Source organism: Papaver somniferum, chromosome 2 (assembly GCF_003573695.1).
Source record: "Papaver somniferum cultivar HN1 chromosome 2, ASM357369v1, whole genome shotgun sequence".
In the NCBI taxonomy this organism is placed as follows: Eukaryota; Viridiplantae; Streptophyta; class Magnoliopsida; order Ranunculales; family Papaveraceae; genus Papaver; species Papaver somniferum.
The window spans coordinates 67,282,669-67,354,757 of NC_039359.1; the positions used below are offsets into that span (position 1 = coordinate 67,282,669).

At 38.3% G+C, this 72,089-nt stretch overlaps 2 protein-coding genes across 2 annotated transcripts; one reads left to right on the plus strand and one right to left on the minus strand.

The window, feature by feature from the left end:
• Nucleotides 1–13,724: 13,724 nt before the first annotated feature.
• LOC113351275 lies at nt 13,725–18,518 on the plus strand. The gene is made up of 3 exons (XM_026595290.1): nt 13,725–14,315; nt 14,673–15,806; nt 16,269–18,518. The coding sequence occupies exons 1-3, from the start codon at nt 13,725–13,727 to the stop codon at nt 18,516–18,518; spliced, it is 3,975 nt and encodes a 1,324-aa protein (XP_026451075.1).
• A 3,425-nt stretch (nt 18,519–21,943) lies between these two features.
• Nucleotides 21,944–22,432, minus strand: LOC113351276 (ESCRT-related protein CHMP1B-like). Its single transcript, XM_026595291.1, has one exon. The coding sequence runs from the start codon at nt 22,430–22,432 to the stop codon at nt 21,944–21,946; it is 489 nt and encodes a 162-aa protein (XP_026451076.1).
• Nucleotides 22,433–72,089: the final 49,657 nt, after the last annotated feature.

Sequence of the window (72,089 nt, forward strand, 5' to 3'; positions counted from 1 at the left end):
CATATGTGGTATATAGGATACTGCTCGTTCATTTATATCTACATGAATTCGAGCTTTTATGCAATCACTAGGTGCGGGACGAGTCACCATATAGCTATCTAGGTGCGGGACGAGTCACCAGTATTATATATTGTTTGGAAGGAGTTAGTTCCATACACAGGATTGTTTACTTATGTGAAATTGGTTATGTTTTAGTGTTTAGGGAAAACAGGAATTGTTTTCAAATCATTTTCAATGATTGCATGAAAGTTAGATGTTATTCCTGCGGGGTACCCCTTTTAGGGATAATGTGCTCACCCATTCTAACTTTCAGTTTCATAGACGGATCAGAGTTGCGCAGCGGAAACTTCGAGGAGTTGAGCTTATTAGTTTTATCAACTTCGGCTATGTTATTATGTTGTATTTTTTATTTGTAAACCAAATGACTATCGTATATGTATCATTTGAGAGAAGTTCTTGTATATATATGATTCTTAGCGGGGCTAGTTTTGAGTTAAGTTTTCTAGCAGATTCCTTAAATGAATATTTAAGTATTTGAATTCGATTCGTAGTGCCTCTTTATTTAGATAATCTCTTGGATTAGTCAGCTGCTAGCATTGGGGGCGCCACAGGCGCAGTCTCGCGCACATGATACTTACCCAGGGGTATTTCTGGTCGTATATGCAGAAAGATGCTAAAGAATACGCGCAGAAATGTGTGACATGCCAAGAGCACGCTCCGATTCCTAAAAGGCATACCAACGAATTGCATCCGTTTTTTAGTCCCTGGCCATTCTCTATGTGGGGACTAGACATCGTCGGACCACTTCCCAAAGCTCCTGGAGGCGTTAGATTCGTACTAGCCGTTACTGATTATTTCACCAAATGGGTCGAAGCAGTGGCACTGGTACACGTTACCAGACATGATGTGAAAAGGTTCATATGGGAGAATATCATCTGCAGATTCGGAATCTCAGATGCGATTATATCAGACAATGGGAAGCAGTTCGATTCTGGGGTGATCAAAGACTTTTGCAAGAACCTTAATATTCGCCACAATTTCTCATCTCCTTACTATGCTCAGAGCAACGGGCAGGCAGAAGCGACCAATCGCGTTATTATGGACAATCTCAAGAAAAGGCTAGAGAAGGCGAAGGGAAAATGGACAGAAGAATTCCCTGGAGTCTTATGGTCCTATCGAATAACCCCAAAAAGATCCACTAGATTTTCACCATTTACATTGGCTTATGGTACATAGGCAGTCATACCCACCGAGGTACATCTCAAGACTACCAAAATGCGTGCTGTCAAATCTGGGAAAAATTACAGCATATTGGCTTTGGATGAAGAGTTGCTAGAAGAACAAAGAGAAACATCCTTGCAGCAGTTGGTCCGGTACCAGCAGGCAATCAAGCTGAGCTATGATCGTAAAGTCAGAGAATAGTCATTCAAACCAGGGGAATATGTCTTAATGAAAACCCGTGCAGCCACAATGGAACCAAACTGTGGAAATCTCGGAGAAAACTGGGAGGGTCCATACATAGTGGACATGCCAGCATCTCGTGGATCCTACTACTTAAGGAACCTCGATGGAACTAAGGATTCAAAACCATGGAAGCCACGGAATTCGTTCCACTTGAAGAAGTTTTATCATTAGGAGTAGTCTCAAATCCTGCTGTGCTGCACTCTTTTTCCTTTGTGATGGTCTTATCCCACTGGGTTTTCCACGCAAAGGTTTTAACGAGGCAGCTATTGTCGATCATTAGGTATTTATCTTGTTATTTTTATTCATAAAATCAACATTATTTTTGTATTCCATACTTTATTAAAATTGTTCGTGTTTAATTATAAGCTTCTGCGAGCGTTCGAATCCGCAGTCAATCCTAAATGGCAAAACAAATTACAGTTCGAGTCTACTGTCAGCATCGTCTCTGACACCTTGCAGATAGGGAGAATGCGCAGTTCGAGCATTTTTTTCCCTATCCCAATTGCATCCCCATCATATGGGACAACAACAAATGTGGCGAACATTTTCACCTGTCCAGGCATGTGAAAAATAGCAAGATTGGCCCCCTGCGCGAATTCAAGATAGCAGAAAAACTCAACTTCCCATTCCATGTGCGAGCGAAATGCAGCAAGGAAGTGCACCCTTGCGCGAGCATGAGAAGCATGACATAAAACATACTGAGGGTGAGTTATATGTCACCTCAACCGTTTGGGGACGAGATATATAACACTCCAGCACAATCATTACATCCCTGGGGGCGAGTTGCATAACACTCCAAACAACGCGCTTGGGGGCAAGTTATGTAACACTCCAGAAAAATGCAAATTTAGAGGGGAACTCGAACTTCTTAACCCATAACAAGTTATGGATTAAGAGGGGGCGACGTTTGTACCCTTATTATTCTACATCAAAATTGGGCTAACTTATGCCTAAAAAGTTCCTCATAATAAGCTAAGTATGGTTCATTGGGCCAAATATGCTTCTCTTATAACCCAAATGTGGCTAACTAGGACTCACAAATGCACCATACATAGAATCCTATTCACATGGGCCCTTGTCAAGCAAAGTGGAGAGCGAAAATCACCATTTCCACATCAGCTCACCACGTCATCACAGCCACGTCAGCAAGGTGGACGAACAAGAACGTGCCACATCAGCAAATTACCACGTCAGAAAGGTGGACGGACAAGAATGTGCCACATCAGCACAACCACGTCAGTAAGGTGGACGAACAAGAACGTGCCATGTCATCACCCTCCACGATCCAGTATGTGCTGCGTCAGCACCCGCCACGTCAGCTCCGACAGCCAATCAGAAACACCCACGTCATCAGAGGCGGCTCAATCAGCAGCTCAGTCAGCAATGACGTCAGCATGAGACAGTGGCTAACGCGTCAGCAGATGACGTCACGAGGACGTCATCTCGTCTTCTCAGGAAGCATCAACGCCGGTGCAGTAGCAGGTGCCGGAGGCCATGCCCGACTTCTTTTCCTGGCGGCGGCGGTAGACCGCACCTCTCCCGTGTGTCACGAAGCAACTTAATCCAATAGTCCTGATCCGGTGTATCACGAAGCAACTTAGTCCCGTAGTCCTTATCCGGTGTATCACGAAGCAACTTAGTCACATAGTCCTGATCCGGTGCATCACGAAGCGGTTTAATTCCGTGGTCCTTAGATTTTTCCGCCCCATCCTGATTTTCCCAGCGGATATTTATGCCCCACTGTGGGATTATGCACAATTCTCTCTTTTGGGCTTGGTATGTAAGCTTATTTGTTGGTCTAAACCTTTGCATCATATTGGCTTGGCTAGTTTCATAACCCTAGAGGAGGTTTCTGGAACATTCCAGGAGGCATGCATGGACCAGTTATTCGAGAGTCATGCAGTCATGCAGAATATCAATGCAAGACAGTTATTACATGAGGCATGCAGGGGCCAGTCAATGCAATTCATGGCTGGAGGCATGCAAGGGCCAGTTATTCCGGAGACATGCAGGCATGCAGAATATCAATGCAGGGAGGCATGTAAGATAACTAAGACAAATTATATTCATTTCGAAATTAGGATTAAGGGCCTAATTCGGACCATATAAATACATGGCTCAATAACCCAAAGAGGTAGGAAATTCTTTCCACAAAAACTCCTGTGAAAAATCCGAAAACTGACTTTAGCACCGGAGGTTTTTTTTGCAGGTACCCAATTGGAAATCAAAGCAACGGATCAATCTTCAATAAAATCATCATAGAAATTTGTGTTTGGGGTAGAAGTAATTTTACCATACAAACAAATGCATTCCCAATCTCAAAACAACATAACAAATTCAATGATGTCAAATAACATACAACATGAGCATACGAAAAAATTCCGATTAATCAATGATATATATTTTCTACCAACAAGATTACCACACATGTATTATTTTCTTCAAATCATCCAATTTCATTTGTTCAATCACGAGTTCACAATACCAATATAAATTTTCGATAATTTATCAAATTAGATATCAACACTTGAGTTCATAACACCAATAATATATTCAACAATTCATACAATTGAATTCCACGTGTGAGTTCATAACACTATTAATATTTCATACAAATACTTCAATTCATTTTTCAACGCTTGAGTTCATAAACCAATAAGGTTTCCGCAAATCATTCAATAAATATTTCAACACACGATTCATAATTTAATATTGTTACCAACAAACCATGAGTTTACAATATCAAATATTTGTCAACAAGTCATTCATCAATGGTTCAACACATCTATTCACGTATTATTATATTCACAGGGAAACCATGAGTCTACTAATCATTGGTATTTAACACATCAATTCACAATTCATCCACTTAAGTTCATACTTGAGTTCAACAATTCATTGAATTATATTTCACACATCTCACCAATAAACCTTGAGTTCACGGTGCGAAAATCTTGGTTCGTACACCCATCTATCGTTTATCGGCACGGACAACCTCCATCGATGGTCAGGAAAAAAATTTCCTATGGGGATCATACCCATCTGATCTCGAGGATCATTACCCGTTTCATTCACAGTATGAAAACCTTGGTTCGTACACCACCTATCGTTTGTCGGCACAGACATCCGTCATCGGTGGTCGGGAAACACAAGTTCGCATGGGTATCATTACCCATTTAATTCTCGGGTATCATTACCCACCGTTAGCATGAAACCATATTCCATCTAACGGAAAAACATGAACTCATTTCCTTTTTAAAATCATTTTTTTTTACAAACAAGGAACCATGGCTTACAACATATTACAAACAACAAGAGTTTCTTTTGGGCATTTATGCAAAAAAGCTAACTGCACATGTTTTACATCACACATATCAGGGTGATTACTTGATCCGATCTTCCTAAAATTTTACGAGAACATACATAACTCTATAAACATACACATGTACGAAATTCACACCAAACCAACGGTTCAAACTAACGATATTGAATTTATGGTGATATCCTAAAAACTGGACAGATTACATGTCATTACCAAAGAATTCATGGTAAATTCATATTAACCTGAAATTGAGCAAATCCAAATCAAAATGAAATATAATACATTTATATACAACTTTTATTAAGACCCCAAATCATTTTAACATCACTAAGACTCCCTAAGAACATCAAAACCACACCAAAATGAAATTGTCCACAATTCAGAAATCATAACCCAAATTACAAGGAACATTCAACGGTGAATTTGCGTAGGAAAATTCTCAAATTTTAACAAGAGATACCTAATCATGTTATATATCAACAGGAGAAGTATGATCATCAATAAGAGATATATATATTTATTCAGTTAAATTGCAGAAACCTAACAATACAAAGGCATACGAAATAAACACCAAAAGAGAAAGGGTTTCACATTCTACCTCAATTCCATTGATTCTCCACTGGTTTTCCTAATTCGAATTTCACCTCAAGAACTTTAGCTCCAATTCATCTTCTTCTTCTCCATAGCTTTCTCCTCTAAAAGTCTCTAGCCTTTTGGTTTCTAATCTCAATTTCTTTTTCCCAATTTTGGTTATAAATCCTACATTAATACTAATACTAATAACTATTTAATATTTTATTTATCTTAAATATTTTATTTATTTGTCTTTTCGTTTTTCACTCAATTTTATTAAAATATTAAAATTAACTAGGTGACTATATTCTCACCCAAAACTTGTATCTTTCCTAGTTCAAACAACCCACCTAGACCAAGACAAAGAAAACAACAACCTAAACAAATGGTTAACTAATTCGTGAGCCAAAATGAACACGCACCTTATGGCCCTTGGATGTGCCATATTCACAAACACATATTCGATTTTATTGTTATTTTATTGGTATCAATGTTTTAGTTTATCTTTCAATACCCTTACAGTTTATGTCAATTGTTATGTGACCCTCTTCTATAATTTAAACTCATGTTTGATGATCGAAAAAAAAAAGAAAAAAAAACAAGAAAACCCATGTCTAAAGAATTATCGGGACTCATTTTTTCTTGAATAGTGGGGTTTCAAGTTAATGACTTAGGGACTAAGGGTCAGGGCTGTTTACCGATTAACAGATTGATTTTGTGCATGTCTCAGAACACTTCTAATCGCTCTTCCATATAGATCTATGATAAAAATAAATATTTTTCTTTGATGATTTTGATTTTATTTAAAATCCGTTTTAAAATGCACAAATAGATTTTTTTTAGGATGCTTGTAGGAGTCATGTAAAAATTTAATTTATAGTGTTTTTTGAAGCGCTACGATAAAACCCAAATTGAATTCATAGTGGTTTTTGTTATGATTGTTCATCACTATAATTAAAAGTATATCAACGAACTTGCAGGATTTTACGAAATTTCTAAAATGATTCTTATTCCATCTTAAGTCTTAACCATAGTAGAGACGATCTTTTCATAATAATTTGAAAGAAAAAAAAATCAAGTTACTTTAGGTTTCACGATAGATGACTGTTTATCGAAAAGTATCTTAAAATCAGAAAACCAGTGAACTTTCATACATAAAACTTAGATGCATCTCAGAAAACTCGAAATCGAACGATTATAGGGTGCAACCTTATTACTGTTATCACGCGCGTGATAGCACGACTCTTTTCCCAATTTTGGTTATAAATCCTACATTAATACTAATACTAATAACTATTTAATATTTTATTTATCTTAACTATCTTATTTATTTGTCTTTTCATTTTTCACTCAATTTTATTAAAATATTAAAATTAACTAGGTGACTATATTCTCACCCAAACTTGTATCTTTCCTAGTTCAAACAACCCACCTAGACCAAGACAAAGAAAACAACAACCTAAACAAATGGTTAACTAATTCGAGCATAACCCGACCCGAACGGTAATTAAAAATACAGGGTATTACAAACTTGATCAGTTATTTCTCCTGGGATGCGAATTATTTTTTGCACCCAATTGCTCCCTTGATAGGTAGAATAATGCGGAACTGGATTTTCTGTTGATGAGACATCCCGCCTGAGTATCAGGGGGAGAATTATCGATGACATTGGTTAGATCCAAATGTGTCTCATCTAAATTCTCACACCGAGAAATGCCTGAGGTATTCGATATTACTTTGTTGCTAGATTTAGCAAGAGTACGCTTGCTTTATTCGGAGAAAAATTAAAATCCTTGCAAGGCGTGCCATGGAATCGCAACGATTGTTTCTTCTGAAAGTATGCTTACGAGCATGGACTAAAACCTCTTGTGCGAGGTATGCTAATCTAATCAGGTGACGTCCATATTCTCTTTTATGAGTTGATATATCTCCTGATTAGGAGCATGTCCATAAATTTGCGCTAATATCTCTTGGCGAAGGATATCCGCATGTTCAAATTTGGTACCAATGGATTATAATATCATCGTACTCTTGAGAATGATGTAAGATCGTTAACTAGATGATTATGAACTGGTTGCCGATAATGTTCAAAGTAGTTACTGAAATTATTGTGGATAGCTATTCCCCTTTGCAAAGGAATTATCGATAAAGTTTATAGATTGGCAAGTATGGACCTCTGTCCATATATATTGAATTGTTTTCTCTCTTGTATGCGCTTTTGAGACTTTGGTTTTAGCATCTGTTACAAATCTGATGCTTATATAAAAGTATAGTGAGAGAACTAATTGAGGTCGCTTGTTATGTAGCACCCCCCCCCCCCCTTGAAAGTGAGTTTTCACAGACATTAACTAGGTTGATTGAAGTATGGTCTGGTAGTCATAAATGACTCGACATATCACCTGGTGGTGATAACTGTGTATTTATACTCATATAGATTTTAAGTGAAACTCTTGCTTGTCAGTCGTTGATATTGTATTATCCTAGTGATGCTTTGGGCATTGATGGTGATTATATTTGTTGTTCTTATGCATTCATTGAATGGTATAGTTACTTCATTCATAAAGTATTTTTGAACTTATTACTCATGAAACCATTGTCATGTTTTCTATTTAAGACGTGCTACGTTCCACACTATTGTTACTACTACTACAAAATTTGCAAATTGATGATAAAGTCTTCCCACCATTTGGAGGAGAAAAGGTTATCGCCTGAAAATGACGTGAAGTAACCTGGTTTGCACAAGATAAAACAGAATGTATCTCATCTTGATGTCTTCAACAGTGAAAGACATGCAGAAGATTTGATATCTTCAGAAATTGCAAATCAAGTTGCTTCTTAAGAAGATGTAGATGTAGTAGCTAGTGTGTCATTTAAAACACACCACAGTATGGATGAATAGCTGATTTAAAATATTTTTCATCTCCTAAAAGGAAGAACCAGTCGCAATCATTAAAATATAGTGTTCTCAAAGAGACTATCAAAGGAAGATCTGATTTCTCTGAGTATAGTTCTCAATAAGAGAACGTCTCTGCAAAGGATGTGGAACCTCAAAATGAGAGGATCCCAATAAATCTTGCATGCAATAAAGAAATTTGCTATCGTAATATAATGATTTTCAGAGACATACTCAAAGTATCCAATGATACTGCCATAGATGCAGGTCCGTCTCTGACATTAAAATGACCTTGTGAGAAAATTCTTGAACCGCCTTTTGATTGTAATTTTTAAAGATACGTATAAATAATATAGTTTTTCCTTCGTGTCTAGAATATCATTTTTAGCCGGTATGACGGTTTTAGTGCGCATATTAGTACAATATAGGTATCAAAAGGTAGTAGTTATGTTAGACCTAATTTAGTGCCAAACATTTCGAAATAGCAATGTAATATTACATGTTTAGCTTGATGAAAAATAGGGAGAACAAATTCGATTCCGAACGCGTACTTAATGATTTAGATAGCATTTCTTCACATCCCTAGCTACAAAATGATATATAGTAATATTGTTCCCTGTACAATCCTCTTAATGAATTATGGACTTTCCTAAGTTCTCAATTTACAGTTAAAACTACCAAAAAGTAAGGAGGAAGGTTGAATTCTAAGGTTTCCAATGCTTGGAATTTCCCTTAATTTATACTTTCGTAACTACCTACTATGGAGGGAAGTAAACATAAGTTCAAATATTTTGGTCTTGAGAACGTTTCTATATTTCAGCCTATCCAAATTAGAGCAGATCAAAAAAGTTGGGCTTTCAATTGATAACTCAAAAATGTAGTTTTTTTTGGGACGCCTTGTGCGGGTGCACACCTTGCAACCTTCAAATCCGGTCCTGCATAGATGATGATGGTGTTGAACCACTCTCTATATTGGAATGTCGTCAAAGGAATAAGTGGTTAAACATGAAAGGAGGGATTCAGGCAGAATAACAGTTTCTCACAAAAATGCATGGTTTTGGTACTGCAACCAGAACACCCGATAATGTGAGCTGCTCTGTCATGTAACGGGCTAGCTCTGAGTAGTATTATGGTGTGTATTCATCTGTATGGTTAGGGATACGTATTGATTAGGAGTAAGTATCTTAATTAATGATTAATTAGCCGTTTAATTGGGTAAGAAGCTTTAGTAAAGTAACGGCCAGGATCTGTACATCTTGTCGGCCAGATTAGGGTTTGTGTTCTATCACTACTTAAGCATAAGTTGTACGCCTTGTTTTGGCAGAAAATAAGAAGATAAGATTAAGCTGAACTCTCACGAATGAGTCAGTGATTTTTGTGAATTAGGGTTCTTATAATTAGTGTTCAAATCTCCTCCTGTTCTATACCATCTTGTTGAATCTTAACATGCTCTTAGATACATATGGGTATTTGAATAGCAACATCCGATAATGTGACCCTTAGTGGCTACAGGTGGGTGTGCATAGTGAGAAAAGCAAAGTCAAATAATGGCATAAAGTTTTTCACAGAAACATTAGATGGATTTCTTTATAACATATTCCCTATTATGGATGCAGCTACCTCCTTGGTATTTGTCTAGAAGTCTTTAATGACTCGGTGTGTATCTAGTGGATGTGGTTACTATGGATCTGTATGAAAGACTAGAGACAGAAAACTGCATACAAATTCCTGAAAATTTTCAATTATCAGTAGAATTACCATGTCATATGCATTTATTCAATAATGACGAAAGTGGTCAATCATCTAAGTGAATGGTTATTTTATCCAGGGATATGTGAACCATCTTATATGATCATAAACTGTGTATTTATTAGATTTGATTTATGCAACATCTATTTGATTGGAACTCCTAAATAATTCTTCAAAGCACAAAAATGCTTAAAACATGAGTTCGAGATGATATTCTCGGTAAAACAAGGTCTCAATCTGTTAGTTGAGCTCGTAGCTTGAAGTCCTATAATTTCGTCAACCTTAAAGGTTTAGCCATGTTTAAATGGACATGCTAATCATCGATATCTTACTTTAAATATTGATCCGTTTACATCTCAACCAAGGAGATGTATCACTTTGTGGTTTGTATTACACATAAATATGTAAATGGTACGTTAGATGAAAAATGTTATACATACTTGATATTGAGTTTGTAATAAATATGTAAGTCTGGTTCTACCTAGCACCAATATCGAGACATTGGTCCGAAGAAGACTTTTTCATCTTCGTGGTACCATTAAGCTTGATCTTTTGCATGAAAGATCGTTGAATGTCTACCACAGAGAAAAAATAATCAGAAAGTTTGAGTTTTGATTTTTGGAAGGTTTGTTAAAGCGGCAAATCATTTTCCTAGCTATTAGTTTGTAAGTAGAGGATACTTGTTCATCCTTCGACCGATTATGATTTTCCAGACAAAGCTAGCGAAGAATAAAAGGCTTGCACCACTAAATGATCATTAAGAAATTGCACAGACTGAAATCAGACCAAGTTTCTCAAGTAAAAAAGTCGTTGAAGACATTACAAGATGGATCATGGTTTCTATGCAATATTATCGGGAACAATGAGAAACTGAGAAGGATACTCATCAGGGTGAGTGAAGCCATGGAAGACTATGGACATTGGGATATTGGACATTATATCGTGTACTCTTTTTCCTTCTTCAAGGTTTTGTCCCACTGGGTTTTCCTTGTCAAGCTTTTAATGAGGCATGCGAGTCCATTGTTATCCACAATTTGAAATGTTGTACTCTTTTTCCTTTGTCCCGGTTTTTGTCCCTCTGGGTTATTCTGGGCAAGGTTTTTACGAGGAAATATCTGCGGATCTATCATTGTTTTGGGTACTCATGTTTTCCTACGTACAAGTTTTTTCCCTCTGGGTTTTTCCTGGCGAGGTTATTAATGAGATAACAACTTAGAACGATGGTCATCATAAAACAGATGTACATCCATAGATTTTTTCCAGGGTGCAGTTATCGAATAATCGCCCGTATTATTGGATACAGATTTTTACCGTACATAGCTTTTCCTGAAAAGATTTTGACGAAAAAAAAAATCAGTAGCATGGACAATATCGTTATGAGCTTCCAGCATTCAAATGTTTCCAAGCAGTTTTCCTGGAAAAACTTTACCAAAGAAAATATTCGGTCACCAAAACCGGAAGTGTTGTACTTATTTCATTAGACCAGTGGTTATCCCAGTGAATTATTCTCGTGCAGCAACATCATTGGAACAGTGGTCATCCAAAGGGGTGTCATATAATGTGGGTCCAAGCAATATTAGATGTCTGACCACCATTGGATGGGAGCTTCATTTCTATCCATAATTGCATCGTGTAAATATGCATGCCACAAAGTCCCTGTTAGTGAACAGTTGGACGTGCACGTGTTTTTGTGCTATAAGTCCATGTCTTCGTTGAGTGGCTATGAATACTGGCCGATGTAAATGCAACGAGGATGAGAAATGAAAACAGAACGATATAGTTTGGTTAAATGACTCTTCCACTTTCTCAAATGAATACATGGTGTGTATGTTGGTATCGAGGGGTTGATGAATCCAACCGTAACATAGCATACATTGTTTGCCACTTCTTATCTGTTGCCCTAGGCCCCTAGCTGATTAAGTAAGCAGTTCGGTTTAACAAAGGATTATAAAAGTAGCCATGAAATGGGGTTGTAGCCGAAGAAAATGTAGCGACCACTAGTTGACCTCATGTCTACAGACTACCTACCCAATCGGCATCGGAAAAATCACTTAAAAAAATTTCAAATTGGCACTAAGAAAAATGAAAATCGTTCAATTATTTTGAGGAAATATCTAATCAGTAAATTAGTTCAAATGGACAATAGCATAAATACATCTTGGAAAGTGTCCAACAGTTGGCAGGTGGAGGATTTAGCTTTGTTTCTATATGCAAGGCTAAGATAGTTGCGGTAATTTACACGGAGGGAAAAGGTAATTTGTAGTTTGTTACCACGGGTTTATTAATCAGCAACGATCAAAATTACGTGTAGTTAAAATTATGAAAGAAAAAACACTCAGAGGCGCAACAACCGAATATGTTGAAGCAAAAAAGACCGGGTCTGGGTTATCGCTCTGAGGCGAAAAGTCAATCACCAAGTCAAAATTAGTCAACCCAAATCTGAGTTCATTTAATTTGATCTGATCCGTATTTATTTTGTTCAATCATCAGCTTTAATTTCTTATCTGAATCCTTCTGTTTGATTTCTTGTTTCGGATTTAGAATTTAATGTAAAATTCTCGATGTTTTTCTTACCCTACCTTTTGTTTTTCTTGTTATTCCTTTCTTCGTGTCGATCTCTGGTGCTAATTGAGCTGTTTTTCTCCTTTAATGGCAGATTAAGCTTCTCCTGTATCTGTTGCCACGCATGGTGTTGCAGTATTGTCCCATCAATTATCTGGGTTTCTCAATGGTTGGCAGTATCAAAGTTGGCGTCTTCAAAAGTTGGCCTTATCTAACAGTGGTGTGTAGATTCTTCATCTTTATCTTGTCTTTCCATCGCTATCTGTTTGGGAATCATAGTTTTGGATTTAACGAGCTGCTACCTTTTTCGATCTCTGCTTCTGATGTTATCTCAATTTTTTTAGAAGCTTTGATTTCTGCAACTTTTTATCTGTTCTTCCAATTTCTTAAACCTTTACCCCATACTTATCTCTTTTACCTCTTGCCACCTCCTTCATGTTTTGATTATAAAACCAATCTCACAACCTTCTGCTTTCTTCATACCCTCTTATGTTTTGTTATCTTCATCTTTCTCTTTATCTTCATGGCTCGTCCTTCCTTGAATAATATTGCTCACCAAATGGAAAGTGTTTCTATCAGTGAAGAGCCTATTAGGAGAAGAGTGATTATGCATTCTAATACTGCTATCTTAGCTGGAATTAGGGATTGGCAGTTTAGTCTTGTTGGTAAGCTTTATGCTCCGGGGGTTATGTCTTGGCAGGATGTTGAACGTGCAGCTAAATTTATTTGGCCTCAGCTTCGAAGACACAATCAACGGTTTGTCCAGGTGCGTGGTTTAGAACCAAATATTTTTTTTATCAAGTTTCAAATTTCAGAAGATAAAGATGCAATTTTATTTGGTGGAGCTTGGAACTTTGATGGTCATTTGATTGTTTTAAAGGATTGGAATCCCACTATGGATTATCATTTACTGGATTTTACGGTTTCTCCTTTCTGGTTAGAATATAAAATATCTTTTACCTGAATTCACCTATGCTGATATTCTTCGAATGTTTGGTAATATTGTTGGGGAAGTTAGAGTTATAGAACCAGATGGTGTGAACCCTCCTACATCCTCTAAGTATAGAGCTCTTGTTCTCATAAATGTTAACACTCCCCTTATTACTGGTATAACTACTGCTAATGTTGCTGGTGTAACTAGGTGGATATGACTGTGCAGATATGACTCAGCCATATCGTCTTTGTCCTGAATGTAAAGTTCCCAATCATGAAGAGATTGACTGTGCAAATATGACTCATACAAGGCAGGAGATGGAAGAAACGGTTAGGGGTTTTGGTTATGTAGAGCCCATTTTACCTCCTCAAAGGAATCCTGAGCAAGAAGCACAACTATTCCTACAACATGAATCTCAGAGGCGGGATAGACTACGACAACCTATGGAACAACAGCCTAGACCCTTTGATGGTATGCGCCTTTCAATCTTCTCTGCCACTGATCCAGGTTCTGGTGCTTCCTCTTCATATCACAATCAAGCTAGACCCTCTTCAGCTTTGAGACCTTCTTATCCTATGACTAGTGATGGTGCTAGTACTAGTGGTGTTAAGAAAAGATATCGTCGTACACCTATTTTGGTTATAAATTCTGAGCCGCTTCTTTCTGATACTGATTTGGAAGACAAGGTGGTTACTTCTCAAGCGGATGATATTGTCTCTGTTGATGATGATCCCACTGCTTCAGCCATGGATAATGTTTGTGACATTGCTGCAGCCTCTGCTTATAATGCACAGAATCACACTGATGCATGGCAACAGGTGATTGTCAAAACTTATCCTTCTTTCTTCAATTTTTCTTTGTTTTTTCTCTTACTGTTTTCTTGCAGTCTTTTTTTCAATTTCTCTATTATCGCCGTCATGAAAATTCTTTCCTGGAACTGTCAATGTATAGGAAACCCTCATACCCGGGATTATCTTCATTTCTGCTTGACCAACAATGACCCTGATATTTTTTCTTGTGTGAAACCAAAGCTCAGTCTAATAATATGAGATTTTATCTTTCTAGAACTAATTATCCTCATTACTGGTTTCATCCCGCTTTGGGTCTCTCTGGAGGTATCTCTCTTGGCTGGAAAAATGGAATTGATATTGAAATCATGCATACAAAACACATAGCTAACCAGTGGAAATAATAATATGGATTTCTTGATAACCTTCATGTATGGTGCTCATGATGATACAGAAAATGCTAACCAGTGGAAATATCTTATTAATATGCATTTGTTTGTTGATCTTCCTTGGGTTCTTCTTGGTGACTTAAACTTCACCATGCACGACTACAAAACACATAGCTCTAGTGTCACTCATCCTCATCATGCTAGACATGTTAGAAATTTTTTTCAGCATCTAGGTATCATTGACTTAGGTTACTCAGGAGATGACACAACTTGGTCAAATCATCGTAGTGGAGATGATCATGTCTCTGCTCGTCTAGATAGAGCTTTAGTGAATAATCGCTGGATCAGCCACTACACAAATGCACATCTTCAACATTTAGTACATGTTGCTTCGGATCACTGCCCGATTCTGCTACATACAGTTCCTTCTGCTACAAAACATTCTCCCTTTAAACTCTACAAGTGTTGGTTTAAAATGGATTCATGTACTGATACTATTGCACACAGCTGGCAGCATCGTTTTTCGGGGTCTCCTTCGTTTCAGTTTTCCAGTAAATTAAAACTAACCAGAACTCAGATGCAGATATGGAAAAGATTTTCCTTTGGCAACACTGAGAATAACCTTCAAAATATTCAGAAACAGCTACAATTTTGCTATGACTGCAATTTGCCTTCTTCTCATCCCCAAGTTAAGCATCTAAGCTCTTCCTTGCAGCAATGGCTTTCGATTCAAAATAAGTTCTTCATGCAAAAAGCAGGTGATAAATTTCTTGAAGCAGATAGAAACACTTCTTATTTTCATTCCATAGTCAATTACAATAGGAGAAGATCGACTATCAATTCTATCCAGGGTCCCTTGGGCATTTGGTTTGATAGCAGAAGTGATATTGAAGCTATATTTACTAACCGTTTAAACAATATTGCTACTTCTTCTAAGCCTCAGATTAATAACGAGATTCTGCAGCTTTTTCAACCTTGTGTTTCAGAAATACAGAATAACAGTCTTATCCAGGTGCCTCATGCTCAAGAAATAAAGGATGTGGTTTTTCAAATCAAACCTTGGGCTTCTCCGGGTAACGATGGGTTTCAAGCTGGATTTTATCAACACTTTTGGGATGTTGTTGGCACTGAGGTAATCTCCATGGTGAAATATTTTTTCACACATAAACATATGCTCAAAGCCATCAATCATACTTATCAGGTTTTAATACCTAAAATTTCAAACCCAAAAACTCCTGCTAAAAAGACCCATAAGTCTGTGCAATGTTAGCTATAAAATTATCTCTAAAATTTTAGCCAACCGTCTTAAACCCCTTCTTCCTGATATTATCTCCCCTACTCAAACTGCCTTTGTTGCAGGAAGACATATCCATGACAATATTATTATTTCTCATGAGATTTTGTTTACTATGAAATGTAAAAAGGTTAAGAAGGCTTTGGTTGGTTTGAAATTAGACATGTCGAAAGCTTTCGACAGGGTGGAATGGTCTTTTCTTCTATCCATCTTTCGGCAATTGGGTTTTCATAATGATTGGATTAGTTTAATAGAGAAGTGTATTTCTACTTCAAATATTTCCATTCTTATCAATGGCAGTCCTTCACTTTTTCTCTGACTCGGGGCATTCGTCAAGGAGACCCGTTGTCTCCTTTTTTATTTCTTTTTGTCATGGAAGCTTTTTCTAGACTCTTGCAGCTTAATGTGGACTCTGGTTGTCTTTCAGGGATTAGAATTAATCAGCACTGCCCTGTAATTAATCATCTGTTCTTCGCGGATGATTGTTTGTTATTTTTTGAAGCTGATTCTACTCAAATGCATCAGCTTCAACACTTGCTTCATATATTTGGACAAGCTTCAGGTCAGGTGATAAATATGCAGAAATCGACCTTATTTTTTGGCAAGCAAACTTCTAATGCTCATAGGTATAATATTACTGGTATTCTTGGTATGAAAGTTATGGGCCTTGGCGAAAAATACTTGGGTATACCTCTTCTGCTGCATAGATCCAGACATAAGAACTGTCAGGGTATTATTCATAACATGAATAACAGATTGCAGGGCTGGCGGAGCAAAATTGTAAATCAAGCAGGAAGAACTACTCAGGTTAATTCTGTTCTAAGCTCTATGGGTATGTATCAAATGCAGGTTTTCAAACTCCCTGAAACATCTCTTCATCAAATGGAAAGAATTCAGAGAAGCTATTGGTGGAACAGTTATGTCAAGTCACGTTCTCAAAAGTACATTTCTTGGAAAAAGGTATGTTTACCTAAAAGGCTAGGTGGTTTAGGACTTAAAAATCTATGCAACTATAACTTAGCTTTTCTTGCGAAACTTGCTTGGCAATTGTTACATAACCAAGATGCCTTATGGGCTAAGCTGTTGAAAGGTAAACATTTTCCTTATCATGACCTGCGTTTCTTCCCTCCACCGGTTAACTTAAATTCAAGTTGGATTTGGCAAAGTATCTCTATTGGGCTTGAGATTGTGTTGAAACATGCTAAATGTCAAGTTGGTAATGGAGCTCATATCAACATCTGGACTTCTAACTGGATTCCTTCACTGAATTATGCTTTACAGGACTGGGGTGATTTGAATATGTCTAACTACCAGTTGGTTTCTGATCTTATAGATACCGATACTGAACAGTGGAATGTGTCGCTTCTTCGTCTCCTTTTTACAGCTGATCAGGTGAACTCCATTTTAACCATTCCCATTCAGTTAGATCAAGAGGATAAATTAATCTGGCCCTTTACAACCACTGGTATTTTTACTACTGCCTCAACTTATAGGATGTTGTGTGATAAGGATATCCTAACAGATAACTCCATGGGTTTATCTCAACATTTTTGGTTATCTTTTTGGAAGTTGAAAGTGCCTTACAAGTTTCAGTTTTTCCTGTGGAGAGCTATTCACAATGTTGTTCCAGTCAAAGCAAGAATTTTCACCCATGTGCATAATGCTGATTTACACTGTGTTCTTTGCAACCACTATCAAATAGAAGATCTGAACCATGTTTTTCTTCATTGCCCTTTCTCTAGGGCAATATGGCAGTATTTTTTACCTCATCAGTTTCACTTTATTTTGCAGCACTCTTCTCTCTTATCCTGGATTCAGACTTGGCAACTCAAAGACTCCATCATCAGCATCCAGAAGTCCCCTGAGATTGTTCACTTAGCTATGTGCATCATGCATTTCATATGGAAGATTAGATGTAGTGTTGTTTTTAACAATACCACTCCCAACCATAACTCTGTAGTCCATCAGGTTACTTCATACATTCTCCAGCATCATCTAGGAAACACTCCTGCTAACTACAATCATCCTCATGTTCATAATGAGCACTTACATCATAAATGGGAACCTCCTCCTTTGCAGTACATTAAAATTAATATCGATGCTTCTTATCATTCTAGTTCTTTCTTAGCTGGTATTGGAATTATAATTCGGAACTCTGCAGGGGCATATGTCATGGGAAGGGAAGCCTTGAGAAGAGTTAGTAATGCTCAGCAGGCTGAAGCTTGGGCAATGTGGGAGGCTATGCAACTGGCAGATTCAAATGGTTGGTCTCGAGTGATTTTTGAATCTGATAATCTGGGAATTTGTTCTTTTCTTCAACAACAATCTTCTCTTTGTCACTGGCAGAGTATGCCCCTGTTGCGAAAATGTGTAAACATATGTAATATTAATCCTGGTTGGTCTTATAGTTTTGTGTATAGGTCCGGTAATAAAGCTGCAGATGCAATAGCGAAGGCAGCTTATAAACATAATCTATGTGGGGATTGGTGGTATCATCCACCTTTGTTAATTCCCTATATAAAGTGTGATGTATCATGTACTAATGTTTAATACAAATTCTTTCCTTGGTTAAAAAAAAAAAAGAATATGTTGAAGCAGCTGGTTTTAACTTCAGCGTACTTATCTTTTTTCCGAATAGTCGGAAGGCTCCGACGAGTGCTGCTGTAACCCAACTGAAACCTTCAAATTGTAATCATCCGCTACTGTTTGAATCAAATGACTAACTTTATCATCTTCAGACATAAACACAGAAACGTTTTGGGTAATTGATGAAAACTTAAACTTGGCCACAAGCGGCAGTGAAAAATTGCTTCTCAATTTCATCCATTGTTCTCACCAACTTCTTCGAATTTCCGGTTGTTAAGGATGATTCAACAGACTCAACAATAGTTGGAATGACACTAAACACCACCACTATGTTCCGGTTCTTTGTCAAAATAATCAACCATAGAATCAAGAGGATGAGACATTTGATGATAATTTGTCACTTCTTGTTGCATACGAACCATATTCCGTGCATGCATTCGCATTTGTTTCCTATTTTCCTTTTCGATTGTGTTCTTAACCATAAACTTTTCTGGTTCTACTTCTTTCTCACGTTCATTAGCTAGTATCTTTAGATTCTCCGACAACGCCCTCAACTCTTCGGTTTTGTTTTCCGGTTTCTCCAGACCTTGTGCCATTTCGATGGAATTTGATTGATCCTTGGGGATCTTTCCAAAATGTTTTCAGTTTAAGAATTCTTAACGGGTGTTTTGGATAATGAAATTGTTTGAGCAAACGATTGGTTTTATAATGCTTACATGCCCATACGTCTTGTTGACTTTCAACTTATGCCTGCACTAAACAAATAAAAAAAAATCCACGAGCATGTAATGAAAACGCGGTGATATACTTTCCTGCCCAAACCTCAATTAATTTATTATTCATGTCTGCGCTAACAAATAAGAATATGTTAGTCGTTAGGTAGCACTCTGGTGTACTTGCGAATCGAAGCACTGCCTATGGTCAAAGTACTCGGTATGTAAATGAAGAACACTTTTGGGAAACGATAGCTCCGGCTGTCATGGTGGTAACCAATCAATCACTGCCGTTTTAGCATGAAGAGAATTTAGGACTAAAATTTTAGGCTATACCCCATCTTGTAAGGAAACCAAGTCTTTACATGGTAATTCTTAATGGCTTACCTCTATAAGTAATAACCCCTCAACAAAATAATTGTTGTTTTGCGAAATCACGAGACACCTGACCTTCACAGATTAGGAACGATGGAGAATTTTCCTCTAGAGGTTATATTTGAGATAATTTCTCGATTACCGATTGAAACCATGATACGGTGCAAACATGTATGCAAAACATGGAGAAACCTCCTTGATCATGTTAAGGTTGGAACCCTTTTCGCGATAGGGTCTGAAGAAAGGTGCCACAGAGTCCGACTTTCCTACACGGAGAAAGCGTATGATGAAATTGATTTAGACGGTGAGGTTGATGTGTATGAGGTTTCTGGATACACCCGAGGTTGTCATACGTTAACAGACTTGTTCAACAATGATACCTTAGTTGGATCATGTAATGGTTTGGTTTGTGTGGCTATAGTATTGGCACACCTACATGAACCTATCTCCGTCTTTAATCCTTTTATTCCAAATGAACTTATCAATCTTCCACGGTTAACAAATCTGGACTACTGTCCCGTACTAGTTGTTAGTGGGTTTGGTTACGTTTGCTCCACAGATGAGTATAAGGTCATTAGACTGTATTATGCTGAAAATAATGATGATCAATATGTTGGACGTGTGGAAGTATACACTGTCGGTAGTGGTTATAAATGGAGATATAAAGGAGAAATTAGTTACGGCTTATGCGATTCACCAGGTGTTCATGTTGATGGAGTTGTGCATTGGTTGGATTATAAGCAGTGGAATATTGTTGCATTCGACCTGGTAACTGAGGAGTTTCGGGTTCTTCCATCACCACCTTGTTTCCGGCTTACGGAGGTTATCAGTCTCATTTGGGTCTTTGGACGATAATTTTCAACTACAACTATTGGGAGGTTATCTTTGTGTTATTCGTAAGAACAGGCGAACGTTTAGACATATGGGCATTAAAGAAGAATGAAAAGGAGCACAAAAATGAGTGTGTTTGGAGCAAGGAGTTCAGTATGGAATGCCTGGAAAAAAAAATCACACTTATGAGCCATTTGCTATTAGGAAGAACAACAAACTCCTACTGTGGGTACATCCTTTTGTGCTATGATCCAAAAATTGCTGCACTTAGTAGGCTTAGTGATTATGAGCAAGTTAGCGAAGATGTCAAATATTATACTATATTAAATCTTCTGTTTCAGTGGCAGCTCTTGGAGGTAAAGTTCAAGAGATCAGTGCATACCAATCAAAAAGACATAAGAATAGCCTTAGAAAGGTTACTTGGCTAGATCCTGGGGGAAAATGTGCATCCTAAAATTTTGCGCGGTCATTAGCCGATAGCACTAACGACACCAGCAAATCCAACCCCGAAGCGGTATAACGAAGTCACAAGACAGAAAAATATGCTCACAAGAACATTTTTGGGAAATGATGGTTGCGGCTGTTATGTTACTAACCAATCAATCACTTGCCTGTTAGCATGAACAAAATCTTGGACTATAATTATTTTAGGCCACAGCAAGTGTTTTCGCTTGCCACTAGTACTTGCTCTGTGCCAAATTGCATACATAAGGAAACCGGCCAGCTGTGATTTGGACACAGCCGAAACCATAACCTTGTTTGTATTGCAAAAATAGCTAGCTGCTTTATGCTATGACTTTGTCGTTATCAAATGCAGACAAATTGATCTGTTTGAACACAAATCAGATGCCAGCATCAATTCGAGACTATGTAACTAAAATCAGGTCTTGTCTCCATATATACGTCTACATTGGATTTTGTGCACGCAGACCTGCATGCAGTGCTATGCACACTCATTCTTGGAACTGCGAAGATATTGCCATGTCTTTTCTTGTTGCAAATGAGACTGGCGCTCCTCCAATATGGGTGAAAGGTTAATTTCCTCACTTGTATATTCTACATTCTCGAATTCATCAGGATACGGATTCCTCGGACCTCGGGAATTTGCCATGCTCTCCGTGTAGTCTCTAGTTTCATGTAATTCTTTGTTGTTTTTACTTATTATTGTAGGTAAAATTTTCGAGATAGGATCAACTGGAATAAGTGGCATAGATGGTCACAGTAAGCGAAGATCGGAATGTCTGAACAAGTTTGCGGTTGAATATGGGCGCATGCCTCTGGTATCTACTTTTATGAAAGCTTTTGATGGCCGAGACAGTTGGATTTGGTGAATCAAACTCGCATTGAAAAAATAATAAACTAGAATCCAGTTCATACATACCATTCAATCAAACAAACAAAGATACAAGCAGACAGCTACTAGTTTTGATTCATATTGTCATCAAGATCCACAGATGATTATATGACATATCACAAGAAAACAAGATTCTTAACTTTAAAAATGTCGAACCAGTTATGAGGTTTCTCATCTTTCGACATAAATGTTGGTGTGCTCTCTGTAGCTGCCGAATACTTGAACTTTGCCACAACTTCTTTATCAAAGTACTGCTTCTCAATCTTATTCATGGCTTTCAACAATTTCTTCGGATTTCCAGTTTCTAAAGCAGAATTCACAGATTCGACAATCGCCGGAATCCAACTTAACACCGGACTTTGTTCCGGTTCATTTTCAAAGTAATCAACCATTGAATCAATACGATTAGCTATTTGACGAAAATTTACCGCTTCATGTCTTATGCCAACCATATTCTTGGTGTGTTTTTCAGTTTGCCTCGTGTCTCCCTTTTGGATTGCTTCCTTGAGCTTGCGCTTTTCGGGTTCAATTTCTTTCTCACATTCATCAGCTAGATTTCTCAAATTCTCCGATAAAGAAATGAGTGCTTTCGTTTTGCTTTCCATTTTCTTCAACACTGCCGGCGTAGAATGATTATTTAGGTGTTTCTTTCTTCCACTGACTTTGGAATTGGAATTCGGATGATCTTTTTCTTCTTTTCTACACTTTTTGGAATTGAAATCTAGTATATAGTTTATAATGGTTGAAGATTGCGTTAAGATATAGCCATAGTTAATGTCAGACAAGTGGGGTGTGATTGGCAAGTTGGCAACTAGTCAGATTATTTTTGGTTCAAATTTCATGTCAGTCAACACGTTTTGTTGACTTGTTGGAAGTGGATATTGACCGAGTCAATTAATGTGAGCCTGAAGAGAGAGTGGAGGTACCCTAGTTAGCAATTCGGCGAATACTTCGCGGATAATTCGCGAATTATTCCTTAATCGCTCGGGAACGAATCATACGGGCGACCTATTGAAAGTCTGACCCAGGTGCGTGTGTTATATGAAGATCCCGAACTATTCGCGGCTTTTACGTACCGAATCAAAATATATTAAGTTCGGACGGGAAAAATAGGGTTAGGATTTATTACTTTTTTTTGGTATAAATTGAAACTTTGGAGAGAGAATTTGGATTTCTTCTTACCTACTTCTACTTCTCAGTCTCACTGCATCTGCGGCACACTAAAATTATGATTTAATGTCTTTAAATCCGTAAATTGAATATCTGCTTCTAAGGATTTCTATTCTATAATCTGTCGATAAGGTATGGCATGATTCCATCAACCATATTTTGTGTTGTATTTTTATGTTTGATTCTAATTTGTTTGGTTTCAATCTGATTTTATGGATTCAATTGGACCAATAGTATGTGTATTTATAGATACTTTTGATTAAATTTGTGCGGTGCAATATGAATATCAATCCATGATGTTGCATTACAGATTTAGATCTGATTTATGTTGGATTGTATTGAATCCCTGATTTGTTATATCCTTAGATAGATATTTTGTTACTACAATTTTAGTTGATTAATAATATTATGAAGAATGAATTAGGTTATAGATTTATGAATAATATTATGAGGGCTTGATTTGGATTTCATATGTTTATAAATTAATATCATTATATAAGAATTTCAATTTCCTTTCTCTAGTTTTGTTGATTCTTAAAACTAGTTTCATTATGTATTTGGTAGGAGATGACGAAGATAAAAGACAAATTTTGGGAATATGCAGAGAAACTGAATAACCGTTTCAAATGTAAGTACTGCAAAAGATATTTTCCTGTAGGAGTAGCAAGAGTGAAGCCTCATTTATCAGGTATTAAAGTCTGTGACATTGCTGTTTGTGCACAAGTACCTGAGGAAGTACAAGCATTAGATGTTATTGCAGTTGGGGAGACCAGTGTTATTGTTAGTGGAAATAAAAGAGATAGATCATCTACTGGGAGAGTTGGGGAGAGCAGTGTTAGTGTCTGTGAAGAACCAAACTTGCAACAAACTTCAATACCTGCAATGCTCAGGAAAAAGGATAAAGATGCGTTGAACATGAAAGTAGCTCTTTGTTTCTTCTTGAATAACATTGCTTTTAATGTTATACAGACACCAGGGTTTATTGAGAGGATTAAGGCTGTCTCGGACTATGGTATTGGATATTTATTACCTAGTTATTCTACTCTTCGAACCAAATTGGTTGTCAATACTAAAGAAGATGTGGAACGTTATGTAATGAAGTCAAAGAATCTTGGAGTTTAACTGGATGCACTATCATGTCAGACATATGGACAGATATGAAGAAACGGTCGTTTATAAATGTGGTTGCTTACTCACCAAAAGGGCCAGTATTCTTAAAATCAGTTGAAAGATCCGGAGAGCCGAACACAAGTTTCTTTATAAGGGAGGTACTTTTATCAGTTATTGAAGATATTGGTGTTGAAAATGTAGTACAAATTGTGACCGACAATGCTTCAAACTATGGACTTGCTTGTAACCTGATCATGGAAGAGTATCCCCACATAATCAAATCAAAGTGTGCTGCTCATGGAGTTCAATTGTTGTTTGAGGATATATATGATTCTGTTGATTGAGTTCAAGATATTTTTCTCAAAGCAAGAAAGATATATGACCATCTCTATAGGCATATCATTCTTTTGGACTTGATGAGAGAGCATACCAAGAAAGATTTGAGAAAGTATTCTAAAACCATATTTGCATCTCGCTTTCTTATGCTTCAATATATTTTAGATGTTGAAGATGGTTTGAGAAACTTGGTCGCGTCGGTTGAATATAGAAACATGTCGTACAATAAAGGAGTTGTTGCTGACATAGTCAAAGAGCTTATACAAGGAACACCATTTTGGAAGGATGGGAAAGAGCTAATTTAAGCCATGGAGCCATTGGTAAAGGTATTACGGTTAGTTGACGGTGACGGGTCAACTTCAGGCTACATTTATGAAGCAACATATAGAGCACGAAAAGCAATTAAACAAAGATGTGAAGAGGATCATGTTAAGTATATGCGTATATGGGAATTGTTTGAATTTAGAGAGAAATCTAACTTGCTTCATGAGGTTCATGCTGCTGCCATGAATTTGAACCCTCGCTTCATGTTTGATGGGAAGATTTTATATACGAATGGAGATGTGCAAGCTGCCTTGTCATATATTTATGACAAACTAATTGATACCACTGAAAGAACTAAGTTTTCGCAAGATATTTTACTCTATAATGGAAAGCATCCAAAGATCTTTACAAACATCTCAATGGATCAACTCAGTAATTGTCATCCAAGTAAGTTTTTTTTTTAATGAATTTTCTTTTTTGTTTTTGGATAATTAGTCGTACCTAGGGTGTATTATTTATAATAATTTTATGGCCTTATTGTAGGGGTGTGGTGGGAAGCAATGGAGGCTATGTTCCTATACTAAGTAAGGTTGTTATTCGTCTGTTATATCAGCCGTGTAGTGCTTCAGCATGTGAACGTAACTGGAGTGCCTTTGATGCGGCACAAACAAAGAAGAGAAACAGATTGACACCAAAGATGTTAGAATATCTTGTGTACATAAGGGTGAACTCGTTAATGCTGAAAAATTCCGTGCAATTTGAGTTACTAGATAGAGATCCCATTAGTCTTAACAACTTCGCAGAGTGGGACACTGAAGTTGTGGATGGGAATATAGATGAAGCTATAGATGAAGGTTTTGTAGCCGACACTCAAAGTGACCAGAATGCTTCTTGGATAGATAGAATGTGTAGCGGCATTGGGACGTCTTCAAGAATGAATTATCGTCGTCAGTAGGTACTTAACACTTGAATAAATTAGGCTCTAACTGACACATCTAATTGCTCGATCTGTGTCTATATTTTGATTTTTTGTGGAGTTAAAACTTGAAACATTACTCCAGTAACTTAACCTGTTATATATGTACAGGGCTTAAATAGACTATATCTGTTAGAATCTAATATATATGTATAAATATTTTGTATTTTGAACTATGTATTTGCAGGATTATATATAAATTCTGAATATCTGTTATTATATGGGTGTCGAATTTTCAGTGACGAACTCATATTTGTAAATCGAATTATACACGTACGTATGCCGTTCCGTATTACTCCCGTACCACGAACCATTGACCGAACTCTTGACCGAATTCTATTTTCACAAATCCATATAATACACGTACATTTCTTGTTCCGAACGTATCCCGTATTCGGAATTGCTAAGGTACTATATGTTTCGGTTGGCATGTATTACTGTACTTGCGAGTAGAATAGTGTTTGATTGAACATTTTTAAATAAGATATTCCCATGATTTTATTCCATAAGAATCATCATCACGTTATCAAGTTCCAGTCGTGGGGAATTACGCTATTGACTGCTATGCTAATTAAACAAGTTTAAAAATTGATACAAATTTGTAGACGAAATCAAATTTATAATAAATTTATCTATTTGATTTATGAGGGAAGATTTATGGACATTTTTAGATGGACAAGGTTAGATAATATTTGCGCAATTTTCTTCACAAAACTCAAATGACAATGAATTTAAGTGTAATATTTTGATGATATGTTCCTTTTATAAGACAATACATTCCTAAAAAAAATGAACACAATCCGAGATGTATAAAACGACTATCTTCCCTTTTGAATATCAGTCGTTCAAATTTGACGGTTGAAATTAAGATTGGTATATGGTGAGGTTTGCTATCTCGAATTGCGTTCATTTTTGGTAGGAATGTAGAGTCTTATAAGAGGAACATATCATCAAAATATTACACTTAAATTCATTGTCGTTTGGGTTTTGCGGAGAAAATGGTGCAATCTTGTCTGACCTTGTCCATCTAAGAGTGTCCATGGATCCTACCGCTTGATTTATTGGCTCTCATTGGATACAAGAAGGGTCCATGTGCAAGATTAGTCTTTCTTAGGGCAACTCTTATGGAGTAAAAATTCATCCTTATCTTTGTGATGATCCACACTTTATGGATAAAAAATGCCGCTATGAGTAATATTTAGGTCCACATCTCCCTGAAATCTAGATGGTACTCCACATATTTGAGGGGTTCATTATGGAGTAGTCCATCCGATCATAGGCTGGTCGGATATCTCATATAAACATTTAGTGCCCATATAACTTTTTTTTTTTTTAAAATTTCTCTGATCCGATCACCAAGTGACCGGATGCCCTAACATTGTTTTATCAATCTGAGCTTTCAAATATTTTAAAGAAAAAAAGAGCCTTAAAGGTTCCTCTCTTTTGATTCAAATTAATTTCTCTGATCTATATCACTTGTTTTCCTGATGTGAATTTGGATTTACAGCCTTCTCTAATCTCTATTAAAACTTTGATTTAATTAAAAACTCGATAGGACTTTTCTATGCCCTTAATCTCAAGAGGGAGAATATATAAAGTACCCCCATTTTTTTGGGTCATTTTTTTCAAGCCCCCCTTATTTATAAATTTTTAAAAGTTCCCCCAAAGTTATAGCAACGGGAAGGCATCACACTAGTTAGTCAAACCCGTTTTACCCGGTCAAAAAAATGTTACAAAGTTACCAAAAGATCCATATTTAAACCTAAAGAGATAGAGAGAGAGAAAAATATCTCATTTTCTTTTCATTCAGTGAAGAGAAAAGGGGCGAATGAAACTGACTCTGTGTATCCTTTTCGTTCTTCAATCAATAGAAATCAGTTGCTCCCTTTTTGTTTTTGATTTTGTTTATTAAAGACTCACCAAAACTCATCTTCTCGATGGAGGCAAAGCAGAAGGTCATGTATGGGTAACATTTTAGAAACCCTAAATTTGTTTTTTGTTTAGATATGTACTTGCATGCTCTGTTAAAGTGTTTTCAGTGCTTTTTCTTTTATAAAGTGCTTTGATATGATACGAAATTCACTGTTTCCATGATTATTTCTGTTTTTTCTCTGTTGTCCATGAAGAATCGAATCTGAAAAGTAAGGGTTTTCAAAATAAATAAATATTAGTACCCATAAAAAGACACTACCCAAAAACTAATCCCTATAAATATCTTTTTGTCCATAAACAAATATTAGTACCCATAAAAGATACGCAATTTGGTTCCCCTGTTCTTTTTGTCGATCTCTTTTCTGTTCTTTTTCATTCTTCTATCTTATTCTCTTATTTTCTTCGCCTATGGAGATTCTGTAAGGATTCTGAGATCGAGATATGAAGGGAAAGGTCATGGAACAGTCGTCGTTGGTGGTAGTGTTTGAGTAGTTGATTTACAATTCAACCGAAAGGGTTTTCTGAGTTGCAGGTGAAATTCGATTTAGGCGATGATTAAGGAAAAAATTGGAGTCAGGTTTAGTTGATTGAAATAAAGGTATTTTTCCAATTGATAATCTGAAGTGGTTTGATATAAACTGAGAAGCTAGGGTTTCATAAGAATAACTCAGAGAAGGAATCTACAGCAGATGAAATTGAAGATGAAAAAGATAATGTTTGAGGAGAATAGAAGATGGGTTGACACAAATTAGGTTTAAGGCTGAAGAAATATTTGAGATCATAGTTAGTGTTCCAAGTTACGAAACTGAATTTTAATTGGTGGTTGAATTGCAATCTTTGCTGATGTTGGATGTGAATTATAGTTCCAGTATAATTGCTTTGGTGAAATGGGTAATTTAGAGGATGTAAAATTGATATGTAAACTGATTAATGTTGAACTGAGTTTATGAACTGAGTTTTTATTGTAATGTGTTGTATATTGTTGTGAATTGAATTATGAACTGAGTTTTACTTGTAATGTGAGTTGTTGTTGCACCATGATAGTATTTTTTAATATTTTATAATTTGTGTGTTGTATGTTTCAGTGGCAACATTGATAAGGCGAAAGTGAAGTTTAGAGACATTAGTTGCTACTGTATTGAGAGTAAAATTGAATTTGTGTTGAAACAAATAGATAGAGACAAAGTCACTCTAAAGATATTTGAGAAAATGGTTCATCGAAGGTTGTGTCTTGAAGATACAGATATTGTTAGCTTATTATGGGTGACAGAGAATGGAAATCCTTGGAAATTAAAGAATTATCATTCGTTTTTCTGGTTTTGGAAGAAAGCTAAAGTAAATGGCAAAGGTTGTATAGAGTCGGTTATTAGGATTGATATACAATGGGGTATGGTAATGATCAGTCAGTCATGAGCACACCAAAGAAAACAGTTGTATCAAAGTCACCTGTAGTGAGAAGAAGCCCAAGATTTGCAGATGCTGGGAAGAACAAAAGTGTTGCTGTTTCTACTCCTAAGAAGTTGTTTGGGCAGGAATGTTCACAAGATGCGCAGCCAAGTGTTGTTGGTGACGATTCAATAGGAGGCTCAAGCAGTAAACCCGTCGTAGTTGATGATGAACCACCTGTAGTTGATGATGAACCATTTGTAAAAGATGTGGAACCTCCTGTAGTGGATGTAGAACCACCAGTAGAAGAAGATGATATGTTTGATCAAGAATATTGGATTAACAAATATAAATAAAATGACGATTTTTTATTTCAACTTGAGAACCTTGAAGTGGATGAGTGTCATCCTGTAGAACCCATAAGCTGCAACTGCTTATATTACTGATGAAGACACTGAAGATAACGAAGATGATACCGATACAGATGAAAGTATTAATATTTTTACCTTTATTTTCTGGTTTTGTTCTTTTGTATATAACAATAAATATTGTTGTACTAACACTTCAATGCTGCAGATAGTGATGACTCAAGTCATGATGGTACACAAAAGGATGACCAAGGTACTTTCAAATACTATTATTGTTGCTACATTTTAAATGTTGTTGTTTTGTTGTAGTTGTAGTATTAATAATAGACTGTTTGTGGTTGTTATTGTTTAGGTGATGATGTTAAAGACCCTGAGTGGTACAGAAAATTGATAGAATATAATCTAGATGTAGATGATGGTGATGATGAAACTTGTGAGTTGTTTGATGGTGGAAATGAAGTTTAACCAGTGGATCCTTCACAGATGGTTGTAGGAACAACATTTCCTGATAAGTTGTCATGCAAAAATCATCGTAAGCATTTCTGTGTATTGAATGAATGTGAGTATAAGGTTGAAAAGAGTGACAAAAAAGACTTAGGGTTTGGTGTGCCAATAGGTTTAACCATAGAGGAACTGTTGTGTGTAAATGGTTTGTTTTTGCTTCTAAACTACCAAAACAGTTTACATTTAAGGTTAGGTAGATGAAGTTGAAGCACAAGTTTAAGGGAAGTAAGGATACTCGAAATAGAACTGCAGACCCTTTATTTGTAGCTGACATTGTAATGGATAAGATGAAGAATATCTCAATGAAAGTAAAACCAAACATAGACAAATTTGTAATGATTTCGAGGCTTCTCACCTCATTAAAATTTCTTACCAAACTGCATGGAAGGCTAGGAATTTAGTATTGAAAAAAATACATGGGAGTTATGAAGACAGTTTCAAAGATATTCCACAGTTTTGTAAGATGGTGACTGATACCAACCCTGGTTCAGTTACAAACTTCTCATATTGCCATACCGGCATGAGGTTTGAGTCAGTGACCATCAGTTTTGCTGAAGCTATAAAAGGATGGCAGAAATGGTGTAGATCAGTTGTTGGGCTTGATGCTTGCCATCTGAATGGTAAATGTGTGGTGTGTTGATGGATGCGACAGGATTAGATGGTCAAAATGGATTGGTAACATTAGGAATAGAGGTTTTCATCTTTGAGAAAATTGAGAATTGGACAATGTTTCTCACTGACTTGAGAGATAAACTTAATGCACATCCAACGCCTCTGAACTTCATTTCAGACAAGCAGAAAGGGATACTTAAAGGTGTTGAAGCTGTGTTCCCAGAAGCACATCACAGATATTATTGGAGGTTTGTTTATTTTTCTTATACATTATAACTGCTTTGAACTGAAATATTTTGGTGTGAGATCTGACTTAATACTTGTTTTTGATTTCAGGCACGTATCAAAGTGCTACATGTTTTCCACTATAACAATCGAGACATCAAACATGTCACAAACTGGGGGATGCTTATCAGGGTATTGGTCTGGCGGTTTACAGCGTGCAGTGCGCCCGTTACAAGAAAGTATTATGAAGCGGGACAATTAGTAGTGATGAAAAGTAACGGTGTAAACGAATTCACTTCCTTCATCATGGAAGCATAATGTCTGATGGTTACACGTTACTCTATTCTTCTACCACTCAATCGTTTCCACTTCCTACGAGACCATGGTACATTTCAATATGACTTGTATAAAAAGGCTTCACCTATTTTCACCAAACGACAAGTTTTGGTCGGCAACAACACAGTATCCATAAATTACCAGGAACTGATACCTTTCCACTTCGCAAACCAGTTCCACTTTCTGATACAAATCATAAAACAAGCCACATCTTCAGAATCAACCATTCTGGTCTAAAAACTTTCTTTGCTTCCCTCCCTAGCTAAGACCAACCTTTCTCCTTCGCTTTGTGACCGAGGCAAGCCTGAAACGGCCATTTCTTGGTTTAGGCCAGGATTGTACAGATTCCTAACTCGAATCAAAATTACTCTCCTGCAGTGCATTGTTTAGGGTTTAGATTCGTTTCCCGTACACACACCCAAACGGTTTTCACCCACAAACAGTTAGTTAAATAGAATTTCTTGTCAAGGCATTCGATTAGACTTGAATAACCGAAATCTCACTTTGATAAGTCTAACTAAGATCAGAATTAACTTAGTTTCTCTTATCTGAAATCGAATTGGAATAAAAAAACTCACCCCGTACACTTTTTATTTCATTAATCCATAAATAATTCATACAAACCAACATAAATCAACTTGCATAATTATTCACCTCAACCGGAAGCAATTGAAACAACATAGTCATTAAAAGCACCGCAATTGCACCGAAATTTTGTAAGCCTAGACAATTGATACCATACAAACGCAAGATAACAATAGTTTTTCTTAACCGGAACCAATTGAATCACACACAACATCAATTGTACCAATATTTTGTAAGCCTAAACAATTGATACCACACAATAAAGCAAGATAACAATAGTTTTTCTTAACCGGAACCGATTGAATCACACACATCCACACACACATCATGGAATAAACATCAATTGTACCGAAATTTTGTTAAGAAAAAGCAATAAATATATATGATATAAACTCGGTCTTTTCTTAAACAGGAAAACAATTAACTAATAAGATTGTTACCTCAAATTTCACATCCACTTCTCCAATATGTTTGTATCTTCGTCTAGGGGGAATAGATATCTGAATATCATCATGTTGTCATCCTTATGCCAATACAAAAGAATGACAACACTACAACAAAACACACGTTTAGTGACAAAATTTTATACGACCAATAAATTTTGTCCGCAAATCTAGTTTTTAGGGAGGAATTTTTTTTGTCACCATATATATTTTTTCCGCAGAAAACGGTAAATTTAGTCTTTAAAGTTGTCACTGTAAATTTTTGTGACCAAATATTGCGACCAAACTTGTCTTCGTCTCAGAATATTTTCTTTGTGACCAAATATAGTGACCAATTTTGTTTTCGTCTCTAAATATTTCTTTGTGACCAATTATTTCGGTCACAGAATTGGTTTATAGCGACAAAGGAAAATCATAGTCTCCAAACATATTATTGCCAACGATCCAAGACTTTTGTCCCTGAATGTATCTTACACTGACAAAATTAGTTTGTCGCCGAAATGAATGTCCTCCAAATAAGGATTTTTCCGTTAGAACTATTAGTATCCAAACAAATTTTTGTCGCAAATAGACTGTTTTCTACCGACGGAAAAAAAATTGGTCTCTGAAAAATCTATTGCTGACAACGTGTAACTTTTGTCCTTATATCTATTTAGCAGACAAAAATTGGTTCGTCATCTAAATGAATACGAATCAAATCTGAAATTTTTCCGTTAAAATTTTGTAGTGGCAAGAAAAATTGTGGTCACCAGATCCAAATATTCATCCACTGCTTGTAATTTAGTCTACTCGGTTCTAGGAATTGAAGTGGTGTTGTTGCTTGAGTATGACTGGCATCCACATGAATACGTGATGGACGGTTGTTGCAAGGACACTCCTCACAGGCAAAAGTGTATTCCATGGTTGTAACCTTCTATTTGCACGATGATATTGTACCTATCTGTGTTACTTTTCTGAATGGATAAACATTGAGTTATTTTGTTAAAGGAATGTTAGTTCAATACCTAACAAGACAATAAATGTATCGATGAAGCAACGGATACATAGATTTAGGTTAATCAATGTATATATAATGAATGGTTCTGATGACTAGAATTTAAGATAAAGGTAAAAAATAATTTAATATAGAGATACAAAGTTTTCCAACAGCCTCACCAGGTTCCTTACTAGCTACAGGTACTATATAAAAAACCGAAGTGCTTAATGAATTAATGACCTTTTTAGCAAAATTCATTGTAGAAAACAATTCACCAATGTTTGATAATCCCCATCTCATAACCTCACCAATGTTTGACAATCCACTGGCAAGTTTTGAGACGTCACTACTGAGAATGTCATAATCCACTGTAGCAGATTTCTTGATATTTGCCAGTTCTCCACTTATACTGGCAACAACTTCCAAATCTCGTTTTCAAAACTCAACATCGTTGTGGATGTTTTTTTTCTAATTAGGAACAGAACTTGTGTAAACACGGTCAATATGTCCATATAAATGATTCTTTTAATTGAAAGAGTAGGAAACTAAACCGGTAAAAACGAAGATGAAAGTCCAGGAATGGTATAATTGATTGGACCTGGGCTAAAGCTGGAAGAACTTTCTTTTTCGATTCCTAGAGGAAACCAGCACAATCTCCAATTGCAAATACATCCTCCACAGAAGGTACACGCTTTTATGTGTTTCAACTTTTGCTTGCAATTGTTAAAACCGGTTTTCAACCAGACATAAAGGCATAAAAGATTCTTAACTTACTTATGTTTCGATCCTGGTATTATCTTCTCGTAGCCGTTAAGGAATATCTTTGAACAATTAAAGAAATAAGCATTCACAGCACGTGTTCAAATTTTGTCGACATCTTTACTTTGCAAGTTCTCTTTCACACTTACAACCTTGAAACCGATTTGACACACTTCCAAACAAGTTTAGAATTGGTTCATTTGACTTTCAAGAACTATGTGATTGATCAAACCAACATTCAATCACAATCATGGGTGTAACGGTTCTACCAAAACAAGTTTTGGTTCTACCTCCATGTGAGTACTGTGCATAGTCACACTAGCTTTCCAAAATTCGATTGAATAGGTACTAGGATCGGTTCCCCGTATATATATGATATATAACTTATATGTGTTGCACATTTCCATAGGATCGGTTCCCCTTTGCCCAAAAACGTGTTGCACATGTCCACATGATCGGTTCTCCTTTCTGCTATAAACCTTGTTGCATCCCATACAAGGATCTGTTCCCCTTGTGATGTATTGCACCCCTTACAAGGATCGGTTCTCCTTTCCCTTTAATTGGTCAGACATACAAACCCGATCATACCACAGGTGATTACTTAAGATCGATTTTACTAATAAAAGTTAGACCAATACATAAGTCAGGCCTTTGTGAATAGTTCTACCAATAACACAAACAAGTTGTGAGCGGTTATACTCAATCACACATATTGGTTGTTCATAAGATATGCAATGAATAACAAAACCAATAACACCTGGAAATTTTCTTTTCGGTCCACAAACAAGTTTATGAACTTACTTCCTTAGAACACATGTAAACATTGTTCCCTAGGATGAAATACTCATATCATACCCGTACATAATCACAATAGCATTCAAATGATTATGGCAATGTCTTATCTACAAAGTTTAATGGTTAAGCAATAAACTTCGTATTGTATTCCTTAATAATATGTCTATCTAGAGTTGAAATATGCTTCGCAATTATGTTTTCAATATGCACGACTTGAAAAATACGTTAGGGAATGAAACAGTTCAAGTCAAATATCACTAACCTCAAGTGAAAGGATGATTGTTGTCGTTGTAGCTCCTTGATTCTTCACATCTTCAAGACTTCGCAATACTTGTAATGTGTCATATCCTAATACTTTCAAGCTAACCTATACGAAGTTGACTCTAGTACATAATCAAGCGACTCTTAACATGAGTTTTGATTCACTAAAATATGACAACCAAACTTGACATACCAACTCTTAGTGGATTCAACCGAGCAATGCTCTAACAGTTTAAATTCCAAAATTCGAGCCAAAACTTCTACAGCAACACCTAGCCTCTAACCTTCCTCTCTATCATCACTTCCCCTTGTTATTACTCTAGCTTGATAGCAGCTCCATCAATGGGTCATAGCAACATCAACAGCAATACAATTATCTCTGCCAATCACCGATGACATCCAACTCATCTGCTCGTCTGATCCCCTGGTTCTTCCGTGCAAAGCCAATGAAAAAGATGAATGCACGTTCAGTTTCTTGCATGAGTCATAGCTACCCTGCATAATCCAGTAGGTACCTTTAGAATTCATTTTTCAACTTTCAGTCTTGGACGACTGACAGTACAATTTCTTGCTTCTTTCTTTCTAAGGAACTGACAGGCTTAACCTTTTCTTTTGCTCATGGCTTCCTCGTATGATGTCAGTATGAGCTCATTCTTTCGCTTTTTGCTTCATGTTTCCGTCATCTTCGAGATGATATCAAGGACTCCTAGATTTGAACGAATTCCACTTGGTCTTTGGCCCTACTTCGCTTGTCGATAACTTCTTTTATTGCACATTTAAGTGCCAATTCGCTTCTTTTGGATGATTCACCTAGTAAAACACAAATACTGAAAAAAAACGTAATATACAATAATTTGCAAGAATATAAGCAATTACTAGCATGGATTCGATATTAAATGTATGCAAAATATGCACTTAACAATATCTTCTATTTTTCACTCTGGGAACCTAAACAATACACAAATAAAAGATATAAAAATTCTACAGATTGAAACATGGTTCTTGTAACCTAGTACGCAAGGTATTTAATCTAAACATAGTCGACTAATACTTAGTCGACGGGGTTGTAACCATCTACCACGCCGACTAACACTCAGCCGGTGGGGTCCTATTCAAGAAGGATGACGTCTTTAACTTAAAAAAATCAAGTTCATGTAATATAAAGCCGGAGTGGTTCAATTTTATAAATATGCCGACTGAAAAAAGTCGGCAGGGTTTGTTTTTAAATGCCATGCCGGCATTGGTTAATGTTTCACAGCCGCCATGGATGTTATGAAAAGTCGGCATGATCTTCATGTTACGACCTTGCCGACGAATACTTACATCCTAAGGCCGGCATCCTATTTTTCAAAAAAACATGCCGACCAAAAACCCTGAAAATCATCATTTTTGATTTATAATCTAATATAACAATCAATTGATCCATGCGATTTGCGCGTATAACACGCACCAAGTCCCTTTTCTACGAGGATTTATTTTTGACGAGTTTTTCTTTAGGAAATTAATTCCAAAATTATTTCTTAAGAGTTTTGTTTATGGTTAAATTCCTCTTACGTGTTTTACTTGTTTTTGAAGAAAACCAAAACCTAACTTGATTTGCAAGTATTTCATCCTATAAATACAACTCGAAATTATGTTTTCAAAACACACGAGAAGCAATTCTTTTTATCATATTCTTTCTTCGTTTTTCCGGCGTTTTACTTCCACCCCCGTTGTTGAGTTCAAGAGTGGGTAATTTGCGTTATGCTAACTCAAGTTATATCGGGCAGTCTTATCCTGGACACATCTTCGCTGTGAGGGGTTTAGCATTACTCAACTCGATTATACCCGCGAACTAATGTGTTAAGGACAACTTGTTGAACCTGTGATTCTGCCCTCGTCAAGTTGATTCGGTAGAGTTGTTTCAGATTAGTTCTTTACGTATTAGTTTTTGATACATCTAACATGTTGTTTATTGTTGCAAGATTCCGACAAAGATTTTAGGAGGATTAAGACTCAATTGGTAAGATGCGTTCATAGAATCATGATCCAATATGAGATGAACTATAATAGATAAAGAGTCATGGAGATGAGATCGAGATTGACATGCAACAAAAATGATTCATGGATTAGTTGTATTTTGGAGCGCAGTTGGAGTCATGCTCAATATACATTGATACAGACATGATGGTTAGTTTCTTCGAAGCTAACATTAAGGTTAATCTAAACTAACCTGAATTATCTCGTTAAGTCATGCTTTTGCAAAAACACAAAACAATAATGGGTTTGAGTTTAGAAATCACTTACAGTCTTCTTTTCACCGGTGGAGGGTTCTTTTCAACATTCTTAGGGATTGGATTTTCGGGTTTACTGATTTCACTAGTTCCAACTTTTTCCTTACCTTTTCCTTATGATTTGGATCTTTTGACATTACCTGTTGATCATTTAGAATCAACCATTTTTGTGGAAAACCAAAGTTCAGATTTGCAGAGATTTTCTTTTCTTGAGTTTGATGGAAGAAGAAGAAGAAGAAGAAGAAGAAGAAGAGAAGATAATAGAAGATTAAAAGTTTTTTAGGTTTTTAAATTTTAGCGGTATCTGATTAAGTAATAGGGTTAATCAGTGCAGGGATACTAAAGTAACTTCATCCAGTTTTAACCTCCCCTTAATAAGGGCACTAGGTCCACTTAAAATTAGGTATACTCTAATTAATCCGGTTATATCTCTTTTTTCTTTTCTTTCACTTTTTTGAATTTCTAGTTGAAGTTTTGGAATTTGGATGATAAAGTGTTTGCAGAAATTTATAGTTTTATAATGGTTGAAGATTGCGTTAGGATATAGGCATAGTTAATGTCTGACGAGTGGGGTTTGGAAAGTTGGCAACTAGTCAGATTATTTTTGGTCCAAACTTCATGTCAGTCAACACGGTTTGTTGACTTGTAGAAATGGATATGCAGAGTACAGACCGAGTCACTTGACGTGTGCTTGAAGAGAGCGTGGTGGTACTGTAGGTGTCGTGTGGCATAGAATAGTGTTTGATTGAACACTTTTAAATAAGATATTCCATGATTTTATTCCATAAGAATCATCATCACCCGGCTTTTGTTTCTGGCGGGATTTTTCCTAGCATTTTTGCGTTATACATCAGTTTAGTCGTGGGGAGTAACCGGAAATGATAAATTGACCGAAAGAATCTCCCGAACTTTTCTACCGCGTCTAATAAGGATGGTACCCACGTCAACCCGCTTACCAATCCAAATGCTGAGAGTTTGCATATCTTCCGCCAATTTCTCTGTCGGGAGATGTTGTGGGATAAAAAGTGGGTAAGTGTAGCAGCGCCCGGGGAATAACGCCCACCAATTGTTGCGCTAATTAAACTAAGTTTAAAAATTAATACCAGGATGAAATCTTTCTTTTCCCTTTTTTAAAGAAGAAGAAACATAAATTTTATTGAAATTTCATAGTACAACAAGGATTACAATCCATCAACTACAACACCAAATACCCTCGCAACACAAGCAATAGCAGAAAGCAAGAAAACACGAGAGAAAACTAAGAAAACCTAAAAATCCTAAGTAGCCAGCTAATATCACATTTATCTTGCAATAGGATAGAGGCTATAACCTTGGGTTTATGATGAATTCAACATATTTTGCTAATGCATCAGCCGCCTTATTGCATCTTCTAGGAATGATATTGAAACTGAACAAGAATTAACTGCCTAATAACACTTAAACAGTCTGATAACAAAGACTTATCTTCCCATCTAACTGTATCCAGTTGACCTGTTCTCAAAGCTTCTATGATAACTTTATTATCCCCTTCGATAACAAATTTATCTGTTTGATTGATCGGCATTTGCATGTTATCTCTCGCCGGGGAAAACTAAAGACATATTACGGATACAAGAGGGGTTCATGTGCAAGATTGGTCCTTCTTGTGTGGTGTGTATGGTACCAACGGGAGTCCACAAGGTCAATTCACCAGTTTATTGGTCAACTAAGCAATAGAGAAGAAAAACAATAGGTAGTTTTCCTTCACTTCGTCGACACTTTGTTTACATTATTTTATGTTTCTGTTGCAACGTTTAGGTGACGCGTCCTGTTATGACCGGTATCTTCCTGGATAGTTTCATAGGAGCTGCCATCCCTTTTCATTTCTTTGTTTTCGTATAAAAAGAAAGAAAATCTATAAAATGATCTTAGTATTAGGACTCAGTTCACAAAACCATTTTGTTGTTGCAAACTGCTTCTCCCGTTCCAAATTAGATGACCTAGTTAGTTAATGTGAGCCTGAAGAGAGGCGTTTTTAAATAAAAAAATAAATTAAATGTCATTCCCGAAAGAACAATAAGAGCGACCTTAATTTCGAAAGAAAAGAAGGATTTCTTTGGACATAACAAATCACATACGAATATACTCAATTAAATTAATCACAAGAGAACCTATGATTGATTTAATCGGAAATGCTCAACATAAGTGTACTTATCGAGACTCAAAGATAATTAAATTAATCACAAGAGAACCCGTAATTAATCTAATCAAAATACACAACTAAACTAATCACAAAAACTAATCAATTTAATTGGTCATACTCAACATAAGAGAATCTATGGAGCACTGACTAAGTTAATCATAAGAAACAATCAACCCAGTCAATAATGCTCAAACATGAGAAAACTTATGGAGCCATAACTAAATAACCAAACGAGATGATTAATTTAGTCAATTATGCTCGAAATAAAGTACCTTACGGAACAACAACAAAGCTTATCATAGAAGTAATCAACTTGGTCGTTTAGTGCTCAACATAAGACACATTACGGAGCCTCACAGTAATACATAAAAGATTATGGATCAGATCAATACTGCGGAATACACAAGGATTCATTCTATTTTCCATCACTATTTGCATAATGACATACAATAGACATAATCCTTGCAAACAAAAGATTTTAACCTATCTTCCATCAATAATTGACATAATAGGCTTAACTTTTGTATTTGTAAAAAGTCAATTCATTCTTTCATCAATACTTGCATATCAACTCATGAACGACTTTACTTTTGACAAGGAATGGGACAATGAAGTTCACGGACGTAAACACATAAATCCGATAACAATATTGCAATATATGAAACCATAAATATTAATACTGCAAAAACCATCTTCCAAACAATTTTTATAATTTAAACAAATAAACCTAAAAACATGAAGATGAAAACATTGGACATAGCTATGTGTAATCATAGTCATGGCTATTCCAAACTTTAGTTATTCTTCTAATCAAAACAAGAAAAAAGAAGATTTACTAGGCAAAATAGAGATTTCTCAAGGCATCTATCGAGAAGTCCTTCTCGTTATTGAAAAAAAACCATTGATTATGAGATCATTCAATTCCTCTAAATCTTCAGAAATATCAGTTAACTCACTTAGTTCTCTTTTTAGATCATGCATAGTGTTCTTGGTTAGAGACAACATTTGTTCACAGTGAGTTATCTTTTCCAAAGAGGAAACAATTTGAGATTTTAAATTATTTCTCTTGGTGATGAAATCTTTCACCATGCCCCTAAAATTATTATCAAAATGACAACCAGATAAGAGACAGTTAGAGGAAGAACCTTCTCCATTATATGTAGCCTTCACTCTCTTCATCCTTGAGGAAGAAATTCCTTTATACAGATATACATTAGCTGCTTCGACTGCATCTCTGCTTGTGGTGCTTCTAGTTACAGGAGCCATGAAACTGCATTTTTTAGGAAAAAGGAAGTATACAAATAATTTTATAGATGGACTAATGAACGACTAAACCCTAGAAGAACAAGTCTTTCGAGGTTTAGTGATCAAGTATCTATATTGTTAGGAGAATATTTTCTTAACAAAAATAAATACAATACTTGAGCCAAACAGACGTAAAATCTCATTTCTCAAGTTAAAGATGAGAATGCGAACGTCTCTAAAACTAGACAGAGACGTTGTGAGCCAAACGCTCCCCTTGTTTTCCACATAGTGGTTTACCAAGGTTTGTTGTTCAAACTTTAGCTAAAAATAACCAAAAATAAAACGTTTTAAAAAATAAACGTTTTTAAGGTTTGTTGGTCAAATTAGATGACCTAGTTAGTTAATGTGAACTAGTCAGATTATTTTTGGTTAAAATTTCATGTCAGTCAACACGTTTTGTTGACTTGTTTGAAGTCGAAATTGATCGAGTCACTTAATGTGAGCCTGAAGAGAGAGTGGGGGTACTGTATGTTTCGGTTGGCATGTATTACTGTACTTTCGAGTAGAATAGTGTTTGATTGAAGATTTTTAAATAAGATATTCCCATGATTTTATTCCATAAGAATCATCATCACGTTATCAAGTTCCAGTCGTGGGGAATTACGCTACTGATTGCTATGCTAATTAAACAAGTTTAAAAATTGATACAAATTTGTAGACGAAATCAAATTTATAAGAAATTTATCTATTTGATTTACGAGGGAGGATTTATGCACATTCTTAGATGGACAATGTTAGATAATACTATTTGCGCATTTTTCTCCACAAAACTCAAATGACAATGAATTTAAGTGTAATATTTGATGATATGTTCCTTTTATAAGACTATACATTCCTAAAAAAAAAAATGAGCACAATCCGAGATGTATAAAACGACTATCTGCCCCTTCGAATATCAGTCGTTCAAATTTGACGGTTGAAATTAAGATTGGTAGATGGTGAGGTTTGCTATCTCGAATTGCGTTCATTTTTGGTAGGAATGTAGAGGCCTATAAGAGGAACATATCATCAAAATATTACACTTAAATTCATTGTCGTTTGGGTTTTGCGGAGAAAATGGTGCAATCTTGTCTGACATTGTCCATCTAAGAGTGTCCATGGATCCTACCTCTTGATTTATTGGCTCTCATTGGATACAAGAAGGGTTCATGTGCAAGATTAGTCTTTCTTAGGGCAACTCTTATGGAGTAAAAATTCATCCTTATCTTTGTGATGATCCACATTTTATGGATAAAAAATGCCACTATGGGTAATATTTAGGTCCACATCTCCCTGAAGTCTAGATGGTACTCCACATATTTGAGGGGTTCATTATGGAGTAGTCCATCCGATCATAGGCTGGTCGGATATCTCATCTAGACATTTAGTGCCCATATAACTTTTTTTTTTCAAATTTCTCTGATCCGATCACCAAGTGACCAGATGCCCTAACATTGTTTTATCAATCTGAGCGTTCAAATATTTTAAAGAAAAAAAGAGTCTTAAAGGTTCCTCTCTTTTGATTCAAATTAATTTCTCTGATCTTTATCACTTGTTTTCCTGATGTGAATTTGGATTTACAGCCTTCTCTAATCTCTATTAAAACTTTGATTTAATTAAAAACTCGATAAGACTTTTCTATGTCCTTAATCTCAAAAGGGAGAATATATAAAGTACCCCGTTTTTTTCGGGTCATTTTTTTCATGCCCCCCTTATTTACAAATTTTTAAAAGTTCCCCCAAAGTTATAGCAACGGGAAGGCATCACACTAGTTAGTCAAACCCGTTTTACCCGGTCAAAAAAATGTTACAAAGTTACCAAAAGATCCATATTTAAACCTAAAGAGATAGAGAGAGAGAAAAATCTCTCATTTTCTTTTCGTTCAGTGAAGAGAAAAGGGGCGAATGAAACTGACTCTGTGTATCCTTTTCGTTCTTCAATCAATAGAAATCAGTTGTTCCCTTTTTGTTTATTAAAGACTCACCAAAACTCATCTTCTCGATGGAGGCAAAGCAGAAGGTCATGTTCGGGTAACATTTTAGAAACCCTAAATTTGTTTTTTTTTAGATCTGTACTTGCATGCTCTGTTAAAGTGTTTTCAGTGCTTTTTCTTTTATAAAGTGCTTTGATATGATACGAATTTCATTGTTTCCATGATTATTTCTGTTTTTTCTCTGTTGTCCATGAAGAATCGAATCTGAAAAGTTAGGGTTTTCAAAATAAATAAATATTGGTACCCATAAAAAGACACTACCCAAAAACTAATCCCTATAAATATCTTTTTGTCCATAAACAAATATTAGTACCCATAAAAGATACGCAATTTGGGTCCCCTGTTCTTTTTGTCGATATCTTTTCTGTTCTTTTTCATTCTTCTATCTTCTTCTCTTATTTTCTTCTTATTTTCTTCGCCTATGGCGATTCTGTAAGGATTCTGAGATCCAGATATGAAGGGAAAGGTCATGGAACAGTCGTTGTTGGTGGTAGTTTTTGAGTAGTTGATTTAGAATTCACCCGAAAGGGTTTTCTGAGTTGCAGGTGAAATTCGATTTAGGTGATGATTAAGGAAAAAATTGGAGTCAGGTTTAGTTGATTGAAATAAAGGTATTTGTCCAATTGATAGTCTGAAGTGGTTTGATGTAAACTGAGAAGCTAGGGTTTCATTAGAATAACTCAGAGAAGGAAGCTACAGCAGATGAAATTGAAGATGAAAAAGATGATGTTTGAGGAGAATAGAAGATGGGTTGACACAAATTAGGTTTAAGGCTGAAGAATTATTTGAGATGATAGTTAATGTTCCAAGTTATGAAACTGAATTTTAATTGGTGGTTTAATTTTAATCTTTGCTGATGTTGGATGTGAATTATAGTTCCAGTATAACTGCTTTGGTGAAATGGGTAATTTAGAGGATATAAAATTGATATGTAAACTGATTAATGTTGAACTGAGTTTATGAACTGATTTTTGCTTGTAATGTGTTGTATATTGTTGTGAATTGAATTATGAACTGAGTTTTACTTGTAATGTGATTTGTTGTTGCACCATGATAGTATGTTTTAATATTTTATTATTTGTGTGTTGTATGTTTCAGTGGCAACATTGATAAGGCGAAAGTGAAGTTTAGAGACATTAGCTGCTACTGTATTGAGAGTAAAATTGAATTTGTGTTGAAACAAATAAATAGAGACAAAGTCACTCTAAAGATATTTTATCAAATGGTTCATCGAAGGTTGTGTCTTGAAGATACATATATTGTTAGCTTATTATGGGTGACAGAGAATGGAAAACCTTGGAATTAAAGAATTATCATTCTTTTTTATGGTTTTGGGAGAAAGCTAAAGTAAATGGCAAAGGTTGTATAGATTTGATTATTAGGATTGATATGCAATGGGGTATGGTAATGATCAGTCAGTGATGAGCACACCAAAGAAAACAGTTGTATCAAAGTCACCTGTAGTGAGAAGAAGCCCAAGATTTGCATATGCTGGGAAGAACAAAAGTGTTGATGTGTCTACTACTAAGAAGTTATTTGGGAATGAATGTTCACAAGATGCTCAACAAAGTGTTGTTGGTGACGATTCAATAGGAGGCTCAAGCAGTAAACCAGTCGTAGTTGATGATGAACCACTTGTAGTTGAGGATGAACCATTTGTAAAAGATGTGGAACCTGCTGTAGTGGATGTAGAACCACCAGTAGAAGAAGATAATATGTTTGATCCAGATTATTGGATTAACAAATGTAAAGAAAATGACGATTTTGTATTTCAACTTGAGAACCTTGAAGTGGATGAGTGTCATCCTGTAGAACCCAGAAGCTGCAACTGCTTATATTACTGATGAAGACACTGAAGATAACGAAGATGATACTGACACAGATGAAGGTATTAATATTTTTACCTTTATTTTCTGATTTTGTACTTTTGTATATAACAATAAATATTGTTGTACTAACACTTCAATGCTGCAGATAGTGATGACTCAAGTCATGATGGTACACAAAAGGATGACCAAGGTACTTTCAAATACTATTATTGTTGCTACTAAGGGTGCACAGGAACCGATCCGGACCGATGGACCGAACCGGAACCGGTGGAACCGTACCTGGTTTTGGACCGAAACGAGGTACAAGGTACAGGTACCGGTCCAAAAAATAGGAACCGAGGTCTGGGGGTACAGGTACACGGTCCTGTACAAGTACCGTGCCCTACCGGACCGAATGTCCCGACTGATTAGAGCCGTTAGATTTAGGGGATAAGGGATCAGTATTAGCCGTTAGATTAGAGGGGGGTATATAAGCGAACATTATAGGGTTTCCGTTTCTCTTCTTCTTCTTTTTTCCGTCTCCTCTCTGTCTGAGAAGGGACGAGCGACAATCTTCTCCATTACAAATGTTGATTAACAGAGACGAGCGACAATCTTCTCTTCTCCATTACAAGTGTTGATTGAAAGGGTAAGTGTTGATTCAAATGGTAAGTAATTAAGATTTGTAAGCGAACTGAACCTACTTTGAATCTCAAGTGTTGATTCAAAGGGTAAGCGAACTGAACCTAGGGTTTTGTAATTGAGATTTGTAATAATTCTGAATCTTCTGAGAATCCGAATCTAATAATTCTACCTTTAATCTTTTGATTTTTCAGATTTGTAATTAAGACTTGTTCATCAGATTTGCAAGAGTTGATTGATTTGGCTTGGATTTGGTAAGAATTCTATCTTCTTAATCTTTTCTTTTGATTTTTCATTACTTTTGTTAATGAAATTAGGGTGTTAAATAAAATCTGGGTTTTGCTTTAGTTTTGTTGTTTAATGTTTGAAAGATTGAGATCTTATCTAATTGATGTGTGTTTCATTGAATTGTGATGCTATGCTCTGTTTTATGTTACTGAATTTGTGATTTTAGGGTTATGGTTTTGTTTTTGGATTTGTTTGGATGAGAATTGATCAATTAAATGATGTTGAGAAGATCCAGATGTTATCTTGATTTTGAGTATGAGCTGCAAAATCTTTGGATTGAAAGTTTAGTTGAATTGCTAATAACAAGCTAGTACTTGTCTTAATTCAGGGTTCATGTTTTGTTATTGATCTGGTAATGTGTAGCTTGATGTGTGTAGTTAATTTGAGAAATTAGGGTGTTAGAAATTAGGGTGTTAATTTGTTTTGGTGGTGGTTTTGTAGTTCTCATCTTAATTATGAATTGAAGTTTGGTCTTCTAGATGTTGATCATTCTAGGATGTTTAGATGACTAATGAATTGAGTCTAATGAAGAGTTGTTATGTATGTTGATGGGTTAAATGAGTTGTGATGCAATCTGAGATGATATTGAGTTACTAACTACTATTATTTGTTTGGCAGCGTTACTTGGTCCTATCAACACTGATGACACCACAAGTGCTGCTGATATGGATTAGAAGATCAAGATTCAAGACTACTGCATCACTAGCTGCACTGCTAGTTGTTCTTTTTTCAGATTTTCTCATTTTGAAGACTTAGTGTGTGTGTCTGTGGCTACTGCCTACTGCTAATTGTTGTTTTTTCGGATTTCCCAGACTTTAGTGTGTGTGATTGTGAGATTGTCAGTTTGTGTGCTACACTGCTACTGCCTACTGCTACTCAGGTTTTCAAGACTTTGTTTGTTTGGTTTGCTAGTAATATAGCTACTTATTAATTGTTTCTTTGTTCTAAGTATGAGTTATTACTTAATATATTGAAACACATGTAAAAATCATGTACTTAGATTGTCAGAGAAAAAGACATATTTCTATCTAGATTGGAACCGATACCGTACCTGGTACCGAATGGAACCGGAACCGAGGTACAAGGTACAGGTACCGGTCCAAAATTTTGGAACCGAGGCTAGGGAGGTACAGGTACTCGGTCTCGTCAAGAACCGAGCCGAACCGTACCGTGTGCACCCTTAGTTGCTACATTTTAGATGTTGTTGTTTTGTTATAGTTGTAATATTAATAACAGACTGTTTGTGGTTGTTATTGTTTAGGTGATGATGTTAAAGACTCTGAGTGGTACAGAAAATGGAGAGAATATAATCTAGATATAGATCATGGTGATGATGAAACTTATGAGTTGTTTGATGATGGAAATGAAGTTGAACCAGTGGATCCTTCACAGATGGTTGTAGGTACAACATTTCCTGATAAGTTATGATACAAAAATCATCGTAAGCATTTCTGTGTATTGAATGAATGTGAGTATAAGGTTGAAAAGAGTGACAAAAAAGACTTAGGGTTTGGTGTGCCAATAGGTTTAACCATAGATGAACTGTTGTGTGTAAATGGTTTGTTTTTGCTTCTAAACTACCAAAACAGTTTACATTTAAGGTTAGGTAGATCAAGTTGAAGCACAAGTACAAGGGAATTAAGGATAGTCGAAATAGAACTGCAGACCCTTTATTTGTAGCTGACATTGTAATGGATAAGATGAAGAATAACTCAATGAAAGTAATACCAAACCTAGACAAATTTGTAATGATTTCGAGGCTTCTCACCTCATTAAAGTTTTTTACCAAACTGCATGGAAGGCTAGGAATTTAGTATTAGAAAAACTACATGGGAGTTATGAAGACAGTTTCAAATATATTCCACAGTTTTGTAAGATGGTAACTGATACCAACCCTGGTTCAGTTGCAAACTTCTCATATTGCCATTCTGACATGAGGTTTGAGTCAGTGACCATCAGTTTTGCTGAAGCTATAAAAGGATGGCAGAAATGGTGTAGATCAGTTGTTGGGCTTGATGCTTGCCATATGAATGGGAAATGTGTGGTGTGTTGATGGATGTAACAGGATTAGATGGTCAAAATGGATTGGTAACATTAGGAATAGGGGATTTCATCTCTAATACAATTGAGAATTGGACAATGTTTCTCACTGACTTGAGAGATAAACTTAATGCACATCCAATGCCTCTGAACTTCATTTCAGACAAGCAGAAAGGGAAACTTGAAGGTGTTCAAGCTGTGTTCCCAGAAGCACATCACAGATATTGTTGGAGGTTTGTTTATTTTCTTATATATTATAACTGCTTTGAACTGAAATATTTTGGTGTGAGATCTGACTTAATACTTGTTTTTGATTTCAGGCACTTATATTCGAATTTCGAGAAACACTACAAGGGACAAAAATTGTGTGCCTCATTATGGAATGCAGCAAAATGTTACAAACTGAAGCATTTCCAGGTAAATATGTTACTTATATATCATGTTATATTGTATGTCCTTTTGTTATGTATCTTATATTTGTATCTTATATGTAGAAACAAATGGAAGAGATGAGACAGGAAAATCCCTCGGCTGTGAAGTACCTAGAAGATGCTGGTGTTGAGTCTTGGTCTATGGCTTTCTTTGATGACCCTAGTAAATGTGAACATTTAAAAAATAACTTTAGTGAGTCCTTCAATTCCATGGAAAAAATCTTAGGGACAGACCCATCTGTAAACTATTAGACCTTTACAATCAGTTGATTATGAGTCTTTTTCACAAAAGAAGAACAGAGAGTGCAACATGGAATCCTAAAAAATTGGTTCCAAAATCAATGAAATTCATTGGGAAGATGTTAAAGTTAGTTGGTGGATTTGATGTTCTACCATCTGTTTTGGGAAAATTATATGAGGTTAAAAATGTAGGTAGCAAAGCAGTTTTTGTTGTTAACTTGGAAACAAAACAGTGTAGTTGTCTTCAATGGAAAATGAGAGGTTTTGTTTGCCAACATGCAGTTTGTTGTTTAAAGTCATTGAGACCAGATTGGACAAAGTAAGTTAACTTTAATATTTCTTGTTTGTAAACTTTAACATTTGAGTTATTTCTTTACCTAACCATTTATGTGCTTATGTGTTGGCAGGTACTGCTCTCACTATTATAATGTTGCTGCATACAGGGCCACATATGCACCAGCTATTGCTCCATTTACTGGAAAATATGACTGGCGTGAGGTACAAATTTGAATAACGCATTTTAACTAGTTATTTGTGCTAGATTTTAAATTAATTTGCATTGTTTCCTTTAGGGTTCTTTCTTTATCTGATACTTTGTTGTTCTTTAGTCGGAGGAACATGAAAAGATAAAGTTGCAGCCTGCTCTCAAGATTATGAAAACAGGAAGACCTAGAGTTAAGAGAAACAGAGAATGGGATGAACCTAAAACACAGATCATGACATATTCTCGTAGCATTTGTGGTTCAAATGGTCATAACAAATCAACATGTGCAGGTGGTGATGTTGGTCAGAATCCTAAGGCAAAGAGGCCAAGAACACAAGTAGATGGTGCTAGCTTCACCAGTAGTCAAACACCTGCACCCATTTATGCAAAAGGTAAATCTAAGAAAAATAAGACAAGTTGGAAGGGGGAATCTTCTCAAGCATCTGCAGTTGCAGCTCCATCTACTACAAAGAACCAGAAAATGACTCAGGCATTCTCAAGTGTTGGATATGTCCAACAAACAGGAAGCAGACTTTTATAAAGACAAATAAATACACCAAGACAAAATGATGATAATCTGCAGCAATTTACTTGTGTCTTGTTGAATTGCAGTTTCCTTTTGAATGGTTTTTGGTTGAAAACTCTTAGTGATGCAGTTATACCAGGCTTTTATATGAACAATAGTGTTATGTCGTTCTATTTTGGAACATCTATAAATGAAGTACTCTGTTTTTTCACGATCAGGTATTGTACATGTATGAATGTTTATCATAGCAGTGAGTTGAGTCACTGAGTCGAATGTGTCCGATTCTAACTTGTTCAAATCAGAGGGGCTTTTAAGACTTTTTGTAGGTGCCACGTGGAGTTTAACTGCTCTAACTTTCTGTTTACCGTTTTATTTAAAAAAGGGATATTTTATAAAGTACCCATGTTTTGAAATATACACTTCAAAAGTACCCCCGTTTTTTACAAATTTTCTAAAGTACCCCGTTTTATTCAAAAGGCAAATTCCATCCAGTTAAGTGCTAGGTGGCAGTTATCTTTCCTATTAAAAGTCCTATTTACCCCTGAACTACATCTCCTTGGTAGAGAGGATAATGATTCGACTATCCTGAAAGAGGGTGTAACGATCCTGAACTAGGCTCGACGAACCTGGAAGTGGTGTAACAACCCTGAACCGGGCTTGACTAACCAGAAAAATATTGTAGAAGATTGATTCTCTACCAACCAAAAACCCCAAGACACTTTGGAATGATGAACCCTTTCAGGGAATAATGAAACGAACCTGAAAATGATGACACGGTCCTGAACCGAACTCGAAAAATTGAGAAGGTAAACGTACTAACAAGTAAAGGGTAAAGAAGTAAACTTTAAAGAAAGTAAACTAGTGTGACTAACTAGGATGGAAAACTAAACAGTTGGGGTACTTTAGAAAATTTCTAAAAAACAGGGGTAACAAAAAACGAGGTCAATAAAACGGGGGTACTTTATAAATTCTCCTTTTGAAAAACTGTCAAACCTAGGGTACTTTAGAAAATTTATAAAAAACGGGGGTATTTTTGAACTGTATATTTCAAAATAGGGGTACTTTATAAAATTTACCATCTCAAAAAGGTAAAAACTTTGATTGAAAATTTTTTCTACACTCCAGAACACTTCCCATCTCTTGATTTGAAACTTAAAGATCTATACATCCATTAATTAATCAATCACCGCATTGGAAACAATTATCTATTGTTTTATACGGAATCCAATTGAAAACTAAAGTCGAACATTATTCATTGTTTTACTTGGAATCCAATTCAGTTAATTAAGTGGCCGAATTGGAAAAGTTGTGGTCCGAACAGTAACAAGCCGTATGAGTTATCCAGACCATATGTAGCCGGATGGAGAATCAAATTTTTGAGGGTCCACATATATACGGAAAGTCATTAAGGTACGGATGGTTTTAACTCCACACCATGGAGTTGCCCTTATGTGGTGTGTATGGTACCAACGGGCAACGGGAGTCCACAAGGTCAATTCATCATCAGTTGATTATCCACTAAAAGCAAAGGTCATGGGATAGATTATTTTGGAGTCTATCCCTTTCAAAGTGGAAGTGTGTACACATATATCTCACTATCAGACACGTGTATATAAAAAGATACGTGGAAAGCATGCAGGACAAAACATCAAAACATGATGCATCACGAAACACCAAATAAACCCCGAGGAGTTACTTTATCTCATCACCAAAAGAGAAGCTAAGATCAACGGTGGAGAGAAAGTTAGCTGACACGGACGTGACAGGGGCAGAAGACACTTGTCTGACACGAACAGACCCCTCAACTACCCACATTAAACACTCTGAGCAGTGTACGTGTCGATCAACCTGTGGAACGAGCGAGGATGCCTCTGCGGGATTAAGGGGAAAATGCAGACCTCCGCGTGATAGACGCCAGGACACAAGAAGATAAGGTTCCAACGGTCTTCAGAGATGGGTCCCACATTCTAACCTTATAAATACCCCGTCTCCACCAAGAGGAGAGGGGATCGGAAAAATCAGGAAGGGAAGGAGAGAGAGAGAGAGAGAGATTGCAAGTGTAAGTAAATCATTTAGAAGAGAGAAACATGTAACCCAAAAGTCATTCGACTATTCATGTAACCGTGAAGAACATAGTAAAACAACAAACCCCGTGGACGTAGGCCTTAGTGCTGAACCACGTAAACCTTGGTCTTATTTACATTTCAGCACTTTACGTTTATTTAGCTCTATGGATGTTTACATATACGTTTTGTTTTCCTCACTTGTACTTATATCCCATGCGCAAACGCCTCGCATGGAGTTGTTAGATGAGGCCATGATAAACCCGAAGGTTTTTGAGCCAATGAATCAACACCAGGATATCATCATCACAATCTCTTTAGATGGTAACGATTGATTGTGAACATTTGGACCCCTGCGTGGTTTGTGTGCTCACAATTTGGCGCTAGAAACAGGGACTTCGTCCCGGTAAAAGATTTATCTTGTCCTGTGATTTCATTTTAAATTCGCATATGATTGCTCTGATTTATCAGCTCGGACCGTATAGATCATTTGTTAACTGTATTACATTCAAAAACCCACCTTTTATCTTCGATAAGAGTTATTGTTCTAATCCGTGGATTTACGATTTTCTTTAGATCTCGTGCGAACCCGTCTCTCTGGGGAGTTTTTTCGTAGTTTTTATACTAAGGATCTCCTTTAATAAAACTTTAACTCGTATATTGTAACTTACGTGTATTAATTCTCCCCTGGAAGAATGTATTTCGCCAACTAACCCGCTTCACGCGGATATTCCCGTTTTTGTTGTTTGAAATGCCTTATGCAGAAAGAACGTATTGTGAGTAAAGAAGGAGAGTTTCGGCGAGATTTCATTGTCAACAAAAGGGCACGTGACGGAAAAGACGCAGGAAGCAGGAAAATCCAAAGCTTTGTCAAAAGAAACACCCAGGACAACCCCGGTCATCACCCGAAGCAAGCAGAAAGGAGATAAAGCTAAAATGACCAATCGAAGGCAAGATACTGCGGAAATCACTTCACCTATGAATGCTAATTCAGTTGCAGCGGCGGCTCTCAGAACAGCAGCGACAAAGTACGGTACGGCTGCGGTAGTCCCGAAGGCTGCGGAGGCTAGTAATACTTGCGCCATGAGTCAACTTAATCAACCAAGAGAAAGGGTGGATGAATCCAGAACATTCCAACCCGCGCACCTTCTAACTTTTGGAATGCCACCAACAAATGATCAAAATCAAACCATACCGGCGGCTCTGCACCGCAGAGGGGCACTCACCCCAATTTGGAAATGCCAGCAACCGAAGCTGAACCCCTGCCACCTTTAGTGCAGACCATGGAGGAGGGCGGCACCATGGCTGTAGTAGCACGCGCTGGGACTCCCAATCAGGGGTCCAACCAACACATCACACCGACTGATGGCTGAGCTTGAGGAACTGAGAAGAGCCAGCAGGTTTACGCAGATGCGTAGCCCTGTTGGCCAGAGAAAATCAAGATTTAAAGGAGCGGATTGCTCTAAGCACGAAGACCAGCCAACAACTTGATGAAGCAAACTCCAAAGCACCAGAGCCAAACCGAGACTGTAGAGTCGTCATAGCGGCTAATGAAGACGCGACAAGGGAAGTAGCGTATCCGACCCGGATTATGACGATGGAGAGTCAGACGGTAACGAGCAGAAGAATTTAGGGCACCACCGCGCAATGGAGAACTACGAGATGAGATGATGGCCGAGATCAGGCAATTAAAAAACAAGGCGGGGGGAGGTTAGAAGAGGTCATGAGAGAAGCTAACTCCACGCCCTTAACTCATCGCTTGGCCAACACCCCTATTCCACTGAAATGCCCTGTCCCAACGTTCGAATGCTATGATGGATCCAGCGACCCTGCTGCACATATTCGGTACTACAACCGTGTCTTAGCTAGATGGGGTCAGAACGACGCCGTACTCTGCAGATACTTCCCGTCAAGCCTGAAGGGATCGGCGTTATCATGGTTCGATAATCTGCCACCAAACTCCATCCACTCATACGACCAACTCGCAGAGAAATTCTTAAGAACATACATGTACAACAAGACTGTAAACACCGGAATGGATAAGCTCTTTTCACTAGCGATTGGCTACAAGGAAACCACGAGGGAGTACACTAACAGATGGCACAAGATCTGCCAAGCCATAGGGAGCGTGGACCCAGTGGTAAGCATCAATTGCTACAAATGGGGCTTAGACCGAATGAGTCCCCTATTTGTTGAAATTCATGGGAGCGTGCCTAAGACAGAGGGAGATCTTCGAATAATTATCGAAAAGCACGCTCGACTTGAAGAAATTCAACGGGAAAACCCGAGGGCATATCCGCAGAGGTCTCACCGCACCAATTCAGCGGAACAAACCAATGGGGCCAAAAGGAGTTGCTCAGGGAGAGACCTCACGAAGATAGGAAGGAACGAAGGGATGAACGAAGAACAGGTGACCGAAAATTCGAAGATCAAGTTTACACGAAACTCAACGCTAGCTATGCTCGTATCCTACGAGAGATCAAAGGGAGGGAAAACTTGGAGTGGCCATGGTCTAAGGGAAAGCAGCCCCCGAGATCCGAGAAGTCTAAAGATTACTGTGAATATCACTGTTTCAACGGACACCAGACCGAAAAGTGCAAGAACCTTAAAATAATGATCCAAAAATTAATTGATGCGGGAGAGCTCAAACATTACGTACGAAAGGATGTTACCGAGGACAGATCCAAGCGAACCAAACCAGTCCAACTTCCGGAAGGAAACCGAACAATCAACACCATCTCGTGTTCTGAAGCCACAGGACCCTCACTTACAGCGCAGATAGGAAAGAGGTTACGGAAGCAATTCGAAGACCGCTGCGAATTATATAAGGTCGATGGGATAGTGGTGGACGAACACGAAGAATGGATGGAATCTCCTATCATCTTCGATGCCGAGGATATCGAAGAAGATATGGAAGACCATAACGATCCCTTGGTCCTAACACTACCAGTAGCTGGATGTAACCTCAAAAATCCTCATAGACGGGGGAAGCTCCGTAAACGTCCTATTTACGATGCATTCAAACGGATGAAGCTCCATGATGAACAGTTAATGACCTCTTATCACACCATCTACGGATTCAATGGAGCAGCCACGAAGCCCTTGGGAGACATCGTGTTGCAGGTTAACGCAGGGCCCATGAAACTGGAAACCCGATTCAGTGTGGTGGACACCCCTTCCCCCTACAACGCTATTATTGGACGAAAATGGATACATAAGCTCAAAGGAGTTGCGGCAACATACCACCAATATCTCAGATTTCCAACACCTGAGGGAGTAATGGAAATCAAGGGAGATCGGATCACTACGCGAGAGTGCCAGGCCACTCAGGATCATATCAACAACGAGCAAGAAGAGCAGCGAAAAATCCGAAGAGTAAAAAATCAAGAAACCGCGAAAGAGAAGGCCATAGACCTGTTCCTCAAGGAAACTACAGGAAGGGCTTGACGAAAGATGATAATGTCCTAAGCACAGAAACAAGTACTTCAACAACCAGCGAAGAACAGAAACACGCTAAATAGCAATTAAAGAGTCCCAGTCCTCGGAAACCCGAAGCCTGTGTTCACACCAGTAGCCCGTAAAGGAAATCAACATAGGAACGGAAGAAAACCCGAAGATGATCAAAATCGGGACCATAATGGACGAAGGAAGAGAACATTCCTTAACCAAATTACTTAAGGAATAGCGGATGTGTTCGCCTGGAAGCTAGGAGATATGCCGGGGATTGACCCAAAAGTAATCCAACATGAACTACGCATCAAACCGGGCACGCCCCCGTTCAGGCAGAAAATACGAAAAGTAGCTCCAGAGTATCATGAGGCAGTAGAAACAGAACTTCGGAAACTACTAGACGCAGGATTTATCAAGGAAGTCAAGTATCCTACCTGGATCTCCAACATGGTCATTGTTCCTAAGAAAAATGGAGGGGTTAGAATATGCATCGACTTTACTAATCTCAACAAGGCATGTCCAAAGGACAGCTATCCCCTGCCGAGCATAGACCAGCTGGTAGAAGCAGTAGAAGGATACGAAGAACTGTCATTCATGGATGGACATTCTGGCTACAACCAAGTAGCCCTGGCAGAAGAAGATCAGCCACACACAGCGTTCTACACCCCACATGGCCTTTATTGCTATACACAGAATGCCTTTCGGACTTCGAAACGCAGGGGCAACATACCAAAGGATGGTCGATGCTATCTTCAAGCCATGGATTGGAGGAACCCTAGAAGTCTACGTTGACGACATGCTCGTCAAAAGCAAGCTGCGTAAAGATCACCACCAGGACCTGAGGAATATCTTCGAAGCAATGAGACAGCATCACATGAAAGTGAATCCGGAGAAATGTACTTTCGGTGTCACCTCGGGGAAGTTCCTCGGGTATCTGGTAACAAAAAGGGGCATCGAGGTAGACCCAGCAAAGATTCAAGCCATAGTAGAGATGCCGTCCCCAAAGAATTTAAAGGAAGTGCAGAAGCTCAATGGATCTATAGCAGCGTTGGGCAGATTTATTGCACGGTCTTCGGACAAATGCAAACATTTCTTCAATATTCTCAAAAAAGGGAGCAGGTTCGAATGGACCGCTGAATGCGAGGAAGCATTCCAAAAAATCAAAGAACACTAGCCTCAATCCCGATCCTGCAGAAGCCAGACCCTGACGAGGTTTTGGCACTGTACATAGCAGCAACAGAGGACGCAGTCAGCGCGGTATTGTCAAAACCAATACAAAGATAGAACAACCTATCTATTACGTCAGCAAGACCCTCAATTCTGCGGAAAGAAATATACTAAGATTGAACAACTCATCCTCGCACTGGTATGGGCTACCCAAAAACTGAGAACCTACTTCCTAACTCACCTCGTCAGGGTCCCATGCAAAGCACCATTGGAAGCAGTCCTCAAAAGCACGGGAAAAGTGGGCCGAATAGCCAAATGGAACACCCATCTGGACCAATTCAACATCATTCATGAAATTCAACATTCTCGGAAGTCCCAAGTTCTGGCGGATTTCTTAGCAGACCTCCCCCTTGACAACGACGAAGAGATTAAGGGAATACCAGAAGCCGAGGAAGAAAACAAGGATCCAATGGATATCCTCGAACCTGCGAGTCAAAGACAATGGGAAGTCTTCGTCGACGGATCCAAAAATAAGGAAGGAGCAGGAATAGGCATTGTCATTATCACCCCAACTGGAGAAAGGATTATACAGGCACTTAGATTGGAATTCAAAGAGCATACCAACAACATTGTTGAATACGAAGCTGTCGTACACGCCCTCCGTATAATAATAGAGATGGGGGTAACCGATGTAAGGCTGACAAGTGATTCGCAGCTTGTCATACGGCAAATAGGGCTCGAGTATAATGTGTACGATGACACCCTCTCAGCTTACATGGCCTTGGTCCAAACATTGGCATCACAAATCCCGAACATTAAGTTCCGGCACTTATGCAGAAGGGACCTCAGGCACGCGGATGCCCTAGCATATATATCATCCATGCTGAGGGATAAAAATGTCGAAGCTATTAAAATAGCAAGGGTATACGAGCCTTCGATTGCATCTCAATTCTCCTTCGCTACCAATCAAGATACAGTGGAAGAAAATATCGAAGACCAGGTAGGAGAAGACATCCATAATGACTTTGACGAAGAGGATATCCTGTCAAGAGCAAATCAAGACGAAGACTTCAGCAACGAAGATGACTGGAGAGTGACAATCCATGCCTTTCTCGAAAAAGGAAGCTTACCTGCGGATCAGAAACAAGCTAGGAAGATACTCTCCAAAGTAGGAAGATATGATCTTCGGGATGGGGTCCTGTATAAGAAATCCTTCCTTGGACCATTACTACGTTGCTTGTCCCGGAAAGAGGGGCATCGAATTCTAAATGATATCCATTATGGTGACGCGGGGAATCATAGCGGCATGAGATCACTAGCTGACAAAGCAAAAACGCAAGGATATTACTGGCCGACAATGATACAGGATGCCGCGAGGATGTCCCGACGATGTGAAGAATGTCAGCGCTTCGCAAAAAAATCCACGCGCCGGCAACAATGTTAAACTCCGTCGATAGCCCGTGGCCATTTGCAAAATGGGGCGTAGACATCGTCGGGCCTTTCATCGAAGGATCAGGGAAAAGACGATTTTTATAGTAGCCACGGACTACTTCAGTAAATGGGTGGAGGCTAAGGCCTTGGCCAGGATCAGAGACGCGGATGTGTTTACTTTCATATTCCAGAACATCATTTGCAGATTTGGTATACCCGCTGAAATTGTATCTGATAATGGCAAGCAATTACAGGGAAAAATATAGACATGCTCTTCGATACTTTCAAAATAAGAAAGAACAAGTCCACCCCCATATACCCTCAAAGCAACGGACAAGCGGAAGCTACCAACAAGACCCTCGCCCTTATACTCAAAAAAAATTAGACGAGCATAAGGGAAGATGGTGCGAACAACTGCACAATGTGTTATGGGCATACAGGACAACACGAAGATCCGCCACCGGGGAATCCCCGTTTCTTCTAACTTATGGAGCTGAAGCAGTCATACCTACAGAAATCCTCATGCCAACCACGAAGACCGAAGCTTGGGAGAAAAACCTCACAACAGATATGATGTTAGAAAGGTTGGACGACTTGGAAGGAAGAAGGGAAGTAGCTTTACAAAAGATGGAAAATTATCAACGAAGACTAGCAAGGGAGTACAACAAAAAGGTAAAGCTGCGGAATTTTGTAGAGGGGCAGTATGTGTTGAGAACAATCCCACGGTATCAGCAAGAAAAGAAATGGGGAAAGTTAGCACCTACGTGGGGAGGACCTTTTATAATACACGACGTTGCGGGTAACGGTTTCTACTACCTTCGTAATCTAAAAGGCGAGGTCCTCCGACATCCTTGGAATGCTAAGTGGCTCAAACCATACTTCCCATAGGAGAAACGCAGATTTGAATCTGCTTGGAGTGTACCAGAAGAAGAAGGGAGCCTGACCGTTCCACATGTTTCTATCTCTGGAAGAGGAATTGCAGGCCTCAACTTATCAATCAAACAAGCTTTCAAATTATCAAGTCAGCAGAATCTATCGACAATATTGGGGAAAGTAGTTAATCTACAATCTCTCAGGGCTCCCCCATCAGTGTCCATAAGTGTAAGACCAGGGGGAAGGCACCCAGCAGAAAGAGATACCCAACCAATCTTAAGGCAACGGGTCGACGGAATGGGTGTGTAAATATTTTAATCCCATATCCTAGAACGTTGCCCCGGCCCCCACCGTCTGGGAATCCTCTGGCCCAGGATTCGCCAGCGGGGTGACAGGTCTCAAGACGATCACGAAGGTACCTTCCTTCAGTATCGCACCCAAACACTTAAAAACTTTTGTTTTTTTTTTCACAAATGCTTAAAATAAAAACAAACCAACATTGCATGTATATCAAGAAGAGGATTCATTTCATAAAGGATGATTACAAGAAGTGAAAGGCCAAATTCAAGGATACACCATCAAAAAATATTCCTTTTACAGGATATCAGCAAAAAATATTCTTGTTACATGATTACATGATTACAAAAAGGGAAGGATAATGATGCCGCGGACCCTACAGAATGCTGCGGTCTCTACCTAGATTGTTGCCCCATCGGCAGCATTATTCCGAAGACTTGAAGGGACGCTCCCACCAGAAGAGGGGCCCGAGGAGCTGGGCAAGGCAGAAGGAACGGGACGACGAGGATAGTTCTTCACGATACCATGCTCGTTCTTTAGGCCAAGTTATATCCTCTCCAGCATCTTGTCCGTCTCCTCAGCCAATTGACAACGAGCCTTGTGCTTAATAACTGTTTCTGCTGTTGGGCTTGGGATAATAACGAAGATAGCCGATTCACTTCTCTAGAAGCAGCACCAACGGCATCCTCGTGGGTTGCTGCTAAATTCTTGAAATGATTGGTCTGTTCTTCCTGCTGCGCTAAGGAAGATTGAGCTTTTTCAAGTTTTTCATTTGTGACGAGAAGGCGTCCCTCGAGCTCTGAAAAGACAACACCACGGAGTTAGCATAGAAAAAAAACATGGTCACACTCGATGAAATGGGATTATACCTTCGACACAAGCCGAAGCCTCTTCATACTCATTAACAACCGCATCTCGCGCTTCATCAAGATGATCATATTGCGCGGATAATTTCTTATAGTCTAGTTGAAGGTTGGTGAGAGTAAATTGACAGGCATCTAATTCTACCTGCTTCATCGAGTCCATATGACGAAGGTGGTCGACCTCTTTATTTATCTCTGAGACCCCTTTGCTAAGTCTGTACATGCACACTTCAAGATTCCTCTCAGACTCGGCCTGACGAGCTACGTCGGCACGAGACGCGGCAAGAGCATTGCTGAGAGCGCAGACTTCGGCACGAGCATCATCTCTTTCTCTGACAAGACAGAGCATATTATCCTTGACCCCTGAAAGAGGAATGGATCGAGCCTTCTGTAATTCTTCTTCCAGCAGCTGAATCCTAGATTCCAGCAAGGAAGTACGCTCACGGGCTTCCCGCAGATTATCACGTGTCCACAGCAGTGTGCCACTAAATAAAGCACGATCATGGTTGTACAGATTTTGCATGTCGACCATCTGAACATGCCGCGCGCGCCATACCTCAGCCCGAGCATCCCATTTCTTGGCTTCATTCTTAATTTTCTCAACCAGATCTCTAATACGAGATTTTTGCCGAGCTCTTTCGTTTCGAAGCCATATCAGCTCGGGGACGCCACCCACTGGAGATAGGGTGGGGAGACTCAGACAGAACAACTAAGAAATAGAAGAATGACGACATACTGCGAGGGAAAAGAACCAAACCTGTGAAAGTGGAAACTTGGCTGCGAGTTTGCTCTAACTCAGCGCGCACAGCAACAAGCTCTCAACGAAGACCGGCCTCTGCCTCACCCAGCTTTTCTTTCTCCTTAAGGCTTTTCTTCAGTTCTTCTATTTCCACCTCAGCCGCAGATAATTCCTTTTCTCTGTGACGAAGCTTAGCCTCGAGCTTCAGAGATTTTGCTTTGAAGAACTGATACAGCACGTGGTTACAATGCTCACTCCTCATCATCTACACATCAAGATGACAAAACATTATTTCACCGAAGCATTTGATCGTCACGAAAAAGTATGTACGAAAATTTACCTCCAACACACGCTGCTGCGGAAAGCCATATTGATACCCGTCGGCGATGGCCATCATATCGGCAACGGAAGTAGGAGGCTCCGGCACAAGGGTAGCTTCGGGAACACTCAACCTTTTTCCCCAGGCTTCAGACACCCGCGCCTTAGAAGACATCTCCACCATGCGACGGGTATACGCAGTTGATTCCTTTTCCCCAGCAACAACAGGGGCGGGATGAGAGACAAATAGAAGATTCTTTTCCTTGAACCAATCCATGATGGTGTCCTCACCCTCAGACGTTGGCGACTGATAGTCCCCGGAAAAGGGTATATAAAATGAAGCGCAATGAAAACGTGGGCCTACAGTAATACCGCAAGTGCACGGTCGTCAGTTGTAGCTCGTGCAAGTACGGGTCGATCCACAGAGATCGGGTGTGTTTTGGAAAGTGTTTTAGCTAATTGGGTTCCTAAATTGCTATTGGGCTATAAAGCCTTTTGGCTTAAATTGGGCTTTGAGTGCTAATGGGTTTGAATGCCCTTTGAATGAATTGGGCTTAGTGGGTTTGTTAACAATAAAATGAACTGAGCTTGAGCTCAGTTATCTTTGAAGTGCAAATGGGCTTTGGGCCTTTGATTGAGCTTTGGGCTCAATTTCACCTTAACAGTGAAATGGTCTTTCACAGTAATTGGGCTTTGGTTTTGGTCTTCTGATGAGCCCAAGTTGTGCTCTGGGCTTGGTTACTGAGGACTGGGCCTTAGGCTTCACTGAAGTGAATTGGGCTCAGCTTGAATTGAGATTTGGGCTTGAGTGCACAGCAATGACCTGAATTGGGCTCAGCTGGCTTTGGCAGGCAGCAGCAGTAGTAAGACTGCACAGCAGAAGGGCAGCAGCACAAGTGAAGCAAACAATGCAAAGCAGCAGAAGTGAAGCAAACAATGCAGTAAAAGAAAACAGCAACAGCAGCTGCAGCAGGCAGAGATAGTAATGCAGCAGGAACTGCGGAGGAAGGCAGCAGCAGCAGCTGCAAGGGAAGAAGTGACAGCAGCTTGGCAGGGGAAGTAAGGCAGCAGCACAAGTGCTGCACAGCAGGTAGTAGCAGCAGCAGGAGCAAGAGCTGCACAGCAAGTGAAGGCAGCAGCAATACTGCACAACAGATGAAAGTGCACAGCAAGGCCAAGGAAGGCAGCAGCAACAGAGTTGCAGCAAGCCAAGTGCAGTAACAAGAAAAGAAGTAGCAGCAGGGGAAACAAACAAGGCAGTGCAAGCAAAAACAACACAGGGCAAAACAAGGAACAAAGCAAATGAAAACTAAACAGTAACAAAAGGGAAGATACAACAGGGCAACAGCAAAAGCAAAGAACAAAACAAGATGAACCAAGGCCTAAGGCCAAGGGCAGGGTTGTGGTGAAGCTGACAGAGCAAGGCTAAGGCAAAGCTAAGGCAAACAAATAGAATGGGAAGAAAACTAGCTTGCTATGAGCACTAGTTTCTCCCAATGCTCAATCACAGTGCAACCTAAGCATACAACAAGAATGGTAAGATAATCAGCTTGCTATGAGCACTGATTTCTTCCATTGCACAATTACATCAATGCTTCACAGATATCTAGCCTAGCATTAACAGGAAATGTGACAGTAAATTAAACACAATAGTGAACATGTAACAAACATCAACAGGAAAGAATAGCATTAACAGGACACAAGTATTAACAATGAACATTTAACTAACAGCAAGTTTAACAGCAAGTTTAGCAAGTTTAACATAACAGTGAACATAAACATCAACAATGAACACAAACATCTAACAGTAATAACAAACATTAACAGGATACATTTAACAAGATATGAAAATCTAACATGAACATGAAACTGAACTGTGAAATGAAATTAACAGGACATGAAAGTCCTGGATGCTGGCTATTCCAAGCATAACTATTACAACATACCCACAGTCTTATATATACCCACAACACATTAGGGTTCTACAAAAAAAATTCCCAAACTGACAGAGCTAGGGTTGGTGAATTCTTACCTAATTTGATGTAGCAACATCAAATTGAACGCAACCCATTACTCTACTTGTCCTTCTCTACCTCTCCATGCCTTCAATTTCACTCTAGCTCAACCCAATTTACCTATTTCACACTTTAGGGTTTCGGTTGAAAATGTGTGAAATAAGTGAATTAGATGGACTAGGGGGATGGGAACAATGATGGGTTATCATTGTTTGACGTGGTGACAGAGGTGGAGAAGGTGGTGGCAGGACATGGTTGCAGGGAGATGGTTCTGCAGAGGGGTGGGTGGAGGAGAAGGTCGACTGGTTGGGAGAAGGGGTTGTTTGGTTAGGTGGATGGTGCTCGGTCACTAGGGTGTGAGGCGGGTGTATCTAGTTTTGATGTTCTGTGACTCTGAGCTGCGAGATGCGAAGATGGTTGGTAGATCGGACGGTGATGCGGAGGCAAGCGATGAGCGACCGTTGGATTATATGATACAACAAAATCAACGATGCCAGATGGAGTTAGGTGTTGTAGTGTTAGGCGGAGATATCAAACTTTGATGAACAGCAATGGAGCGACCGTTGGATTCAACTACCATCTAATCTGAAGGCTTGGAATTCCAGCGCTGTGGTGCTCGGCATAGACTTCAGATTTTGATGCTCTATGAAGGAGCGACCGTCGGATGCTTCTGAAAAATGATCTGATGGCTGAGAACGGAGGCGCTTTTGTGTGTCGAAAATGAGGTTGTGCGCACCATTCTTCGCGGCTTCCTTGCGTAATTTCTCCCGGCTTTTCACTACTTTTCTGCTCTTTTCGCTCCGCGACTCATCCGAACTTTATTTACTACCTAAAAATGAAAAATTAATTAATAAAAATATTTATTCTTGAAAACAATGAAAATACAGAATATGGGATAAAATGTAGAATTAATGCACAAAAGATGAGTTAAAATGCCAACAGAAAGGGATAAATATATACAATATTTGGCACTCATCAGCGACTGTGGAAGATTATCAGCAGGCGCATCAATGACCGATTTCCCCTTCTCTGACACGACCCCCTCAGCACAAATGTTGGCATGCTCCTCCGCGCCTACATGCGCAGCATGCTCCTCCGCACCACCATCTTCTACAGTAGCGTCTCCATTACCATCACCACCAAGAACATCCCAATCATCATTGGGGGAAAGTAAAGAGAAGTCCTCGGGAAAATCGAGGGCTTCGTCAAAGAACTCCCCCGTGGAGTACATCCGATCAAAAGAAAATTCTTGAGAAGCGGGAAGGGTATCCGCGGCATCACCAGCAGGGACGGAAACATCCCCATAACAACGTCATCAGCCACCACGGCTTTGTTCCTTCCTTCATCACCAACATGACCAGCGAAGACCTCTTCTTCGACATTGATAGGGGAGGTACCAGTACGTTCCTCCCCATCTGTAATCTCATCCTCAGCAAACTCTTCGTTCACTGGACTAGTAACTTCTTCTTGGGCTTCAGCCTCGCCCATCACAATAGTAGAAGACTGCTTCGGCCTAATCTTTTTTTTTCAACACCTGAAACCAACACCACAAAAAGAATTATTTTTCCCGACTGATGAAGTTCTAAAAGAGAAGCGCAGCTAGAATCCGCGTACCTGAGCAGTTGAGGTATTCTTCGGTGGAAGTATAGCACCAGAACCTTCCTCCTCGTCTCCCTCTACGACGTCAAGGGCATAAGGAAAATTCATACCCGCAAAGTTCAGACGCCAGGGACAGAAATCTCCATAGCGAGCAGGAGGAGACTCGCGTGGCTTACTACTTCTCGGTAGGCCGCCAACCGCGGGGACCAGGAATCCAACCGTAAGCCCACGGACCAACTATCTCGATAACGGTGGCGTGCCACTCGTAGTCATGATCGCGCTTGATCCTCTCTCGCGCGGGGAAGAGTTTCCGACGACTAGACCCCTCCGTGCCAGGAACATACTTCAGCTTGGCATCGCTGACCTCATTTAACAGACGAATCTCGCCCCGAGGAGCAGGGAGATTCCGAAGGCTGACACTCCACGGCTTGCGATTCCTACTATTGACGTAATCACCGAAGGAGTTATTGAAATTCTCAGGAGTATACCATTCCTTCTCCATGGGATTGGGGACGTAGCAAGTCATCGACGTTCCCCCTTACTCCGCAGATAGCATCCTTCAGGGCCGGAGATAATTCCCCGATAGTTGGGATACGGAACGGCTGTGAGTAATTGGTGGAAGATCCTTCACGACTAGCGAGCACGTCATAGTATAAGGAATCACCTGATTTGTACACGGCAGCATAAGACCAGCTTCGAACGCTCCAATTGTCGTTAACAAATAAATTCATCGAACTCATACTTTGAGATAAGCTCATGGAGTATATCATCCTCAGGGGCATAGAAACGAACCCCGAAGGCTTGACAGCTCATGCTTTTCCTTGAACATTTCGAGATCAATATGCTTGAAGGTTACATTTTTCCTACTAACCGAGACATGCTGCGTATCAAAGGGGAAGCCTCATCCCCCGCCCTCTCGGGGGCCCCCGATGAACTAATGAAACGCTTCAGAAGCTTTTTCTCTTCACAGGGGGAGGGTTCTTACTAGATTCAGCCCTCGGAACTCAACCCTGTATTCTTCCCTTTAAAGTTGGAGGAGACCGCAGATGATGCTCGTGCACTAACGCGAACGTAGAGGAGGAATGTCAAAAGCACAGCACGAGGCGGAGCCGGCGTACTCCTGGTATCATCACGGGACGAGCCGTGCGCGATCGAAGACTCTTCGGGAACCAAAAAAAAATCGGGAAAGGAAAGAAGGAAATTGTCGGAGGAATCTCTTCCCTAGAAGACAGGCCTTCACACCAGAAGAAAAACTCGACTCCGACGAACATCATCTTGAGACTCTCTACGCGGAGGAGATCTCGATAGCCCAGAATCAGGAGTCTGATAAGTAAGCCGCGGACGGTCAGACATGGCTGCGAAAAGATTAAAATCAAGAACAAGTTACACACAATCAAAAACATTACCAAAGATCAAAAAACCACATCAATAGCAATACACACACGATAACGCAGAAACCCTAAAATTAGTATACATGCTCAAAATTTCATAAAATTCATACCCTCAAAATAGTGGCTTCCTTAATTTAAGATGAAGAACAGGGGCAAACTAGTATGCAAGCATCAGAAGAAGTTCTTCATCACAAACAAGGAACAACAGTAGCAGAGAATTTACAAATCAACACAGCGTAAAAGTGGAAATAAAGAAAAGAAAAACTTACCGGCAAAAAAAGCAGTAGAAGAAACAAACAGTGGAAGCGGGCGTGATTAATGCTAAGGTGGAGAGAATTTAAGATCACAGATTCAATGAAGACTGACAGAGAATTTAAGATCACAGGTTCAATGAAGACTGACAGAGAATTAAGGTCACAGGTTCAATGAAGACAGACAGAGAATTTAAGGGCTGAAAAACAAAGAATGAAAACTGAGAGAGTGTTTAGGAAGAATGAAATTAAATTTTCTTTCTATCCTTAAAATACCCGAAAGAAAGAGAAGGAAATTAATGGAGGAATGGGAAACGTGCCCGTTACATAAGCAGTTAATGCACGAATAAAAGACGTGCCCAAGTATCTAGGAGAAGTTATTAGGAGTGAGAAGAATATGCGACGGTAGTTTTTCTTCAAGGCACCCATTAGACATTCAACCCCGAAGAAAAGGGGCAAATTGTGTACACATATATCTCACTATCAGACACGTGTATATAAAAATACGTGGAAAGCATGCAGGACAAAACACATCAAAACGATGCATCACGAAACACACAAATAAACCCCGAGGAGTTACTTTATCTCATCCCCAAAAGAGAAGCTAAGATCAACGGTGGAGAGAAAGTTAGCTGACACGGACGTGACAGGGGCAGAAGACACTTGTCTGACACGAACAGACCCCTCAACTACCCACATTAAACAGTCTGAGCAGTGTACGTGTCGATCAACCTGTGGAACGAGCGAGGATGCCTCTGCGGGATTAAGGGGCAAATGCAGACCTCCGCGTGATAGACGCCAGGACACAAGAAGATAAGGTTCCAACGGTCTTCAGAGATGGGTCCCACATTCTAACCTTATAAATACCTCGTCTCCACCAAGAGGAGAGGGGATCGGAAAAATCAGGAAGGGAAGGAGAGAGAGAGAGAGATTGCAAATGTAAGTAAATCATTTAGAAGAGAGAAACATGTAACCCAAAAGTCATTCGACTATTCATGTAACCGTGAAGAACATAGTAAAACAACAAACCCCGTGGACGTAGGCCTTAGTGCTGAACCACGTAAACCTTGGTCTTATTTACATTTCAGCACTTTACGTTTATTTAGCTCTATGGATGTTTACTTATACGTTTTGTTTTCCTCATTTGTACTTATATCCCATGCGGAAACGCCTCGCATGGAGTTGTTAGATAAGGCCATGATAAACCCGAAGGTTTTTGAGCCAATGAGTCAACACCAGGATATCATCATCACAATCTCTTTAGATGGTAACGATTGATTGTGAACATTTGAACCCCTACGTGGTTTGTGTGCTCACAGGAAGAGGGTCTAAGCGAAGGAGTGGAAAATCTACCGTGGGATAGAGGGGTGATAGTCGTTGGAAGAAAAAAAAAAGAAAGCCTCAAATTCTTCCGTCTTTGTTTTGCTATAGTTCCATCTCACTAGAATGTATTATATGCTTGGATTCGTGTGGAAAAACAAAATCGTGTCAGTGCAAGTTGTTTTGTGCTTGTACGTCAGAGGACAATGTCTACTGTGACTTCATGTTTCTTTGTGTAAATTTTTTGAAGTTATACAAAACGACTTATCATTTGCCGTGTGAATATAAGAAATGCTAACACGACATATTGTTTCCCGTCTGTATTTACATTTCAAAGTTAATACGGCTGACAGTCCATCGTTTTTCTTGCGTTTTTTCATACGGCTAACAAACTACCATGTAGGGAAGTTTTCAGTCACTCCTTCAGTTGAAATAGACATTGATTGAGTTTGGAATGAATGAGGGTTTCCCTCTAATCATAGTAGTACCAAAATTGATCAAATCTTTTATTTTGAAAGAGACTCTCAACCCCATAGTCCTTGCTCTAAGCAGTAGAGAACATAACAATAATTGTTTTTCCTTACACTTCATCGACACTCTGTGTACATTATTTTACGTTTCTGTTATAACGTTTTCGTGACGTGTCTTGTTATGTTCACCGATTGGATAGCTTTCGAGAAACTGTTATCCTCTTTCTTCTTTTTGTGTTTGTATAAAAGAAACTTGGTAATGTTATTTCAATTAAATGAGTATTAATCTAACAATTTTCACTAATTCTATCGGACTAGATATATGGTTTTCAATCCACTAAAATACTGCCTAGTGCAACATTGAATCTCTCGGGAACATTTTTTCACCATGTGGAGATCTAAAGAAACTAATTCTGCTACTTGAATTACTTCAGTTCCCCTTCGTACTTTATCCAATATAATTTCTGTTAACCTTCAAGAAACACAATTAACTCACATGGAAGACGATAATCTTTTTTGTTTTGAAGAAATTTCATGGTTTTGATTATCTAACATGTGAACATCCTTGTATCAATGGCAATAAGAACTACACAAACAAGTTAATCCTCTATATATGCGTCTTGGCAAGATATTCATATAACTATTCTTCTTCTATTAAAATAATTCGATCTCACCAACTATAATTTCTTATGTTGATGGATTTACAACTCTAAAGAACTATGGGATGAGTTAAAGGAAAGAGTTGGGTCGCCATAGTTCTGTCCTTCACTGGTTTCATTCGAAACAAAACGTATTCCTTGCAAACATGGTATCACTGATTAACCGGCGAAGGCTTTTCATTTCCTCATACATTTTGTTCGCATGACCTGTTAGTATGGACTTCATGTGTAATGACCCGATCTTCCACCAATATTGTCCCCACTTAGTCATTTCGGTTATCTGGAAGTATGGGGTTTTTAAAGGGAATCGCTGCGGTAATCCAGTAGCAGCTTTCCAGGAGGTCACTCATCCCTGGATTGCTCCCTTCTACGCATGATTAACTGCAGATTTTTCTGCCAACTCTGGATCCAATTGTGCTGAAAAGACCTCGTTATAATGCAGACGTTCATGCCTCTTGTGAGACCAATATCTAGCTCAACGGCCTAGCATACTTTCTCATCCGAGCACAAGTAACCTGTCCTTAGTTGTATATCCCAACCAACACTGATATTTCTCCCACTTACCCACTGCGGTTGTCATCCAGCAGTGTGGCATTTTAAACGGTACTATTGCGTTCATCTAGCAACGATAGGTCACCCATCCTGTGATTACTCCTGACCGAGCAGGATTACCTGAGAAGTTTTTTTCCCATAACTCACTTAGGTTCACCCATCAGGCCTCGGTGTTAGGAAAGGAAACACCATTACAAATATTCTATTCGACCGACCACTTCCGAATATCGGGGTATTACATCATGTCATTGAATTTCCCCTTCAATTCAGTCACTTCAGCATTGGTTTTGCAATTTAACAAGGTTGTATCAGATACCTTGTCCTGCACAATACCTACCCTTTCATCAAACTCTTTACACCAATATGATGTTATTCCTTCAAGTAATTCTAGCCTGTCATTTTCTTCAGAAACAAGAGGAATATTAAGGCCATCACAACCCATTTGTATGGTCATATTTCCAAGATCATCGTACTCCTCTAACTAATCAAACGTACCTGGTAATTCTTCATCGATCATAGTGGCATTAGAACCCATTTCTAATGCAAATTTTTTGAATAAAATGCACCAATCACTTGCTCACAGAAAAAAAAAAACTTAAGAGAGAAAGAAATACACTTGAGCCATGTGCCAAAGACAACTCCAATAACCAAATTGTCACACCCCCGATGCACCTGGAAGATTTCTGGCACGTGCGTAACCCGATAACAACTTTTTCAACATTATAAGCTTGCACCAATGCAAACATCACTCACACAGTTCTGTAACGGAATTCTTTCGGGTTTTTTTTTTCACTTATCTTCTTAAACGATTACCGTAAAGCATTCAAACATTTCCATACATTCACTAACTCATTCAGCAAACCAAGAAGACTCAGAGTATGACACAATTAACCCACTTTACTGCATCAAAGGGAAGATACACAAAACTTGCCCACTTAGGGACTTACACAGACTTGTTCCTCTTGAACCAAGAATTTTCCTTACCAAAACACTCTCAATTTGAGTCTCACAATCAACTCTGTAATCTTAACAATTTTCTAACGTATTTGCACTATTTATACAATGGTTACAATGACCAAAAGTCGTGCACAAAACTTGCACACGCATGGGACAGCCATCTATCACATAAGGCAGTTCTATAACCGCCAATAACCATGCCTACTGGCCAGTTTCTTCTCTAAATCGAGCCAAACTTCTACACCTGTTCCGAAAACAGTTATGAACGCACCTTTTAGGTTATAAACTTCCTTTATAACCGTTCTCCCTTGTCTCACACCTTTGGCACGCTTATAAAGCTAATAACCAACTTGTAACTGTCACTTAAGCCATAATGTGCAAACCTTGTGCATTACTGAACTTGGCCTTGAATCAATACTCAGCAAACATGGCCCTGTAGTTGTCTTGGCCTAATCCATTGTACGACTAACATTGGGCTGCAATCTTCTCAAACAATCTCTTTGCTCATGCTAGTTATTCATGTGTCATAAGCTTTACTTAGCCAATTTGCTCGACAATAGCAATGCCTACTCTTGCATTACTAGCTTTCTTGCACTGTCCAAGCTTTGGCCAACCTTGGACTGATGTGAAAAAGCGGGGGTCTAACAACCACACCCAAAAATTAGCTTGGCAATCTGAAAGGACTTACTCCAATATACTTTCAAGAGAATCAACTAGACAGTCAGACTCAATTTATAGGAAAGTATATCAAAGAGCGATATCTCTATTTTTCAATTCAACCCGCAATCAAACAAATAAGAATTTGCGATCCCGATTGAATAAGGAGAAATAACTTGAACGGTACCAAAGACCAATGTTCAAGTGTCAATCAATTTATATCAACAAACAAACGTTGGATTATCTAATTGATTAATCTTAACGCACAACCTGTGATATTTCTATTATATAACAAAATGTAATGCGGAAAAGAAATAACACAGACACCAGAAGTTTGATTAACGAGCAAACTGCAAATGCAGAAAAACCCCGGGACCTAGTCCATCTTTGAACACCATACTGTATTAAGCCGCTACATACACTAGATTACTACCAATGAACTTCAGACTGGACTGTAGTTGAGCCCTAATCAATCTCACACTTATCAAGGTACAGTTGCGCTCCTTACGTCTCTGATCCCAGCAGGATACTATGCACTTTATTCCCTTAGCTGATATCACCCACAACTAAGAGTTACTACGACTCAAAGTCGAAGACTTGATAAACAAATCTATCTCTCACAGAAAAGTCTATTGGAATGATTAAATCTGTCTCCTACGGAAATACCTATGAGTTTTATTCCATCTTTTGATAAATCAAGATGCACAGGAACCAATTGATAAACCGGACTTATATTCCCGAAGAACAACCTAGTATTATCAATAACCTTACAATAATCTTAATCGTATGAAGCCAAACAAGATATTGTGGAATCACAAACGATGAGACGAAGATGTTTGTGACTACTTTTTATCTTGCCTACCGGAGATCACTCTCGAGCAAATCTTAAAGAAGATAGTACTCAATCACGATAAAAAAGGGCAAGATCAGAACACGCAACTACAAAGAAAATAGTTGGGTCTGGATTCACAATCCCAATGAAGTATTCAAGTCGTTAACCTAAAGGGTTTCGTGAAAAACCTAAGGTTAAAGGAGAATCGACTCTAAATTATCAAACTAGTATCACACATGAGGTGTGGGGATTAGGTTTCCCGGTTGCTAGAGTTCTCCTTTATATAGTTTTAAATCATAGTTTGCAATCTAAGTTTCCTTGGTAACAAAGCATTCAATATTCACCATTAGATGAAAACCTGATTAAACCCAAGCTAATATCTTCCAACCGTTAGATCAAACTTAGCTTGTCATACACAAATGAGATGTACCTTCATTTAGGTTTGAGTAACCGTACCTAAACGTGTATACCAAGTTGGCTCAACAATAGTTAACCGAAGTTATCCATATGAACACTCTCATATCAACCTTGTTCATCTTAACCATAACTAGTTCAAATGAATCAAATGAAACTAGTTAAAGAGTTGTTCAATTGCTATATTCTCATAGAAGTATACAAGAACCCAATTGAAGAAAAATCGGTTTGATTCACTCGAATCAATTCATGAACATTATATCCACGGTTTGCAAAGATTGCATTCCTTATTATATAAATGTATTAGTTCATGTACACAACCGATTTTAGAAATTTAACCTTCAAGTATGCAAACGGGTACGCATACTTGAAATGCCCGGACCGTGTTTGGGTTTTGCCAGTACGCGAACTGGTACTCATACTTCCAATCCCAGCAAAAAGTCTCGGACATGAACCTCACGCCAGTACGCATTCTTAGGCTCCCGGATTTCTCAAACCAACAGGTACACACACGGGTATGCATACCATGGTTCCCGGACATGGATTACATATATGCAAGAATGCACAACATGTCACAATCCAATATTAGTTAAGTGTTCTAAACTCTTATTTCAATCATTGAAACTTTCTAAGAGGATGACAATAGCCGTTTTCACACACTATTAGCATTAAAGTAATTTTCAAGTTATTGAAATAATCATTACGAAACATTCCA

Excerpts from the sequence above, each read along its gene's own strand:
- LOC113351275 (XM_026595290.1), top strand. The coding sequence starts at position 13,725 with ATGACTCAGCCATATCGTCTTTGTCCTGAATGTAAAGTTCCCAATCAT. Across the intron at positions 14,316-14,672 it reads ACACTGATGCATGGCAACAG|CTAACCAGTGGAAATAATAA; the intron begins GTGATTGTCAAA and ends CAAAACACATAG. Across the intron at positions 15,807-16,268 it reads GGGATGTTGTTGGCACTGAG|TCCTTCACTTTTTCTCTGAC; the intron begins GTAATCTCCATG and ends TATCAATGGCAG.
- LOC113351276 (XM_026595291.1), bottom strand. The coding sequence starts at position 22,432 with ATGGAAAGCAAAACGAAAGCACTCATTTCTTTATCGGAGAATTTGAGA.